Genomic DNA, 72,089 nt, shown 5'->3' on the forward strand with positions numbered 1-72,089 from the left:
TCTTGCTTGTGCTTGCCCAGATTTTGTACATGGTGTCATAACCACTGTGAATTTGTGTGTGCAGCTGACCTGATGTGTCCCAAAGGTGCTTCCTTGTAGTCATCCACAACCTCTGGTTCTTATACTTTTTTCTACTACCTCTTCTAAAATGAACTCTGAGGCTTAGGTCGGGTGAATGCACTATATATTTTCCCTTTATAACTGAACACTCTATAGTCTCATATTCTGTGCATCTTGGCCAGTGGGGGTCTCTCTGCTTTAATCATCTACTGCAAATAGAAACTTTGAGATGAATTGATCTATGGGTATAGTGATACATATTAGTAGTCAGTTTAATGCCATGTACATTTAACAGAATAATGAGAGTATGTTCTTCCCACAGTCTCTACCAATCTATGAGAATGGGATGTGTGTTTCCATTTCTTAATGCCTTCCATAGAGATTTAATGTTACATTATAGGAGTCCGTGAGGTTAGGAGTCTGGCTAGGTTTATTTCTAGATAATTTTAGAGACTATTATATATGGGAGTATTCCATGACTTTCTTCTCAGCATATTTGTTATTGATATATAGAAATGCCACTGATTTTGTGAGCTGATTTTATATATTGTCACTTTTCTGAAAATGTTGTTGGTAGATTTCAGGTGGAATTAAGTATACTATCATATCATCTGCAAGTAGTAGGAATAAGTTGACTTCTTTTCCTATTTATATCCCTTTGATTTTCTTTTCTTATCTTCTTGACCTAGCTAGGGCTTCAAACACTACAATGAAAAGGAATAGGAATATTCCTACTTGTTCCTTATTTTAATGGGATTTCTTCAAGTTTTCTCTGTTCAGGAAAATGTTAGCTCTGGTTTTGTCCTATGTAGGTCTTATTATGCAGACTTGTTTTCTCCAACCCAACTCTTTCTGGGACTTGTATCATGAATATGTGTTAAAAATTTAAAAGTCACTTTCTGCATCTATTAAAGTGATTATGTCATTTTTTATCTTAAACTCCACTTATATGATTAATATTATATTTGTTGATTTATGTATACTGACCAATGTCTACAAATTGGTGATAAAATCAACTTGGTCATAGGGATAATCATTTTGATCAGTTTTTAAGTATCTTATTGAGATTTGTACATGCATATCATCATGACTGTTGGACTATACCTTACTTTTTGGTTGTATCTTCACCTGCTCTCAGTATTATAGTAATACTGATTTTGTAGATAGTTTCTATTTATCCTCTGTTTCTATTTATTAAAATATTTTATGAAGACTTGGTTGAATAAATCTTAAAATTTGTTCAATTCTTTTAGGTTTTATAATTTACTGGAATATAGGTTTTTAAAGTATTTCCTTTAAAAATTATGAAGGTTGTGTGTTGTAATGTTTCCTCATTCAATTCTTAGTCTTTTGATTTGGGTCCTCTTAATTTTTTTTTAGTTGGGATAAGGGTCTGTGGATCTTCTTTATCTTTTCAAAGAATCAGCTCTTAGATTCATTGATCCTTTGTATTTTTATTTATATTGCATTAATTTATGCTTCAATTTTATACATTCTAGGCATCTCCTAGATTTGGGTTTGTTTTTTTTCTTGCTTTTTAAAAATCACGAGTTGCATAATTAAGTCATTTTTTTTTCCTGTTTCTGATTTTCTTAGCGGTTTGAAGTTTCCTTCAATGATTTGATGTGTTCCGGAGGCTTTATTGTGTTTTCATTTTCATTTAGTTCTTAGGAAATATTTTATTCATTTCTTGATTTCATCTTCAATTTCTTTATTATAGTAATGAGTTGTTTAATATCTATAAATTTAAGTAATCAATTGAAATTTGTTTGCTGTTGATTTCAAGCTTGTAACATTGTGATCAGAGAGGCACACAGAGTTATTTTATGTTTTCTGGATGTGTGAAGATTTGTGTGTGTGTTCTACATTTTTTTACAGGAGCTTCCATTGGCTGATGAGAAGAATATATATTCTTTGGTGTTTGAGTATAATACTACTCTATAGATGTGCATTAGGTACATTTAATATAAGATGTAATTTATTACTGATATTTCTTTGTTCATTTTCTTCAGATGATCTAGGTATAGGAGGAGAAAGGGGATATTAAAGTCATTTAATATTACATAATTGTAAGTAATATGTGTCTTAAATATTCCAGAGAAAGGGAAAGGGACAAGATCTCCTGAGCAAATTGGGAGCATACAGGGAGGGAAGAGGGAGTTAGGAGAAAGAGAAGGGGAGAAGAGGAGGGGGAGAGGAGGACATAAGGGAGCAGGAAGATTGAGTCAGGGGAAGAATAGAGAAGAGCAAGAAAAGAGATATCATAATAGAGGGAGCTATTATAGGTTTAAAGAGAAATCTGGCACTAGGGAAATGTCCAGAGATCTACAAGGATGACCCTAACTAACAATCTAAGCAATAGTGAAGAGCTACCTTAAATGTTCTTCCTTGATAATGAGATTGATGATTATCTTATATGCCATCCTAGAGCCTTCATCCAGTAGCTGATGGAAGCAGAAGCAGACACCCACAGCTAAACACTGAGCCAAACTTCTAGAATCCAGTTGCAGAAAGGAAGGAGTGATGAGCAAAGGAGTCATGACCAGGCTGGAGAAACCCACAGAAACAGCTGACCTGAACAAGGGGGAGCTCATGGACCCCAGACTGATAGCTGGGAAACCAGGATAGAACCATCCTAGGCCCCCTGCACATGGGCAATCTATGGGGCCTCTGGTAATGGATCAGTATTTTTCTCGAGTATACGAATGAACTTTGGGAGCCCATTCCCCATAGAGGGATATTCTCTCAGCCTAGACACATGGGGGAGGGTCTGGGCCCTGCTTCAAATGATATGACAGACTTTGAAGATCCCCCATGGAAGGCCTCATCCTCCCTGGGAGGATAGTGGAGGAGGGGAGGGAGAGAGAACTGAGATTGACATGTAAAATAAGCTTGTTTCTAATTTAAATTTAAAAAAGGGGAAACAAGAAAGAAAAAATGTGTCTTAAAGTACAATAATATGTTTTTTTTTTTTTTTATTAAATTGAGTGTAACCATGTTTAGAATTGTAATTTCTTCTTGGTTAAATGTTTCCTTGATTAGAATGAAGTGTCCCTCTTTGTTTCTTTTGATTAATTTTAGTTTGACACCTTTTGTCAGATATTAGGATAACAACATCAGTTTGCTTCTTGGTCCTATTTTCCCACTTTCTTTCACTTTAAAGTGGTATCTATCTTTGAAAGTAAGATAGATTTCTTACCTAAGCAACAGAAAATATGGATTTTGTTTATTAAACAGACATGTGCCTTTTGATTGGAGGTTTAAGGGCCACTCACATTTGAAGTTATTATTAAAGTTTGTGTTGATTATTGTCATTTTGATTTTGTCGCTTGCTGTTTGTGTTCTTAGTCTTATTTTGTTTTTCAATAATTCTAAATTTATTTGTTTTCTTTCCATAGTCTATTGGCTATGCTTATTCCTCTCTTTACTCCAAAATATTGTCTCCCATAGTCTCAGTAGGAATGGTTTGGTGGACATATGAATTCTTTTAGATTGTTTATACCATGGAAAGTTTTTCTTTCTTCAACTATGGCAGGCATTTTTGATGGGTACAGTAGTCTTGTTTGGCAACTCTAGTCTTTTAGAACTTGAAGTACATTGTGTTCTCACATTTAAAGTTTCCATCAAGAAATAAGGTATTATTTTAATGCCTTTTCATATGCATGTGACTTGATTTTCCTCCTGTACCTTCAACATCCTCTTTTTGTTAGTATATTTGGTATTTTATATACTTATAATACTTATCTTGTCTATTGTAGTTCTGTTTGGTTCTGTATGAGTGTATACTTCCTGACTTTGGGAGGAATTTTACTCTGTGATCCTGTTGGAGATCTAGCCTATGCCATTGACCTGGCCTTCTCCTTCATCCATGGCTATAATTCAAAGTTTGCTCTTTTTTACAGTGCTCCACAGTTTTTGTATGTTTCATTCATGATATAAAAAATTCATATTCTTCGTTTGATTGGCTCTATTTCTTCACTTTGTCAAGTATTAGTAATCTATCTTTTACTTGATCCATTCTACTTGTGATGCTTTACCCCCATGTTTTGTAATTGGGCTATTGAACTTTTTCAGGTTCATCTCAATTTCAGCTTGAGTCCCATTTGCTCAATGCAATTTCTAAGTTCTGAATCATCCTCTCCATTTCATTCAGTGTGTTTATATTTTCTTGATCACTATTCAGGCACTTATTTTTATTCCCTTTCAGTTCATTGAGGCGCTGTTCATGTCTTCCTTAAACTTGAATTCTCTGATAAGGTCTGTTATTGATTCTTTAAATTCAGTGTTATTGGGATAATCTAGGTAAAATTCTCTTTAGAAACCTTCCTATGGATCTATGTATGGTCCTATAGACTGGTGGACTTGAGGATGCATAGTATCTTGGGATTTCATAATGACTTGTTTTTATGTTGTGACCTGGGCATGTGGACCTCTATCATTGGTTGTGTGTCTGACATAAGAGTCTAGTCTGGGAGCTTGTTTGGAGGTTCTAGCAGGGGAGCAAAGCTACTTATATAACCTTGACTGAAGCCCCGTCCTCTTCAACCCATCACCCAGCTTCAGGAGGGACACACATGGAGCCATGAGGGAGGAAGGGGACATCCGCCTAGCCAGCCAGATCAGCCAAGTCAACCCTGGTGATCAATGGGGTGACAGATGTTGAAGCCAGATCAAGCTCACATGTGGCCATGTGGGTCACCCTCTGTTTGGCCCCAAGAGGTCTGAAAGCTGTGCTTACTGTCCAGTTCTGTGTGATCTACTTGTGCTTCGTGCATGTAGTTTGGTGATTAAAAAAAAAAAAAAAAAGAAAAGAAATAAAAGTAACATCATTCAAATTGTGATCATCATTACTCAGGGCCTGGCAGGTGTTCTGGATTTTCCAACCTCTTGTCCTAAGCCCTATACTTCAAATTTACACATTTAAAAGCTTCTTCTAAACTAAGACATGAAATTCATTTTGATCTGATATAAATAGGCTTTGAAAATATTTCCTTTATTAAAACACTGACTGCATATCCCTCGCTTGTCTTTTATGTTCATTCTTCAAATCATTGTCAGCTCCTGCAGCAGTTGGGCTTATCTGGTTTACAGGTTCCCTGTAGCCTGGTATGGGAAGGGCAACTGGAGCGGAGACAGAATCCTCCATGCTGGAGACATCGGTATTGATCGGTTCTGCGCCCAAGACTTGTGAGAATACCGGCACCTACAATGGAAGAACAGTTGTGTTTTAGCTGTAATCCCAAAGATTTTAAAGCATTTGGTAAATGCAAGGCAAACAAGCTGGTAGCACATAAGAGTATTCTCTCTTATAGGCAATTGCCCTGAAATTAATCTCGAGGCCACTAAGGAAGTCACACTGCAACATTACACCCTTAACCAAGGAACTATTGACGGTTGATAGCTTCAGGAAAGAAGATTCTTTCTTTCTTTCTTCCTTTCTTCCTTTCTTTCTTCCTTTTTAAAAATATAGCTCTTGGTAGTCAACCATGCTCCAGTAGATGGTACCAAACCCTTAAGTATATGTCACTATTAATTGAATTGAGTGCATTATTTAAAAGGGGGACATGGATGAGAAGTTGGGAAAGATGGCAACATGGGGGTAGATGTAGATCTAGGAGGAATTGGGTGGATAGTGGGAGGGTGACTATAACCAAAATACATTGTATTAATTCAAAGAATTAATAAAATATTATATATACACATATTTGTCTGACTTAAACTTGCAGGGGGATATGGTCATGAAGTATCATTCCTAGCCAAAGAAGATGTTGGTGGCTTCTAGCTTTCAGGAGAGGGAGAGTTAGTTTTATTTAAGCATATATCCCTTAGTATATCAACTATACCCTAGTGAATGGCCACACAGTCAGCTGTAAGCAACACTAATTAGATTTAGGCTTTAAAAAAAAGTTGAGTGAGGATGGAATGGGGTGTGAACCTTGGAGAAATATTTGGAATGGGGTAAACATAATCAAAATACAAGGCTATCAAAGAATTGATACATTAAACATATAGATATTGTGTAATGTTGCATATATTATATCATATAATAGTATCTACACAAACACACATATACACATATACCTTTTCTGCTGTATAAGCATAGGAGGCCCAAATCAGGCAAATGTCTGTGGATTGTCTATTTTTCTACATTCCTAGTGTTCTAGAGATATGTTCAGGGCCTTCACCAGGCTAAAACAGTTCATGAACAATTTGGTAGCACTGTAGAAAATACTTAAGAACATCCTATGCACAGATGATGGATGAATAAGGATGGTGATAATCATGAAACTCTGGGAAAGATAGCTTTCATAAAACTAATAAATACATAAAAAACCTGAGAATTAGGAATGAATCAAACATTTTAACTCAATAACCCAGCAAATTGCTACAATGAATAAGGGAGGGGAAAATGGCTAAGTACTCAAAACAACCAGGAAATAGTTATTGGAATTAGCACAACCTTAGGTACAAATGTCCTTAATTTAATAAAGGACATGGTGGCTTGTTGTCTAAAGAGAAGACCCAGCTGTTTGTTGTCTTTAAAAATCAAACTGCACTGGAAAAGACACAGAAATTGAAAGTGGAAGGATGAAAAGTTATTTTCTAAGTAAATGTAACAAAAACAATGCTTTAAAACTAACTAATATTCACATCCAATCAAGTGGGATTCAAACCTAAGTTAATCATAAGTGATGAAGAATGTAACAAAATAGTAATAAAGGGAGCAACCAACTAAGAAGATATCATGAAGGGGACAGGAAAGGTGTAAGAACAAAAAGACCTGGATGAGAGAAAGATTATTCAGTATACAATAGTGACCTGCACCTGAGAAATCTTAACAATATAGTTGCTTAAACAAGACCTGCACAATAACAACATCAGTTGACATTAAAACATGGATGGGGACATCTCATTACTCCCCAGGTATAGCTGAAGAGCTATAGACAGCTAATAGCTGCTGAGAGAGGGAAAGTGAGTCCTTTTCCAGGGATGAACTCATGGTAGGTCATCTAGTCCTAAACATATATGAATATAAGCAACACTAAATGGACCGAGTGGGTTGTGTTTACATACATACGTGTGTAACACTATCAAAGAAGTGGTGATACGTTTGAGAGGGAGTGGGGGAATGTAGGAAGAGTTAGAAGTGGAAAGAGTGGGGTAGACATGATACAAATACAGTACTCATGCATGAAAATCTCAAAGAAATGTAAAAGAAAGATGTCATGATTGCAAATATATACTCATCATTTTGGTGGATCCAATTTCATAGAACAAACACTATTGGGCACAGAAGAGACAGACAGACATAGAGAGAGGTATCAATATTCAGTGCTAATGGATAACACCCTAATGTCAGTAGATAATATTCCAGACAAAAATGAATGCAGAAAATTTAGAGTAATTGTGACACAGATCCAGTGATTGTGAGAACAACCATATACTATTCCATCCCAAGGCTCTTAAATATACAAACGAGTTTTAATAAACAAATGTTGAAATGTTTTTGCATTTTATCAGATTATACTAGAATAAAGTTGGGAATTATCCACAAGAGAACAGATATGAGCACATGAATATATTGAAAAATAAAAGTTTGCCCTTGAAAAATCAGTATGTTCCTGGAGAAACAAGGGAAGGGATTAACAACTTCATGGAAGCAAATGAAACTGAATCAGCTAATTACCCGTTGCTACGGCATTATAAGGACATTTGTAGCTATCATTGCTTACAATAAAAAAGGCCTCAAGTAAGCTAATGACACACGTTGGCATATTAAAAACATGGTATCAACAATCCAAATGTTAAACTAGTAACAGTGAAAGTCAGAGCTGAAAGTAATGAAATTTAAACCAAGAAAGGGTACAAAGTATTAATGAAAAAGTTTGTTTCTTTGGAAAGTTCATCAAAATAGAGAAATTAATGACCACATTAACTGGAAAATGAAGTAAAAGAAAGTGTAAATGAAAGCCAGTAACATTGGAGGTGAATGAGTGAATAAGACATCAGATACTTCTGAAATCCAGAAGACTTCTACAGAATGCCTGGAAAATTATACTGACATAAATTACATAATATAGAAGAAATGGCTATATTATTAGACACATTTGACCTATAAACATTGAATTGAGAAAGTGTAGATCCACAACGAGAAATGAGACAGAAAGAGCAGTCAACAAAGAAAAACTCAATACTGGAGAGATTAACCATAGTATTCTACCAGGTCTTTAAAGAACCTCACACTATTCCATAAAATGAGGTAAAGAACATTTCCAAATTAATTATCCAAAGTAGTTATTAGACATTGAAAAATTAGATAAAATTTAACAACAAAAGAAAAGTATACACTAATTTTCTTGATGAACATCAATTAAATCCTTGCAAACTGAATTCAATAACACATCCAAAAGTCAGTACCTAATGGTCAAGTTTATTTCATTCCATGTGTGCAAGCATGGTTCAGCATGTGTGAAATAAACACAGAGCTGCCCATACATACAATGAAGGGAAAAACTTTTCATGGCCATGACAATAGATGACATTGAGCAAACTTATTATCCACTGAAGAAACCAGGAATAGGATCATGCCTCAATGTAACAAAGTTTATATGTGTCAGACTTATAGCTAACATCATACTGGATTAGGAAAAGTTGATAATATTTCCTTTAATATTAGGAATGAGATTATTGTATGTACTCCCACAATTCTTATTTAATGTAGTATTTCTACTAATTACTTTTCTGTTTCTGTGATAAAATATCATGACCAACTTAGAGGAGAAAGGGATTTATTGTGGTTTATAGTGGTGGGATTGGGGATAAAGCCCATGACAGTGGGAAAGCCTGGCAACAGTCAAGAAAAGCATGGTGGCAGGAGCAGGGAGCCAGCTGACCACATTTCATTACACAGGAAGCAGGGAGACAGAACAGGAAATGGAGTGAGGCTATGAACCCTCAGAAGTCAGTGACCCTCCTGAAACTTCCATAATCCACCCTACCAGTGCCATCTACTTGTGACAACATGTTAGGATTCATGAGCCTATGGGAAATATTTCTTATTCAAACCATAGCATCCTCCCCATGGCCCCTTAAGGCTCATGGTCATCTCATGATGAGAATGCATTTAATCCAACTTCAAAATCCTCAAAGTCTTTCACAGACCCAACACTGTTTTAATACCCAGAGTCTCTTCTGAGACCCAAAGCAATCTCTTAACTGTGACCTCTGTAAAAATGACAAAACAAATCACACACCTTCTGCATTGAACAGAATATACCTTGTCATTGCAAAATGGAGGAATATGGGCATAGCAAGAAAGAGTAGATCAAAGCAAAACTTAAAACCATCCTGGAAAAAGCAAACTCTGTACGTCCACATACAGCATCTGAAGCCTCAGCTTTAATAGGTTTAGATGGAACTGAGCTTTGCTGCTTGCAACACACATAGTTCTCTTAGGTTCATTTCTTATCCCATTTTCCATATGCAATTCCCCTTGACAGATATCGCAAACATTTTGGGATCTCAGCAGCAACCCAGGCTTCACTATGACAGTTCCATGCAATGGCCCCTTGGGGATAAATTGAAAGAACTCTAGCTCTGCTTCACATTGCCTGATCTCTTTAGTTCTATGAAACTGCATATGAAAAAGCCATGACCTCCTTCATCTTGCAAAGTGTTTGTCTTCAAAGCAAGTACCACATGAACAACATTGTCAAGTTCTGCTTCCAGCTTGATATGGCCCCTATCCACTTGGACCTCAGTTACAGAAGCTTCTGAAAATAGCTGTCTCATAACATGGAGGTTCATTGAGTGCAGCCTCACCCTCATAATATGGAGGTCCATTGAGCTTGGCCTTGCCCTTGTGACACGGAGGTCCATCCCAGTGTCACCTGGCCCCCACAGAACCTTACCTGTTGCTCTTGTGCAGATTGTGCAGCTCTTCTTTAACAATTACAATATCTTTTTCAGCACATGACTGAAGTCTTAAGTTTTCCAGTCACCTTCCCAAACTGCACTTTTTTATTTCCTCCTACCATGTTTGTTGCCTCTTGATTGTTGAGCTCCATAATTGTCATCATTAATAACCATGCTGCAGATTCAACCTTGTACAATGTTGAAATTTCCTCCATAACAACAAATCAGTCCATTAATTTTTAATTTAGTCTCACCTGGCCATGAGCAGAATGCAACCAGGTTCTTTGGCAAATTTTATGAATGACTTCTAGCTCAGGTACAATTCGAATCATTTTGAAACCTCAAGAACCAGGCCTCCACTGTCTGAATTAGTTTCAGATTTCCAAGATTCTGAATTCTTCCAGGATTCAGTCACTAGAACAGCTCATTTAACTCTGTATACAGAATTCAGTGACTTTTCTAGTTTAAAGTTCCAAATTCTCCCACACTCTTCAGAAATATGTCTTGTTCTTCATGGCAACAACTCTATTTTCCAGGTACCAACTCCACTATCAGTTACTGTCTGTTGCTGTAATAGGAGACCACAACAAAAAAACAATTTAAGAAGGAAAGGGTTTATTTTGTCTTATTGTTTCAGAGAGATAAGACTCCATCATGGTGAGGGAGGCCTGATGTCTTGGTCACTTTTCTGTCACTGTGACAAAACACAGTGCCCATGGCTTCAATAAGTGATACTGAGGATCCTGAATACCCACATACAGAATACCTGATTCTGCCTCTCAATCTTTACAAAAATTGATGTGAATTGTACCAAAGACCTTGATAGTAGACTTAAGGCTTTGAAGTGACTCAATAAACATAAGGAAGTCATGTAAAGATAAAAGGCAAAGACTCTCCCAATAGTACTTAGTGATACCTGGCTACCATCAAAAGCCTCAAGGCTCTCTAGTTTATGGCTGATTTGGAATTCTGGAATTACAAAGGAATTCCAGATGAGGTGTATCTGGAAGGAAGTAGGCCACAGGGGGCAGATGGTATCTTCTCCCTGTCCCCTTCAGTCTGTCTCTTGGACATAGCATGAGTCAAAGAAGCTTCTTTGCCATGTGTTCCCCCACCACTGTGTTCTTTGGGAGTGTGTGGGGCCCAGCAACCATGGGTTGAACCCTCTGAAGCTCTCAGTCATCATAAGTATTTCTTCCTTTCACACTGTTCATGCTGTACATTTGGTCACAAAAGCAACACAATGGAGACTCCAGTAGCTCAGGAAATAACAGCCCTGGTTGGTAGGTAGAATTTCATGTAATTGCAAAGCTTTGACATGGCAGGAAAAGTAACAGAATTAAGAGATAGTTGCCAAATCAGAGAAACTCAGTGTTCATCTAGCAGAGGACTAATATCCTGAAAATGTGACTTCCAATTAAACGCCAAATGTTAAATGCCAAATAATAACTGTAATAAATAGATAAATGAATTACCCAGACTCTTTTCAAATGAAAAAGGATAAACTACCAATGATCACACACACAGACACACACACACACACACACACACACACACACACTCACTAGTTCATTCATTCACTAGGGAAATGCAAATCAAAACAACACAGATTTCACAATAAAATGGACTATTGTTAAAAAAAGAAAAAAATAATAAATAAGCAATGCTGGGGAGGACACAGGAAAAGAGGAACAACATACATTTCCATAGAGAGTGTATAGTGTAGCCACTATGATAGTCAGTGTTGAATAGCCTCAAAAAGTATTGCTAGAACTACTGCATAATGCTACAGCACTAAGTAGCCCTGGGTTTGTACCTGTAGCATGTAAGTAAGCAAACTCAGAGGTACCCGAAGATCCATGCTACTTCAGGCAATGTTTATAGTAGCCAAGGCATGGAACCATCTTAGATGTCCTTAAACAATGGAACAAGAAAGCACCATAAGGAGAAAGGATAGAAGTGATGAGCATCAGAGTGAGAGGAATAAGCCAGACCATCATGGATGTTCTCTTCTACATGGAACCTGGAGGCATAAATGAATGTGTAAAGCATAACGGGGATTAGGAATATTATATGGAAAACAGGGGTAAGAATGGGGGTGATTAAGGGATGAATTTGAACAAAGTTCATGATATTCATGAATGAAAATGTAATATGAACCCCATTGTGTTATATATTTAATATGCATTAGTTTGAAAAGACAGGAGATACTTATCTCATTAGTTTTAATCATCTCCTCTTTTTATTTCTCTGTTTTTTCCTCCCTCCTCTCCTCTTGTTCCCCCTCCCTTCTACTTTTAGTCATCTCTTATATTAAGGTATAAAGAGCCATGAGCTTAGTGTCAGACTTTTCTCAAAAATCTTAATTTTGGTTCATTTTACATCATCAAAATGATTGAACTCCATAGTAATTTGCTGTTGCATTTATGAAACTATACTTTCTACATATATTTTAAGGACAGAGATGTTTCCACTCTCTGGAGAGTATTTTATCTGTGATTTCTCTTGATGTCTGATGAACTGGATAAATACTCTAAGTCTTGGTAGTGTGATCCAGTCCTGGGTCAGAAATCTTTTATCTATATATGTTAAACATTTTTGAGCAGTGTGTATCTAGATTTGGCTACACATTTACAATTTATTCTAGGAACTATATGCTATAAAGTAACCCAACTTTATAGAAATAAATATTTTTGAAGTGCTGGATTCAAACCTAGGGTGTATAGAGCCAAAGATGATCATGTTAAACATTTATGAACACTGTATATCCAGATTTGGCTGCATAATTATAATTTATTCTAGGAACCATAAACTGGAAAATAACCTAGTTTTATAGTAATATGTTCCTTAGAAGTGCTGGATTCAAATCTAGGGTGTATAGAGCCAAAGATGGTCACGTTAAACATTTATGAACACTGTGTATCCAGATTTGGCTACATGATTATAATTTATTCTAGGTAAACTGGAAAATAACCCAGTTTTTATAGTAATAATTCTTTAGAAGTGCTGGAGTCAAACCCAGGATGTATGGAGCCAGAGACTGTCATGTTAATGAGAAAAGCCAGTCCATGAAGGTTAAATGTTGAATGTTGTCTCTTCTCTGTGGGATGAGGGCATCATGGGGGGAAGAGTGGTGTGACTGATGATGTAGAAGGGGGAAAGGTGAGGATTAGGAAGAGTAACAGGCTTTGAGTATAGTCACAGGACATTGTATGTATATACAGAAATGACACAGCAGAACCAGTGTCTTTGCATAGTTAGCATAACCTCAGTATTCTAGTTACACTCTGTCCCAGAACAAGTCTCCCACATGACCCACCATAGATCACCACACCTTTCAAATTGACAACCGAGGAGCCCAGATAATCAGATCTCCCCTGTCCTCTTACCCCAAGGCTGCTCATTGTCTCTTCGTAGTTAACTAATGAATTTGAGCTGTTCTTGCCATCTAAAAATACATTGCTTTCTCTAACTTACAGACAGGGAAACTGAGGCTCAAAGAGAGTGAATGAGTTGACCATAATCTCATCACAACCAAATGAATCTCAACAAGTCCCAAAAGTCATGTTTCACTCTTATGTGCTTTCAATAAAATGAGCTTTCCTTCAAATGACCTTCATATAGCTTTATAAAAGTCAACTAAACCAACTAAAAGATCTATACAAAACAAAGTGAGTGAAGGGACATGTTCTAGTTTGCATTTATCTTAGCTACCTTTTTGGGGGAGAAGGTTCACATTTCTGCATTTAAGAGTTTCAGAATGTTCTCTATGCATCATGAAGCAAGCAGTAGTCTAGATCTGTGGGTATCTGCTATGACTACATAGTGATGAATTTGGAGACAATGTTGTCTGCCACAGCTGATGGTGAGGTTCATTTCCACTGTCAGCTGAACTGTGATGCACATAGGGCATTTGTGTCAATGAGTTTGATTTTTATAGCAACTTTTTCTTTTTTATAAAATTTCAAGTTTATTATCACAAACTTGCAAACATTTAATTCCGTGAAAATACGATGTACAATCCTGCCCTTTATGCCTGAAATCCTAAATCTCTACACATTATATATTCTTTAATTATTAACACATTCTTTGACAAAAGTCTTATTTTTGTATAATACATTCCAGTGACTTTCATCTCTCCACTCCCACCTTGCCACTTGCCATGGGACTTAGGTCAAGTTAATCATCCCCCAAATGGCACAGAAATGTTCCATTTTCTGGGCATCAGATTCTGTTACTTGCTGTTCTGCACCATAGCCAAAATCATGGCATTCCCATCATCCTGCCACAGTGCCCTATAACCCCAGAAGCTTTGCTAGACAAGTACCACAATAGGTGCTGGCTGATGGAATAGCAAAAGTGATTCTCTACTAGGAAATGAAGGACAAAATATGTCCCGAGGACTGTGGTGGAGAACAGGGGAGGGAGGAAAACTGGTTTGTGGTAGTGAGCAGGGCAGGGTTGGTTTACATGGAATCATTGTTAGTATTCAGACATCTGTACTGGCCTGTCCTTGGGGCTCTGACAGGATACATTGCAGCTGCAGCCACTAAGAGCACCATCTGTGCTTATTCACTATATTCTCTTTTCAAAGGGCCCTGCCTACTTCCCATCCTTCTCTCTCTCTCCCACTGTCTCTCTGTCTCTCTCTATCCCTCCCCTCTCTCTTCCCCTCTTTCCTTTCTCCTGCTGCTCCTGTTCCAGGAGACTGGTCTCCCCCCATTCCCTTCCCCCCTTTTATGATCCCTTTCCCTAATAAAGAAACCTCTGCTTGAACCCTGTAGCATGGCATCTTTCTCTTGCATGTCACTTTTCTTAGATTATAACAATCATTACAAAGCAAATCTGCACAGGAAAAAAATGACAAGGACCTTTCACAGCACCCAGGACAAACATGACCTAGCACAGGACAGAGGCTTACAGATTCAAGGAAGGATAACAAAAACATTAACAAGGAAGATATGTTAAAAGACTTAGGTGCGATCTTTGATCTTTATATAAGAGATGTGTGAAAGTAAACTTTCTTAAGAAGCCTTCTAGGTGCTAAGGTGCATGTGGAGTGAAAATCTGATTAACTTACGCTGATCAGGCTGCAGATGATGGGATTTTGTGTCCTCAGTTCCTCTGCTTTAAATGTACCTTGTGCCCCACAGGTGGGCCCTGAGATAGTATGATGTAATTATAGGCAAATGTGGAGTTTAAGAAATGCTAAGGAATAATGAAGAATTTCTGATGAAAAGATTAAAATTTTTAGAGTGAAATACCTACAGGCTAAAGTGGAATGGATTGCTAAAGGACCACAGTTTGTGAAAAGTTGAGGCCCCAATTCACCCATGTCTCATTCTAGATCAAAGGTAGACTTAGCATTGAAACACACACACACACACACACACACACACACACACACACACACACACACACACAGAGAGAGAGAGAGGGGGGGGAGAGAGAGAGGAGAGAGGTCAGAGCTATGGGATAGAGATTAGATGTAAAACATGAAAGAGAAACTCAGATGCAGGGGAACCACCTAGATTTTCCTAGAGGTGATTGCACCACACTGAGGGCCCGACCGTGAGCAGAGAAAGAATGTCAAACATAGGCAAGAAAGTAGCCTGTCAGAGTCCTTGCTATCTTGCTCTTGGGAGAAAGTCTTACTCCACGTCAGGACAAGGAAATATGCTGCCCGCAAATTTGCTGCCCGCAAATCCAGGAAGAAGCAGGTTCCTCCAGCTGGAGTTGTTAAAACCAAAATGGCTGTTGACTTGGAGGTGGGGTGTTTATGTCGTCACACTTGCAGGCATGCGAAGAGGAGGGGGGGAGTCAACTACATTTGCCACTCCCAGAAAAAGCAAACCAACTGAGGCTTCAGTCAGTCTCTTCTGAATTCTAGTAGCTCCCAATACCCCTGTGCAGCGGGAAATTGAGGCCGGCTCTAGTCCTCAGCAGCACCTCTCTCCAGCTCCATGGAGCTTGAACACACTGCCCATCTAGGCTCTTCTTGAGAGGGAGTGTGTGACTGCTGATCTCTTCAGGAAAACTTGGGAAGTTTCTGAGTGGATGTGTTTCCTTATCATCCACCTGTTTGAGTCATAAAATGATCTGTAGAGCAGGCCTGGCATAGTCCCCATGTGGAGAACATCCAAGGACACTCAGATGACACTCGCAAAGCTGTCCCTATCTATAGCTGTAAAGTGAAACCTATGGCATGATTTTGATGCTGCTTTGGAGTATGTTTGTTGAGTCCCACATCGGGCTAACTAGGGGCCCTCTCTAATCACATATGGCTGCACTGCTGTTTTTTTTTTTTTTTTTTTTTTTTTTTGAGCTAATGGTGGGTGTGGTTTCTAGATGGAATGGAATATGGAGACCATAGCAGGTGGATTTCTGTTACTGAAAGCTTTTATGGGAAGTGGAAGAGGCAGAAAGAATTAGGCCAATCAGATCAAAGTGGAGACTTCCGGATGAGGCCCTTGAGAGGAAAGGGTGGTAACTGGGGTTACACAGTGTGAGTACCTGGAGTCATTTTCCTGTTTTTTTCTCTCCATCTTTTTACACATGCCATCTATACTCTCGCCTGTCACATACAATGTCCTTAGCAACCAGATACTTCAAAGTTCTGTGTCCAGTGGTCTGAAGGAAAGTGATAGATAGATAGATAGATAGATAGATAGATAGATAGATAGATAGATAGAGTCTGCAGAGACTTGGGTAAGGGACCTCTATGTAGAGTAACAGTCCCTAATCAATCACATTCCACTGTGGTAAAGAGAATAAAGCCACATCTTCTGTGTTTGTAACAAGACAGGAGTTTAATTTTCTTTTAAAGATTTATTTGTTTGATGTACTTTGGGGTCTTGCCTGCATATGTTTGCATGAGAGTGTCAGATCACCTGGAACTGGAGTTACATCAGTTGTGAGCTGCCTTATGGGTGCTGGGAATTGAAACCAGGTCCTTTGGAAGAGCAGCCAGTGCTATTAACCGCTGGGCCATCTCTCCAGCCCTCATTTTTGGATGATCAGAATTTTTCTTCTAGACAATGTTCCTCTGTAGCTTTGGAGCCTGTCCTGAAACTTACTCTGTAGACCAGGCTGGACTCAAACTCACAGAGATCCGTCTGCCTTTGCCTCCCAGTGCTGGGATTAAAGTCTTGTGCCACCACCACCTGGCAGAAATCTAAATTTTATGTGACATATTTAACTGTTGAGAAAGAAGTAATGTTTTTAAACATCATGCCCACCAAATGACTTCTGTTTCTCCTTCTAGCTCTACCTCTTTCATAGATGTCTTTCTTGATGTCTCAGAAGAGGTTATCTTTTTACAAGGTCTCTTGGTAGCTGAACCCAGCAGCCATTTCTCAAGGCAGATAGAGTTACCCACTTGCATAATGAGCTTTTTTTTGTGCTGTGTTTTCTTCTAAAGTTTAAGTGCTGTGCTTTTTCCTAAAGTTTAAGGCATATAGAAAGTGGGAGACCTCTCTCTCCCTAGCTCTTCTTCCTTTCCCTGGCAATATCTGTTCATGTTTGTTTCTCACTAAGTATTTTCTCAGTGGCAGTCCCAATCATCCTTCCTTTCCAAAGGCCAAGGCTGAGGGCTTGTTATGTTCACCTCATTATGTTTTCACAGACTCTACAGGGAGATAGTGGGAGCCCATTTCTTCATCTTCCAGGAAAACAAGCTGGTCAACTTGATGGTCCTGTCTTGTGGGGTCCTGTGTACCAGCTGGACAAGGGAAAGTGAAAGGACTCTGCCAGAAATGGATGGTGGGGATGATGCCTGTGAGGGCTCAGATGGGACATGAAAGTAGGCCAGGGCCATACAATCTTCCAGAAACAACCTAGCACCCTCCACACTAAACTGAATTCAGCAGGCCAGGGCAGGTCTAGAGACAGTGTGGATGGAAGAAACAAAGCAATGGCATTGACAATGACAAAGAAAGTATGGGGTGGTGGGTACAGAATCTAGCTGGACACAACTGTTTCATAGTGTATGCATTTCCCCCAACAGCATTTGGTGGTTACAAACCTACATGACTTTTTATCTACAATCCATGACTGTATCCAAACAAAGCCAAACAAGAAGTCTCAAAATTCACACCCTCAAAACCTAAGCCAAGCACACACAAGGTCCACCTACAGCCTGCCTCTGGAAGCTCTCAGGAGGCTGCATGTTAACACAAAGACACCTGGGAAGTTTCATTGTTCCTCCTGATCTTCAGCACTACACTCAGACCAGTAGATCAATCCCCTAGGAAAATACTTTTACTAGATATCATCCTTCCTTGTGATCAAATAGAACTTTACAGTACAGCAGGTTCTCCTCAGTGGTCCTCCTTGGCCTTTGGGGCCCTTAGGGTGATCTGAACATCATCATTTTGGCTTTGGGGGTGAGATAGACTTTGTTCTTTGTTATTTCCAGAGAAGTGTCTGGAGAATTCTTACACTGGCAGATCATACAGAGAGAATATTTGTATCCTAAAAAAATGCAGTAGAGCAGGGTGTTGGTGGCCCACACCTTTAATCCCAGCACTTGGGAGGCAGAGGCATGCAGATTTCTGTGAGTTTGAGGCCAGCCTGATCTACAGAGCGAGTTCCAGGGCAAGCTCCAAAGCCACAGAGAAACAATAAACAAAAACCAAACAAACAAAAACAAGAATGCAGTGGAATGGATCTACTTAGGAGTTTCTAGTAATCCTGATATGCATGGAGAATCAGGAAATATGGCTGAGCCTGTGTACCTTGAGAAGTGTTTCTTATTTTTATGGTTTGAATGAGGCACCTAGCATCACATTTAGAATATGAGACAGAAATATGCTTCATTCTGAAAAATTTGCTTTTACATTTTCTTGAATTTGGGCCACAATAAGGAAATTTCTCTTTCTTACTCAGTGAAAGCATTCCCACCCCACCCCCAATGCATGCCAAGTCAGGTGTATCAAATAGCATTTGCTGTGCAGTTGGCATGTGCTGGCATTTTCTAGAACCTAAGAATGTGTGACTTATTAAATGAATTTCTTTACTTCTCAGATGGGCCATTACCTCACCATGAAAAACAGTGTTAAGAATACACCTGGACCCAGATGTCACATGAGAATACCGGGCATAGCTATTTTGAAAGACACACCTCCAGAGGCTAGCATGATAGCATGGAGAAAAACAAAACAGGTTTTTCCAGAGGTCCTCACAACAAAAACCAGGACCTTCCTGATACAAATATGGAAATAAAACTCAGAAATACACAACTTTGTCAATGTCACCTTGAGAGATGGCTTTGGGGAATATATGTCCTTAATCCCTACTTCAGGGTCTCCCTATCTCCCATGTAAGGGACAAGCTGCTTTGGTTCAGACAGACTGGGCTTCCTCTGGACAGATGTGAAGTCCTTCCATTTGACTGGTAAAATCTCCTTGCCAAGAGAATGTGGTTACCGGGGAAGATGAAAGGTCATCTTCTGTCTCTTGACTGTTTACCTGGTGTTTCCAGGCATTTACAACTGGCTGAGCTGGCCTGGCGAAGGGGCAGTGTCACTTTGCCTGCAGCAGGACACTCAGGAATGCCCCACCCAGGGATCCAGTTGAGGCCAGTGTGTCAAAAAGCTTGTCTCCCAGTGTGAAGAATCTCACCACAGGAAAAGCAGGCTCCTGCACAAGACCTGTCCCAGCTTCTAGGGACAAGCATCAAAGCTTGGACATACCCACTACTCACTGCCAACCCCTACTGGGCTCATTTTACTGCAGCTTCCCTGGGTTGCTGACCAAATGGCTACTCAGGATGCTGCCCTGTCACTAGGCTTGCAAAACCAGGAGGTAGCTATTACCTGTTTCCCCTTAGCCTCTCTGTCCCCAGTCCCAGTCAGGGTCACCAACAAGTTCCCAAAGCTTACCTGGCTCCATCTGGGAGAAGAGAAAAAATATCATCAGGAGAAAGTAATGAGTTTTCATGGAGGCGGCAGCCAGTGTCCAGAGTGCAGAGAGGACGAGAGAGTCCCAGGTAGCTGAGCTGACAGATGCTTCCGGAAGCCTGAATGAGCTTGTTTTTTTTTTTAAATAGGAACACTGGTTGCATAACCTCATAAATGAGCTGAAGGGAGGTGTTGCAAACCACAGTGAAGTTCTAATGACATCTCATGTTATTCGCCCTGAGAAGAGTCCAAGTCCTGTGGGCACACTACCTCTCCCCAGCTCTAGTTGGATTTTATTTTTCAGCCTGGATAATGGAAATAGGCATTTTGTTTCAAGCCTGATCTGATTCTCAGGTTGGGATTTAAAGGACTCCTGGCAAGGCAGTACCCACCAGGACTTCCTGGGTTAGATGGGTTCAGAGAACCCATGAGACAGCCAGCAACCCAGACAGGTTACTCTGGCTCTGGATTGCTGTGGTTTTCTTGTGTTTAATAGTTTCCCCTTACAGTGCTCGGGGTTTGTCTTCTGGCATGATGGCGAACTGACTGCAGGGATGAAAGCAGCCACAGGGGCTACTTTCTCATCTCTCTGTATTCAGACCTTCCTCCCTGAGGGTGTCTCGTTAGCTGGTGTTTCCAATTGGGTACCTCCTCCTGGCGTTTTCCAACTCTAGCTTCCCAGACAGCATCTGAGCTAAGTCCAGGGAGGCTCAACTGTCCACCTGGTGGTGTAGGGCCTTAGCTAGGCTCTAAGTATTCAGTTGTACCATTTTAAAATATCTCATTTTGCATAGAATTCCCAGTGCAAATCTATGAGCAGATTTCCTAGAATGTTATGAAGGATCTTACTTATAAGCAGCAGTTAGTGCATGGCCTGCCCAACATGTAAGAGCAGAGTTTCTTAAAGGGTCACTGAAAAGCTCATAGAGTCATTGTTGGGCTGGAGGACTAGGCTGTGGCTGAGCTTCCAGGAACAAGGTTCAGTCTGTGCCATTTGACTTGATGAGGATCCTGGGTTGTAGCTACTTCACAGGAGACACCAGCACAGACTTTACATAAAAAACAGTCACCACCAGATGAACAGCTTCTACACTATGGCAGGTACCTTCTGGATACAAGCACACACACAACCACATACAACCACACAAACACCACGGAGACATACACATATATACAAGCACACACACACACACACACAAACATGCACACACATGAGCATACATACACATGAACATACACACAAAACACACGCACAGAAACATATACACATAAGCATGCATACGACCAACAAGATAGCAAACAAGACACATACACAGAGGGGTACACAGAGACAGAGATAGCAGAGACAGACAAAGGAACTAGAAGAACACCAGAGATGAAGAGAGATTGAAAATGGCACAGAGACACAAGTATGCATCCAGAAAGGGAAAAGACAGAGACAAAAGGAAAGAGAAATACACACACACACACACACACACACACTCACACTCACACACAGAGAGAGAGAGAGAGAGAAAGAGAGAGAGAGAGAGAGATAGTGAGAAAGATTTATGTGGAGAGATGTGTTTCTCTCCCAACCCCAACTTTGGCCCTTTTCTCTCTGTACCCATGCTCCAAGTCTGGATACTTCCTTGGCTGCTAGAGCCTCAGCCATAAGGTTATCTACAAGAAAGTCTGGGAAAGCAAGGCCATTGAGTGTTTATTCAACAGCTCAACAGCTTGGAGGACTGTTTATGACTCCCATCAGTTTTCTGAAATGGAGACCCCCCCCCCCCCGTGCTTAAAAAATGTAAGATGCTGGGTATAGCATAAGAACTACTAAGTATGTGTTATAACGGGATACAAGTCACAGTCACATACACAGGTACATTTACTTGATTCCTGTGTGAGGCAGGAAGTCTTCAGCATCTTGGAGTATGGTGAGGGAAGAGTTTCTTTAGGAAGTTTTGCTCAGAGTATACACACATGACTGAGGATGCTTTTGGGTAGGTACTCTAATGGTGTCATCCTAATGGAAATAAAAGCCCCAGGAAGTCAAGAGTCCAAAGCTTGGCTTGCACTTGTTTGATAAGTAGGGTCACTGCTGGTTAGTTTCTAGGGATGCCCCTTCAGTTAACTTGAGGGTTGGAGAACAGGGCATTGCCATGGAGCAGAAGGGAAACACAGATTCTAGCTCTTTCTTGTTCTTACTCATTGTGGGAATCCTCAAGTAGAAGTTGACATAGACACTCCACTCTCTGGGTGATAATACCACGTCTTTATGACCATGTGGCTTCAGAGAAATGGATATAGCATTGTGTATGATGTCATTCTGCTGGTGAAACAAGATAGGGATTTTTAAACAAAACATCTTAAAAACTTCTATTGCTAAGGTGTCATATACTCTCAATTTAACTAGTAATTCACACAGAGTGAGATGAATAAAAGAGATAATTTTCAAAAGTGAAGTTTTCTGCTCTGAACCCTGGAGACACTTTATACTTAAGGCTGTGTTGACAGAACCTCAGCTGTTCTGTGATGAATTTTCAAGCTTATTTCACAGAAGGAACCTTCATTCTAGCATGGGACTTTCTGTTTCCCTACATGTCCCAAATGTGCTTGTGGGGAAGAGTATGGTCTTTGGTACCTCCATAAGACTGAGGGTCTATGACTACCCTGATGGCTAGGTGCAGAGGTTGGGAGATCTATACCATCAATGTGTTCTGGGGGATCCATACAGAACTTGATGTAGCATGTGCTTCAGCAGATAGGATCACTGCAGCTTCAGATGAGGTAGGATTCTGGACCTCTGACATCAGGGATCACAAAATCATGGCTTCTGCTATCAGAAGTCCCCTGTCAGGGGAAGGTAACAAAGGGGACATTTGTCATGGGCTTTCTCCTGAGGAATCCTCCCATTTGTTACAATGCTTCTAATTTTGAAGTCTAGCTCACTGGCATGTAAACATACTCCATAAAAGTAGTCTCTAAACCAAGAACTGGTCTATTGCCTCAGCTCCAAACTATGACCTGGCAGGTGGGGTCAAGGATGGACCCTGTTTGATAGTGTAGATGTCATCAACAGTGCACAGTTTTGCTGAGAATCAGGCTTACAGTATCTGAGCCGGAAGATACTTAATCAGCAGCTAGTTCAGGGAGTTCCTGTTCCCTGTGGGGACCACAGGTCCAAGGACCAAGCAAGGCCCCCTCATGACCCTGAACAGCTGTGATACATTTATGACATGGACAAGCTTTTGTGGAAGAAAGGGTTTCTGGTAGTTAGGAATGGAAAGAGAAAGTGAATCTAGTTCCAGAGAAGCATATATTTTGTTGATACAGAAAATAATTGCAGGATGAAGAGACTGGTTCAACATCACAGATCCACTGAAGGGGGGCTGATGGGAGGTTTCACTGAGCTTCCAGGTAAATAGCCCATGGCTCACATGTTCCAGCCCCAGGATTGGACCACTCCACCTGGGCTAAGGTTGGATAATGTCCTTAAGAGAGTCCTTCAGCTACCCTTCACTGTTGACCTTGACCCTAGTTTCCCAGGGTCATGCAATTGAGCATATATATGGCTCTCCAGGGCCCTTGACTTATTAAGATCTGCATTTGTTTCCCATTACTGAAACTATTTTAAGTTTATTGTTAAGGCATTCTTTAGGGATATGTTCATATTATCTGTATATAGATACATGATCACCTCTTTAGTGTTGGGGACAGAGTACATTTTGTCTTTCAGGCTGCCTCAGCCCTTGAGGGTGTTGACATTACTGAAAACAAAAATATTTGCAAGCATTTCAGAAGTTCAAATTCTTTTTTTATTCAGTTTATTTTGAGTATGTAGGAGGGTGTTACATGTCAAGGTTTCATTGTAAGCCCTCAATGAAGAAGCAAACCCTAATTGTGTGCTCCATCAACCTTAGAAGAATCCTCCCAAATCTGCTGTAGTTCCTTCTTCTCTGTTGGTGTCTTTGTTGATTAAAGAAATGGGGAGGTACCAGGAGTCTGGAGCTGTTATAGTTGTCAGCACAGGGAAAAGCTCTGGGCTGGAGGAGAAGTAGGAGGGGGATGGGGGAGGAAGGGGAGGGGAGAAGGGGATGAGGGAGAAGAAGGGAGAGAGGAAAAGGGAGGAGGGGGAAGACGGAGGAGGAGTAGTGAAGGGGAGGAGAAGGGGGAGAGGGAGGAAGTAGGAGGAAGAGGAGGGGAAGAGGGAAAGGGAGGAGGAGCAGGAAGGAGGAGAAGGGGAGGGGGAGGAGGAGTGGAGAATAGGGGGAGAGAAGGGGAGGAGGCAGTGCCCTGGTCAGAAGCCCAGGGTGAAGACTAGAAGGTCAACTCTGAGGCAGGGCTTAGGCAGAACTGACCAAACAGGATCTCAGACAAGTCATGGGTCACCTGTCATCCTCAGGTTCAATTTCAGAACTATTACAATATTTTCTGAACAAGTGTTCAGGCCAGCAGTCCCTGGAGGAGAGCTGCCAGCATCACCTGCCCTTTTGACACATTCCTACAATGACAGAACTGTTGCACACACACATCTTTCTGGAAGCAAACACTTTTTCAGTTTTTCACAATTTTAAAGTTAAGGTGGATCTGGCAACCTTCTAATCACTGTGATCCAGGCTCCTCCATTGTTTCCCCTCCCAGTCCATAACATTGTACTGTTTTTAACTGAAAGAAACACTTTTTTCTTGATTTCCATATTGTGGCAACTTAGGAAGTAGGCTGTGTCTTCATGGAAGAGGCAGGCTCCACTGAGAGTGGCTTATATATTTTCCCTTAATTTATTTATTAAACTAATATCAGAAGTGGGCACCCTCTGTATGAAAGCCTAGGCTGAATCTAGGAGCTTGAAGAGAAATATGGCCCCAGTCCCTGTCCTCAGGAGCTCATAGGCTTAAGGTAGCAGTTAAGTGAGTAGCTAGTCATGTCAGGGGTTGGGCCAAGTGTTGGCTTTCTATGTGGGACCTGGAGGAGAATAATTGCTCCTGTAGGACCAAGCAGAGCATTGTGGATGAGGTCTCATTCATAAGACAGTGAGCAGAAGGTCCCAGGATGTGAGACACCCGAGTGCCATGTGTGTCTTCAGAGCCTGAACAGACAAAGGAGCACATTGTAGACACAGCATGGTCTGGGTTCCTGTACCTTGAGGGATTTGCTAAGCTTCTTGAGTATCTTCCTGTGAAGACTGGAAAGCTGTTGTGAGCAATAGATGAAGGAAAACTAGACAACAGCTAGTTCAGGTTGACTGAGTGTATGGGGAGGTGATTTCAGACCTAGGATCTAAATTATCTCTCTAGGGAGAGGCTGAGTGGCTGCACTGCCCAGGGTTCTACATAGCTGGGGGAGAGGCTTGAATGAAAGTTGTCTGGTGATCATTCTTCAGGTCACAGCCCCTTGTAGAGTCTGCCCTCTGACCGTGACTTTGTTTTGATCTATATCCCAATGCTATACTGTCATCTTAGGGAATAAAGCTTGTATAGAGGAGACTTAGAGTGGTTCAACAGTAGGCAGGACAAATGGGAACTCTCATTCTTAGCATAACAATGAAACCTGAGTTGAGTTCCAAGTGCTAAATTTTATGGTGAAAGAGAACACATAGCATTTACACAGGACAAGGATTAACCTTACTTGGATTAGAGGGAAGTTTCTTGAGAGTTTAAAAGAAATTCTTTCTTTCTTTCTTCCTTCCTTCCTTCCTTCCTTTCTTTTTTTTGTGCGTGTTTGTGGGGGTATGTGTCACAGTGCATTTGTGGTGGCATTTGGATGTTAGGGGACAGCTTGCAGGAGTTTGTGCCCTCCTTCTACCATGTATCCACCACGTAGGTTCCTAATATCAAACTCAGGTGTGTCATCAAGTGTCTTCACATCTTTTGGGCAGCGTGGGTGGAAGCATTAAAGCTAGGGTTTAAACCTTGAGCCAACCGCTCCAGGTGAAGGAGTAACTTTGCAGAGAGAAAAAAAGGAGTTGGATGCTTTGCTTTCAGATAGAAGAACCGCTGGTGGCTGCATTTCAGGGGTGGATAGAGGGAAAACTGGAAGACAAAGGGTGGGTGAAGGGAGGTGACAGGATGTAAGGAGTGGTCCCTGCCATGCCTCAGACAAGTCCTTGTCAAAGGTCTGACACTTTCTCCCAGAGACAATAGGAAATCATTAAAATGACTTCTGTTGTTTATATCATTGAAGGATATGCATAACATGAAAGCTACCATTCAGCCAATTATGTTAGCTCAGTGGTACAGAGTAATGCACAGTAAGGTGCAGCCATTCCCCACTAACCAGCCTCAACCAGTGGCACTGTTCCAAACCAAAACTCCCAACCCACGGAGTGCTCTCTGTCTCCCCCCTTCCCCATCCCAGCCACCAACATCACCTTTCTTATTTTCTGACTCTTGTGATTTTGATTACTGACCCATGTAATTGGGAACCATGTAGCAACATCTGTGCTGCTGGTGGGGGGGATCTTGGTGGAGAAGGTTGCTGCCATTCCTCAAAGAGACACCCTTCTCCAAGTCAGATTGTTGGCAGGGCGATCATCAGAATTGGTTCCCAAAGCAACTCTGTGAGCTGGATACTGTTAATCCAGTTTAATTCCCAAGGACACCTGGTTTGAGAGTCTGAGGACTTGCTCAGGGAGAGATCAGGGTTTTGCATTGGTTTGCAGTCAGTCAGCTTTGTTGAGCAGGAATCATTGTAACCACCGACAATCTTCTCTTCCTGGAAAATGAATAGGTTGGGCTGGCTTGTGTCTGGAAGGAACTCCCATACACTTTCCCATTCTGAGGGTGAGTCACACCCTTCCCCCACCCTCAGCTGGTAGATGGGGTGCACTTCATTCTTTAAGTCTATCCAGGCTTCCACTTTTCTCCAGCTCAGGTCTCCACGCTCTTCTCTGGGCTGTCCACCACTGTGAGACTGGTATACTGTCCACCTCGGACCTGTGACTCTCCTAAGTCACCACAAATGGCTCTGTTTTGAATGGTTCATTTGGCACATATTTTTCTTGGCCTTCTTTGTCTCTGCTTTGGGCACCCACCTCCTATCAGACTTAACAGTGCAGGCTAGTGTTTCTCTTTCTACAGACTAAACCCACAAGGACTGTTGGCACAGCACAACAGCTCAGGGGCTTTTTGTGGATGCCAAAGGTATCCCTTCTGCACTGCTCTTAGGCTTACTCATGGGGTCACTGAGTGAGAGGCTGACTGTTGGTGTGTGTCACAGCGTGTAAGAAACTGTACTGACCCTGTCTTAGGGGACACATCTGGAGTAGCAGCTATACCTGCTGTGGCTCCCAGTTTGGTGGGACTACACCAGGTGTGAAATCTGTTGGACTCATGCTCTCCTGTGACCTCCACGAGGTTAATACAGTAGACTTAGCTTCATCATATCTGCACTAACTACATAAGGAAACTGAGGCTTAGAAATGAGTTTGGACATTTTTGGTGTCTGGCAGTTCCTGGGTCTACAAATGCCACCAATCTTAGTTTCTGGCCCTGTTATGGTGTTTATGTACATCTAGAAGGAAAAGGAAGAAACAGTGAGTAAGTGTAGCCACCTGTCTGAAGGCAAACGATACTTGGAGCTACAGGTCTTTTCATGGAGCACAGGCAAGCAGCAAGTCTTGTTCCAAAGCTGCTGCCAAATTCCACCCCATAACTTCCACTAAAGGTGTTGAGAGTCAAAGCACATTTTAGTTTTTAAATTATCTAGTTTCTGAATGACAACAGAGCATCAGGTCATCAGGAAAGCACAGGAGAGAGGGGGTATTGTCTTTTGCAGCCCACTGTTCCCTCCCCTAGCTCACAGTTACCTCCCAGTTAAGCCCCAGCAGACTAGGCTAGGGGTTGGAATCCAGGGCCCTGGGGAGCTTGGCAAGTGATCAGACAGAAGCCTGCTGTACTCACTCTGGTACCAAGCCAATCTTTCTAGTCAGGGCAGACTGCTGTTGCTGTTGCTGAAAGCTGTGTTCTTCCAGATAGGAGGGCCATTCTCAAAGGTGAAGGACAGCTAATGGAGAGAGAAGTAGGAGAAAATGAGAGGGAGGAGAGGAAGGCATGTGCGACCAGGAGGATTGAGCCTGGTTAGGAATGGAAAATAGGAAAGAGAGAGACAGAGACAGAGAGAGAGAACATAAAAGAGGGAGCCAATATTGGTTTGGAGATAAAGTTGAACACAAAGAAAGGTCGAGGGAACTACAAGACTGCTCCCAACTAACAATCTCAGCTTCCGTGGAAAGGCTATCATAAATGCCCTTCCCGGAGAGTGAGATCAACAACTAACTTCTCCATGGAGTCCTCAACTAATGCCTGTTGAAAGCAGGAGCAAACACCCATACATAAACACTGAGTCAAACTAGAACCCAGAAGCAGATGGAGAGCACAAGACCATGCGGTAGAAGTACATAGAGACAGCTTACCTGAACAAGGAGGAGCTAAGGGCCACTAGACTGATAGCTGGGAAGCCAACAGGGGTCTGACTCGGACCCCCCTGAATATGGGTCTCAGCCAGAAGGTCTGAGCAGTCTAAGAGACCTCAGACAGTGGAGCCAGGATGTATCCCTGGTGCACAAAAGGACTTTGCAAACATATCCCCCATGGAGGGATAACTGCCTTATTCTAGAGATAGGAGAGAAGCCCTAGTCCCTACTTCACAGGACCTGTCAGATCTACATGACCCCAACTGGATGGCATTCCCCTACATATTGTATTGTGGTGGGGGGTGGGGAGGGGAGGGTGTTTAGAGTGCATGGGAGAGGGTAGAGAGGGCAAAAGGGAGGGAAGGAGGGAGGGAGGGCTTGAGGGGAGGGAGGGAGGGAGGGAGAGGGAACTGGGATTGACATGTAAAATAATAATAATAAAAAAAAAAAAAAAAAAAAAAAAAAAACGCTTTGACTCCAAAATTTAAGTTGAAGGACAAGTTACTGGGGAAAAGTATTTCTATTTTTGTTTCCACAGAAAATGAAAAGATGTGGATTCCTTCCAGACTAATGTGGTTTGATCACACCAGACCGCCTGAAACAGAGTACAAGCTGATCCTACATTCCAAACAGCTGGACAAAACAGCCCTACAGACTACAGCTAGGATATCTGAATCTTCTTCGAATCCCCCAAGACAGCGCCCCTTACCAGCAGGAAGTAGTTTGGAAAGAACGACGCCCAAATTCCCAAATATTGTGTATAAATGTTTGTTTTCATTTAATTGGACTTTGTTATATAAAATTAAATAAAAAATACTCTATATGCATAAAAAAAAATAAAAAAAAAAAAAAAAAAAAAAAAAAAGGTGAACTGTTTGTCTCCAACAAGGGCACAGCCAGGATCTTCTTTTCTAGGAACAAATCTTCCCCCTATCCCATGGTCTCACTCTGGATCCCAGGCTGGTCTTGAACCAGAACCTCCTACCTCAACCCAGTCTCTCCACTGCTAGGAACACAGGGGCGTACAACCACACCTGGTATAGTTTGTCAGTTGTGTTCTCGAGTGCTTTGTTTACACCATGTGATTCCTGAGTGCTTTGTTTACACCATGTGATTCCTGAGGCCCTACACACCTTCCTACACTTGAATCTGGGATCCAGGATGGATGACCTCCTCTCAGAAGAGAGCCATCATGACATCTTTTTCCATTTGACTTGGGTTGCTGGCTTAGGGAGTGCCATATGACAGGCTGGATCTGCTGACTTGGGAGGTTAAAACCTGCCTATCCTTCCTGAGGAGCTCAGTGGCTTCAAGAGAGGTGTTTAACTCCCTATGACCGGGTCTCTCTGTGACTCAGTGTACTTGAGTGTTAATTGTCCCCACTGAGTCAGATCATTGTGGGGATTGCACATATTATGGAGTTACAACCATGCTCATCACAGAAAGAGCTTATGTGTTGTTTCCTTCTTGCAGGTGGCTGGCTCCATGTCCACTTTGACATGGGAGCTTCACATGAATCTGCATGATATGGCTCTCACCTGCACATTGTGTGGTGAGAGGCTTCCAGTGATGGTCTCTGACCTGAGGTCCATGGTTCTTCATTCTACTCCAGGGCCCTGAGTTCCCCAGCCTTGTGGTCAGAAGATAACGACAGCATTGGAGCTGGTGCAGGTGTCAGCTTCTGGAACACATCGCTGGCTCTGGGTTTGGGTGAGTGCTTTTTATTCTCATTGGACAAGTAGTTACGTTGATATATTACCTGTAACTATGCTAAACAGAGTTTTTTCAATTGTATGTGACCCTGGAATTTTCTGACAGGAATATGTATCTAAACATAGGATGGCCAAACTAATAAAATGGATTTATCATTTGCAGTAATGCATGCCAACGTGCTTATACAATAATTAAGGAAATGAATCCATATTGAGGAAACGCAAGTATAGGCAGATTTTTCTGTCTCTCTTGTCAGCTCCCAAATAATCATATGGAGACTTCTTATTAATTATGACAGCTCAGCTGATAGCTTAGGTTTGTTTCTAACTAGTTCTTATAACTTAAATGAACCCATTTCTATCAATTTACTTCCTGCTTCATGGCTTTATTACCTTTATTCTGCCCATACTGCTTTCATGCTTTCTCCATGACTGGCTGGTGACTCCTCTGGACTCTGCTTTTCTTCTTCCCAGCATTCTCTCTGACCTGAAAATCCTGCCTAGATATTGGCCATTTAGCTTTTTATTAAACCAATCACAGTGAACTATCTTCACATAGTATAAAAGAATATTGCACAATTCCCAGGTAGGTTTTGATTCCTTCTCTGTTCTCGAATGGCCCACTCCTCTCCTGGGAGAGGTGGGGCAGGGTGTTGATAGTGTTATTGACTGCTTTTCTTCCTTAGACACCAGCATGTTTGGCTCTGTATTTACATCTGGGGATGAGCACACAGACCTGGACTTTCTCCCTTGTTTTGTTTTGTTTGTTTGTTTGCTTTTCCATGTGGCTCTGCTGGGCCAGAGCTGAATGGATGATCCACAGTTATCACTTGACCTGTACTGTGAAGAGCTTTTGTTAACCCTTTCCCACCAAGCTCCCCTTCTGACATCTGAGGAAGGGACCTAGTGAACTCACTCACTACCTGCCCTGACTCCCAACTAGTCATTCACCTAGGGTGGCTCAGGAAAGGCAAGGGTTTCCAGAGGGACCCTGGCTATGGAAGGCTTAGGAGAAAGAACCAGTAATGTTAACAGGTAGAAATGTTTTGCAGACTATGATGGTATGTTCAAAAGGTTTCCCCAGACTATTGCTCATACCTGGAAGAGCATGGTGTTATGATTACCATAGTCTATGCAAGAAAATCAAAGGAAAAATTCTGACTTGTTAGGAGAACCTGAATCCTTGTCTTGGAGGAAATCTGGTATAGTTTCTTCTTGTTTTTCTCAGAGAGAGAGAGAGAGAGAGAGAGAGAGAGAGAGAGAGAGAGAGAGAGAGAGAGTCACCCCCTAAGGATGGGCAGGACTGCATGCTCGGTGAGGCCACGTCATGGCTACATCACGTGTTACAGGGCTGTGTAAGGACTCAGTACGCATGTGCATGCTTCTCTTTTTAAGCAAGTGCCCCTCACCACCCCTTTCTGTCTTCTCTACTCCAAGTTGGCCAATACCTGACCTTCCCCACCTTATTTCCTCCACCAATAAACTCTACATGGGCACATTGAGTCACGTGGTTTGTGTTTCATAGCCAGTGGCTGCAGCAAAAGGACAGGGGGTACACATACACATGTAGGTAACTTCTAAAAATTACATTTTATTTATTCTGCATGTACACATGATACATGTGCGGGGATCACAGCATAATATTTGGAAAGCTGGTTTTCTTCTACCATGTGGGTCCCAGTCCGCTAAGGTTGTCAGACTGAACAAGTGCTTAAGGCACTGACTGAGCACACCACCAGCCCATCCACCTTTAGATTTTGAGGCAAGGTCATCTCTTTCAGTTTGGGTAGTCTAGTGCCAATGAGCTTTAGGAACCCTGTCTCTGGGCCTCCAGTACTGGGGTGATAGGGGTGCCCTGTCATCTGGCTTTTTATGTGAGTGCTGGAGATCTGAACTCAGTTCTTAGGCTTGTGAGGCTAGCACTTTACGGATGAAACCATCCACCCAGCCCCAAGTTTGGCATCTCTTTTGAAATTAAAGTGGGCTGACTTCAACCTCCAAGCATTGTGAGATTTTTCGTTGTCTGACTGTCTTAGAGTTTGTGCTCCCAGAAATGCTGGATAGATTGGTTGCACCCCCAGTGTCCCTAACACCCTCCTTCTGTCCCTTCATTCCCACACTTACAAGCAAGCCAAACCCATGCTTCTTTGACCAGACTCTGTTGGCATTGTCATTGAAAGTAATTTTGACAGGCGGAAATAGGTTTGATGGAAGGTTATTGACCTACCGAGGAGACTTCAAAGCATTTCCCCCCCCCCCACCCCAAGAAGTTTTAATGGCTAGTACCACTCACATTCTGGGCTTTATAATTACTTGATATGGAGGCTGCCCGCGCATCATAGGGCAGGTTAATAACTACTTTTCCTGGCCTTTAACTGCCACGTGCCAGTAGCATCCTTCATCACAAAACCCAGCTGAGGGATCCCAGAATTCTGAGGCCAGCGCCAAGTGGGTCTCGTGAAAGAACAAAGGTACCTAGTGCTTCTAGATCTTCAGGAGTTCTCAGGGATTCTCTGGGCAAGTGTACAGAAGAGTGTTGGTGAGGAAGGGTATCTTCTCTCCTGTGCTTCACAAACACCTCCCAATCTGCGATGGGGACCTTACGGGGATGTCAGCCTTTGAACAAAAGCTGGGGACACAGGCTTGGATCACAATCTCACTTGGGAAAAGACACTTTTTTCCTTCAGGGCCCTGCCTCCAAACACATCTTTCTAAGGGGCACATCTGACTTGTTCGCAGAAGTTTTGTCATGCTCTCCCCTCAGCAGGCAGATACATAAAAGCAGCCACTAATGTATCCAGGGCTTATGAAGCCATGTAGTGTTCTGGTTTTAAATTGTGCATATTTGCATAGATACATAATAGACATTTAATGTCCCTCTCCTTATTTTAGTTCTTTAACACTGTATTAGACCACTACATCCATCCAACTTCATTTATTTTCCCTCTTACATAGTTGAAATCCAGTACTCACTGAAAGATATTTCTCCATTCTCTTTCCCCTCAGCCCATGACAGACTCCATTCTAATTTTTAAATAAATAAATAAATTTTTATTTTATATCCTGGCTGTAGCTTCCCCTCTCTCCCCTCCTCCCAGTCCTTCTCCCTACTCCTCTCTGTTTTCATCACCCCAATATACTCACCCTCCATTTCTGTTCAGTAAAGAGCAGAGATTTCTGAGTATCAACAAAATATGGCATGTCAAGTTGCAGTAAGACTAAGCAACTTTTCTTGCATTAAGGCAGGGCAAGACAACACAGTATGAAGAATAAGGTCCCAAAAGCCAGTGAAAGAGATGGAGACAGCCACTGTTTCCACTGCCCTTTATTCTATTTTTAATCTCTATGAATATGACCAACTCTAGATACCTCATGTACCTGAATTCATCAGCTTTTGCTCTTTCCTGTCTCATTTCACTTAGCACAATGCCTTCAAGTTTTGTTCAAGTTGTCACATGTAACAGAAATTTCTTCCTCTTCAGTGTTCAATAATTCTGTATTGCAAGTGTAGAACCTATTTTGTGTATCTCTCTATCAAACTGGTATTTGAGTTGTTTCCATTCTTTGGCTATTGTGAATAATTTTGCCAGAAGCATGAATGTAGTGTATACTCAGGATTAGAATTGCTGAGCTATATGGTAACTATGTTTACATTTTAAAAGAACTGTACAGTGGCTTTACTATTTCATTTGTTCACCAAGAGTACACAAGAATTCTAATTTCTTCACATCCTTGCTGAGCATATGGATTTGCACACACCTCATATCATCCCAACAACCAAATAACACAAGCTTTATTGTCCACTTATAAAGGGAACCCAAGCCTTCTGGGCTATCCGAGAGAAGAACAGCCAATCTTTAAACTTAGACTTTAAGCCTCAAATGCATACCCTTTCTAGCCCATCACACTACACCTCCAATAGCTTCTAATTTGGATACCAGTGTTACATGAATTATGGCTAACTAATCTTGCCATCTCATTTAATTGCATGTCTGGGTCAATGGGGTAGGAATAGTCTCTTGGCCAGACCTTAAGCCAGTAGACAAGAAGTGTGCAAAATGTTAAAGATCAGTTTCACAGTTTTGAGTAGAGAAGATACCATAACCACTACGAACAGCCAATGGGGGAGAAGATTCTCCCAGAGACAGAAACAACCCTCACTTTAACAGGAAGATCCTTGCTTCTCGGCTCACTGGTCCACTGGCACTGCCTGGCTACCCCTCTGTTGCCTCATACTGCAAGTGAGAGTGGAGAAACTGCCCAACTGTTACAGAGTGGTGGACCCATTCAGTGAATTGCTTCTGGAAAAGCCTCTGGCAAAGTATATGTGGTGACCTAAGAGCTCATTTTCTTTATTCTCTGAAAAGTTGCTTCTGAATTCCCTCAGAGAACAGCTATACAGAAGACTTACCTTCAATACCTCACTTCAATTCTTTCCAAAAGAAATGCTTTCTTAAACTGCCAAGTGAAAAATGGTACTTGTTTATGGTGGCTCATATAGGGCCTGGGTAAAACCAAATTCCTACAGAATTACAGATGACCTTGCTGGGCCACCCCAAAAAGGAATGTTTATTGAGACAATCTATCTCCCAAGATAATCTGACTTGCTTTTCAACCTAGAAAGGAATGTTTATTGAGACAACCTATCTCCAAGATAATCTGACTTGCTTTTCAACCTAGAAAGGAATGTTTATTGAGACAACCTATCTCCCAAGATAATCTGACTTGCTTGAAGCAGATAATTCCAGCGAAGAGAGATTGACCTCAGAACTGCACATAGCCCTTATGGCTGCAACAGTTTCCCTGTTCTCAAGCCTCTCAAGGGTTACAGCCAGCTTTCCCCATGCAAGACCTCTCAACTTTCTTCAAAACAGAGGCCAGCCCTCACTGTGTGCACCATAAGCAGAGTCCCTGTGGATAGTCAGATACTGTCTTCTTCTCTTTACACTGCTTTGCAGTGGTCTTGAGTAAGCATACTCAAGGAGCAGCTGCCTCAGCCTAATGTGCCCATAATTTCAGATCCTGCCTCTTTTGTCATAAAGACACTTAAAATAACTATTTTCTTTTTAAAAATTAAAAAATAATTAAATGATTTCCCCCTTCCCTGGAGAAGACAATTTTCCCAACTCTCAGCATTCTTTAGTGCTGCAGTTTTTTGTTCAGGACTGAGGCCCTGTGAGATTCTCCCTTTCATGTTAACATGCCTATTGGTGTTGTCCTTATTCAGGTCTTGTTTAGGCAGCCATGTTGATGAGACTTCATGGGTGTAGCTTCTCTGACATTGTAGGAGACACAGCTTTGCAGCAATCTCCCTGGTTTTCCTGGCTCTTACGATCTTCTGGCCCTCTCCATTATGATCCCCCGGCCTTAGGTTCGTGAGGTGTATTGTAGATGGGTCAGTAGTGCTGAGCATCATACAGTCACTTGTTCTCTGCAGTTTTGCCAGTGGTGCTTTTCTGTAATGTTCTCTGTTGCACAAAAAATTTCTTTGTTAAGGGGTGAGAGCTATACCCGTCCCCAAATTTTTTTTTTAAGTTTTTAATTTTACATGTCAATCCCAGTTCTCTCTTCCTCCCTCCTTCCTTTCCTCCCTCCCTCCTTCCCTTGCTATCTCCTCCCTCCCATGCATCCTGAAAACCCTCCCCTCCCATCCCCCTACCCCCATTCTACATGTAGGGCTATGCCATCCAGGTGGGGTCATGTAAATCTGTCAAGTCATTTGAAGTAGGGACTAGGACTTCTCTCCTGTCTCTAGGTTAAGGGAGTATCCCTCCATGGGAGATGTGTCCACAAGGTCCTTTTGTGCACCAGGAATACATCATGGTTCCACTGACTGAGGTCCCTTAGACTGCTCAGTCCTTCTGGCTGAGACCCATATTCAGGAGGGCCTGAGTCAGTCCCATGCTGGATTCCCAGCTATCAGCCTGGGGGCCCGTTAGCTCCTCCTTGTTCAGGCCAGCTGTCTCTATATGTTTCTGCCACCTGGTCTTGTCCTCCCTCTGCAAATGGATTCTACTTCGACTCAGTGTTTAGTTGTAGGTGTTTGCTTCTGTTTCCAACAGTACTAGATGAGGGCTCCATGATAAGTTAGTTGTTGATCTCATTATCAGGGAAGGGCATTTATGGTAGCCTTTCCATTATTGCTTAAATTGTTGGTTGCGGTCAGTCTTGTAGGTCTCTAGACCTTTCTTTAGGTTCAGTTTTCTCTTCAAACCAATAATGGCTCCCTCTTTTATGTTCATTCTCTCTCTCTCTCTCGTTCTCTCTCTCTCTCTCTCTCTCTCTCTCTCTCTCCTATCTTCTATTCCTACCCTGACTCAATCTTCCTAGTCACACGTGCTTTCCTCTCCTCCCCTTCTCTTTCTCCTAGTTCACTCTCTATTCACTGCCATGCCCCCACTTCCCATGTGCTCTGGGGAACTTGTCCCTTCCTCCTTCTGTGAGGGACCTTATATGAATCTCTTAGAACACACCTTGTATCCTAGTTCCTCTCTGGTGATCGTTTGCTCTAGGTCTAAAATCCATATATGAGTGAGTACATACCATGACTGGGTTACCTCATTTAGGATAGTTTCTTCAAGTTCTATCCACTTGCCTGTGAATTTCAAGATTCCATTATTTTTTTCTGCAAAGTAGTATTCCATTGTGTAGATATGCCACATCTTCTTTATCCATTCTTCAGTTGAGGGTCATCTAGATTGCTTCCAGGTTCTTGCTATTACAAATGATGCTGCTAGATAGACCCATGTCTGTCGCCATGCACAAAACTCAAGTCCAAATGGATCAAAGACCTCAACATCAATCCAACCACATTGAACCCCTTAGAAGAGAAAGTAGGAGGTACCCTTGAACAAATTGGTATAGGAGACCACTTCCTGAACATAACTCTAGGGGCACAGACACTGAGAGAAACAATTAATAAATGGGACCTCTTCAAACTTAGAAGCTTCTGTAAGGCAAAGGACACAGTGGATAAGACCAAACGGCAGCCCACAGACTGGGAAAAGATTTTCACCAATCCTACATCCGACAAAGGGCTGATCTCCAAAATATACAAAGAACTCAAGAAACTAGTCAACAAAACACCAAATAACCCTATTAAAAAAATGGGATATAGAACTGAAGAAAGAATTCTCAATAGAGGAAACCAAAAAGGCTGAAAGACACTTAAGAAAATGCTTCACATTCTTAGCTATCAGAGAAATGCAAATCAAAACAACTTTGAGATACCATCTTACTCCTGCCAGAATGGCTAAAATTAGAAACACCAATGATGACTCATGTTGGAGAGGATGTGGAGAAATGGGAACACTCCTCCACTGCTGGTGGGAGTGCAAACTCATACAGCCATTTTGGAGATCAGTATGGCAGTTCCTCAGGAAAATGGGGATTCGTTTACCACAGGACCCGGCAATCCCCTTCTTAGGCATATACCCATGCAACAAAGACATCTGTTCAACTATGTTCATAGCAGCACTATTTGTAATAGCAAGAACCTGGAAGCAACCTATATGCCCTTCAATTGAAGAATGGATATTTAAGAAGTGGCATATCTACACAATGGAATACTACTCTGCAGAAAAAAATAGTGGTATCTTGAAATTCCCAGGCAAGTGGATGACACTTAAAGAAACCATCCTGAAAGAGGTAGCCCAGTCACAAAAAGAGGAACACAGTATGTACTCACTCATATATGGATTTTAGACATAGAGCAAAGAATCACCAGCCTATAATTCACACCACCAGAGGAACTAGGATACAAGATGTGTTCTAAGAGATTCATATAAAGTCCCTCACAGAACTGGGAAGGGACAAGTCCCCCAGAGCACAGAGGAAGTAGGGGGGGGCAGCGAATGGAGAGAGAAGTAGGAGAAAGCGAGGAGGAGGAAAGGAAAACACGTGCAACCAGGAAGATTGAGCCTGGTTAGGAATCAAAGACAGGAAAGAGAGAGAGAGAGAGAGAGAGAGAGAGAGAGAGAGAGAGAGAGAGAACATAAAAGAGGGAGCCAATATTGGTTTGAAGATAAAATTGAACACAAAGAAAGGTCTAAAGAACTACAAGACTGCTGCCAACTAACAATTTGAGCTTCCGTGGAAAGGCTACCATAAATGCCCTTCCTGGAGAGTGAGATCAACAACTAACTTATCCATGGAGCCCTCAACTAATGTCTGTTGGAAACAGGAGCAAACACCCAATATATAAACACTGAGTCTAAGTAGAACCCAGATGCAGATGGAGAGGACAAGGCCAAGTGGCAGAAACACATAGAGACAGCTGGCCTGAAAAAGGAGGAGCTAATGGGCCACCAGACTGATAGCTGGGAAGCCAGCAAGGGACTGACTCAGGCCCCCTGAATATGGGTCTCAGCCAGAAGGACTGAGCAGTCTAAGGGACCTCAGACAATGGAGCCAGGATGTATTCATGGTGCACAAAAGGTCCTTGCGAACACATCCCCCATGGAGGGATAACTGCCTTAATCTAGAGACAGGAGAGAAGCCCTATTCCCTACTTCACAGGACCTGTCAGATCTACATGACCCCAACTGGATGGCATTTTCTTAAATATGGAATTGGGGTGGGGGGATAGGAGGGGAGGGTGTTTAGAGTGCATGTGAGAGGGCAGAGAGGGTAAAAGGGAGGGAAGAAGGGAGGGAGGGAGAGGGAATTGGGATCGACATGTAAAATAATAAATTGAGTAAAAAAATGCTTTGACTCCAAAATTTAAGTTCAAGGACAAGTTACTGGGGAAAAGGATTTCTATTTTTGTTTCCACAGAAAATGAAAAGATGTGGATTCCTTCTAGACTAATGTGGTTTGATCAAGCCAGACTGCCTGAAACAGAGTACCAGGTGATTCTCCATTCAAAACAGCTGGACCAAGCAGCCTTACAGACTACAGCCAGGATTTCTGCATCTTCTTCGAATCCCCCATGACAGTGCCTGTTACCAGCAGGAAGTAGTTTGGAAAGAACGACGCCCAAATTCCCAAATATTGTCTATAAATGTTTGTTTTCATTTAAATGGACTTGGTTATATATAGCAAATGATGCTGCTATGAACATAGTTGAGCACATGCCTTTGTTGCATGGATCATTTGGGTATGTGCCTAAGAGGGGGATTGCCGGGTCCTGTGGTAAACTAATTCCCATTTTCCTGAGGAACTGCCATACTGATCTCCAAAATGGCTGTATGAGTTTGCACTCCCACCAGCAGTTCTCCTTTCTCCATATCCTCTTCAGCATCAGTTGTCATTGGTGTTTCTAATTTTAGCCATTCTGGCAGGAGTAAGATGGTATCTCAAAGTTGTTTTGATTTGCATTTCCCTGATAGCTAAGAATGTGAAGCATTTTCTTAAGTGTCTTTCAGCCTTTTTGGTTTCCTCTATTGAGAATTCTTTCTTCAGTTCTATACCCCATTTTTTTTTCTTTTTTTTTTAAATTTTATTTAATTTTATATAACAGTCCAATTAAATGAAAACAAACATTTATACACAATATTTGGGAATTTGGGCGTCGTTCTTTCCAAACTACTTCCTGCTGGTAAGGGGCGCTGTCTTGGGGGATTCGAAGAAGATTCAGATATCCTGGCTGTAGTCTGTAGGGCTGTTTTGTCCAGCTGTTTTGAATATAGGATCAGCTTGTACTCTGTTTCAGGCGGTCTGGTGTGATCAAATCACATTAGTCTGGAAGGAATCCACATCTTTTCATTTTCTGTGGAAACAAAAATAGAAATCCTTTTCCCCAGTAACTTGTCCTTCAACTTAAATTTTGGAGTCAAAGCATTTTTTTTTTTTTTTTTAGTTTAATATATTATTTTACATGTCGATCCCAGTTCCCTCTCCCTCCCTCCCTCCCTCCCTCGCTCCCTCCCCCCAGCCCTCCCTCCCTCTTTCCCTTCCTTTTTACCCTCTCTGCCCTCTCACATGCACTCTAAACACCCTCCCCTCCTATCTCCCCACCCCAATTCCATATGTAGGGGAGTGCCATCCAGTTGGGGTCATGTAGATCTGACAGGTCCTGTGAAGTAGGGACTAGGGCTTCTCTCCTGTCTCTAGATTAAGGCAGTTATCCCTCCATGGGGGATATGTTCACAAAGTTCTTTTGTGAACCAGGGATACATCCTGGCTCCACTGTCTGAGGTCTCTTTGACTGCTCAGTCCTTCTGGCTGAGACCCATAATCGGGGGGGGGGGGCTGAGTCAGTCCCATGCTGGCTTCCCAGCTATCAGTCTGGTGGCCCGTTAGCTCCTCCTTGTTCAGGTAAGCTGTCTCTATGTGTTTCTGCAGCATGGTCTTGTCCTCTCCATCTGCATCTGAGTTCTAGTTCGACTCAGTGTTTATGTATGGGTGTTTGATTCTGTTTTCAACAGGCATTAGTTGAGGGCTCCATGGATAAGTTAGTTGTTGATCTTACTCTCTGGGAAGGGCATTTATGATAGCCTTTCCACGTAAGCTCAACTTGTTAGTTGGGAGCAGTCTTATAGTTCTCTCGACCTTTCTTTGTGTTCAATTTTATCTTCAAACCAATATTGGCTCCCTCTTTTATGTTCTCTCTCTCTGTCTCTGTCTCTCTCTCTCTCTTTCCTATCTTCTATTCCTAACCAGGCTCAATATTCCTGGTCGCACATGTTTTCCTCTCCTCCCCCTCATTTTCTCCTACTTCTCTCTCCATTCGCTGTCCTCCCCCACTTCACCTGAGCTCTGGGGGACTTGTCCCTTCCCAGTTCTGTGAGGGACTTTATTCTATACCCCATTTTTTAATAGGGTTATTTGGTGTTTTGTTGACTAGTTTCTTGAGTTCTTTGTATATTTTGGAGATCAGCCATTTGTCGGATGTAGGATTGGTGAAAATCTTTTCCTAGTCTGTGGGCTGCCGTTTGGTCTTATCCACTGTGTCCCTTGCCTTACAGAAGCTTCTAAGTTTGAGGAGGTCCCATTTATTAATGGTTGATTTCAGTGTCTGTGCTCCTGGAGTTATGTTCAGGAAGCAGTCTCCTATATCAATTTGTTCAAGGGTACCTCCTACTGTACTTTCTTTAAGAAATTTGTTCATTTCTTCCAATTTTTTGTTTGTTTTTCCTTCCATTTCTTTAAGGGATTTTCTCACATCTTCTTTGAGGGCCTCTATCATTTTATGATGATAATTTTTAAGTCGTACCCTTCTGCTTCATCTGCTTTGTTGTGTTCCAGTCTAGTTGGTGTAGATTCCCTAGATTCTGGTGGTGTCATGCTTTTCTTTCTGTTGTTAGGTGTGTGTGTGTGTGTGTGTGTGTGTGTTTGTATTGTTGTCTTCCCATAGCTTTTCCCAGTAGGTGTTGGTGGAGTCTCTCCCTCCCTCTATGGTACTTCCCTGGTGGGCTTAGGTGGGTCAAAGGTTCAATGTCTGCTCTGGTTGGTCCAAGCTCTCTAGGAGTTCTGTCCACAGGCATGGGCCCAGTGATGGGCCAAAGAACAGGCTCCAGCAGAAGACTGGTGATGGGAATCAAAGTTCTCGAAGGCTGGCACTCAGGATGTTCCTTAAGCTGATAGGCATATGTAGCCTGGGCCTGGCACTCTCCAGCTGAGGCTTCTTTAGCAGAGACCCTGTGATGGGGGGTCAAGGATCCAGCCCACAGGAACTCAGAGAGGCTCTGCAGAGATAGGTGAATCTCTGGGAGGGGCCTGGAACTCCAGTAGAGGACGGGTGATGGGGATCAGAGACCAGGCAGGTGGAAATTACGGGTGGTCCCTCATGGATAGACAGGTCTAGTGTGCTCAGCACAGCTCCAGGAAGTTCCCTGAAGGTGGCTGGATTGTTGGCTCCACCCTCTGTCCCAGTGCTCTACCAGAGAGGTAGGACAGTGGGCAGGGTAGGGCACCAGGTTGGGGGAGGGCAGGCTCTTGGTGGGGGTGGTTGTGTATCAGGGCTCCAAGAGTGCTCTTGATGGGGACAGGACACAGGAGCAGCGAGATCCAGGCCCAACCCAGGGAGTTCCCGGGGGAAGGGTGTAGGGGACAATCCACCTGAATTGGTCCCAGATTCACCTCTTGCCAAGGCCTGGCCATGGGGGAAAAAGACTGGGCTGATAGTCAGGATGTTTCTGCACTGGCACTGATAGGGGGGTCTAGCTGGGACCTGGCACTCTCCAGCTGAGGCCTCTTTCGCAGAGGCCCTGTGATGGAGGTCAAGGATCCACCCCACAGGCCCATCCCCAAATTTTTATACAGAGTTAGAATAGTGTTTTTTTTTTTTTTTTTTTTTTTTTTCTCTCTCTCTCTGCTCCCATCTAGTGACAGTGTTGCCTCCCAGGGACTATCTGGCAATGTCTGTCTGAAGCATTTTTGGCACACCATCTGGTAAGACAATGCCAATGGCATCTGGTAGCATGAGGTCAGGGGTGCTGTCAAGCAATCATGAGACGCAGGGCATCTTCCCACCACATAGCTTGTCTGACCTTACATATCACTCTAGCTGAGGTCTGGGAACCTAGATGGGCAAACTATAAGGTATGATCCTGTTTCAGTGGGTGTGACAGTCACATCATCTGCCACCCTTGTCATGACAAGCCTGGATTTTAGAAGAGCACATTCCAGTGTGTCTTGGTCAGAAACAATGGAGTCTGAGGTAATCTTATCTTATCAAAGAGGATAATAATGCAGCCCAGCTGCACATAGTTTGTAGACTTCTTACTCATTCAACAGACAATTAAAGGGCCTCAGCTTGAGGATTTCCAAGATAAGCTTTGGTCCCTGCCCACAAGCAGCTGAAGCCCACAAGTGCTTGAGAGCAAAAACAGAAGCCTGCCCACCACACAGTGAGATAAGAGCAGGTTGAAGGTCATTGCACAAGGTTGTTGTCTTTCTTTTGGAGAGACTAACAAACTCCAATTAAAAAAGAAAGCAAACAAACCATAGATGGTAAAGCTTGTGCATTGTCCTACTAACTAAGGAGCTATGAATACTTGACAATGGGCATTTGAAGGCTATATATACTACATGTTTTTAAACAGACAAATGACTAGATGTGGAACACCAAAAATATTAATGTTTCTGTTACATTACATCAGTCTAAATGCTTCTGTGCCTATCCATTCAGAAATACCCATTCATCACTCTTCCTACTGCCATGTGATTCCTCTGCCAGTGTTGAGTGAGGATGCCAATGTGTCAAGTGCCAGGTCCAAAGGAAACACCCTTTTCCTAAATTCTGGTTAGACAAAAACCTAGCATTCCTCAGGAACTTGTGAAGCCAGTTCCCCTCTACTAAAGAGGCCAGTTACCTTATCATTGGCAGAAGGGTCAAATGGCTATCTATTAGGCCTGTTATCATACCAAACCACATGCTGACCACCAGGCTCCTTCAGTACCACAAGTTACTGCTACACATTTTAGAGTAAGTTCTTCCTACCACTTCCCCTGCTCTAGCTCATGGGCTCCCCCCAGCTGCTCATTCTCCTTATAACCCTGCTATTTTGGCTCTTCCCCCTCTCCTTTGTTCACTCTTTTTGTCTTCCTCTCTCTGTCTCCCCCTCCCTAAAATCTTTCTCTCTCTCTCTCTCTCTCTCTCTCTCTCTCTCTCTCTCTCTCTCTCTCTCTGCTCCTGCTTGTCTCCTGGCTCTAGTTGGCTGACTATGTTCAGTCCACTACTTTCTGTGCTTTGGACTCTTCCAGATGCCTGTCTGTTCTCTTTCTCATATCTATAGTAAAAAATCTCTCTCTTAACTATACCATGGAGTGATTGTGTCATCAGTTTTATAGTTTTATATAGGGAGAAATTTGGAAAGAGTTAGCAAAAGGAGATGACGTTTCTCAACCCTTTTATGAGCTTAGTGTCTTACAATGCAGGACTTCAGGCCTGGGCTGTGCAGGATGTTGTACCAATCAAGGGAATGGCTTGAGGTCTGCTCTCCTCTGTAGTGAGATAGTTCTGTGGCACTGACCACGCCCTTTGGGGGGTGGAGCCATGGGCGGAGTGACCTGTGGAAGGAGGTCCGAGGGGGCCAGGAAAGGTGCTCTCTTTCTGGCATGACTCGGACAGGAGAGGATAGGGTTGAATTTCCTGGTGGTCATCTGTCTAGGTTGTAAGTTATTTCTCCCTGAATAAACATCTATTCGGCCTATTTGTTTATCCTGATCCTTATTTAACCGCGTTATCTGGTGTCAGAAGCGGATTTACCTGGGTTTCACCCAGGCGGCAGAAGCCGCCCCCCCTCCCCCACCTTCCCCAATGGACAGGGTTTAACCAGGTGGACTCACCACAGCTTTGGGACATTTGCCTCTTCCTTACCGCAAAGGAGATCTTTGCCGCTAAAGCAGACCTGAAGGCACTCACCGCTTAACATTTTTTGCCCATTTCAGCACGGGACTTTGCATTTGCGCAGAGCCGCTCGGCGGCACCCGCCCTTGGGCACTCGGCTTGCACGCGTTTCGTCTTGTGTTCCAAGTAACTCCAAAAATCCCCTTTTAACAAAATTCTGCTTGCCATAGTTTGTTAAGAGCTATTTTACAGGGACCGGAATCAGAAGGATCGTCTGCTGCTGGACAATATTTGGCGGCACACTTCTAGGCAGAACCGGGATCAGACGAGCCTCGGCTAGGCGCTATTTGGTTACACACCTCCAGGCATAACTACCACAAGCTGAGATATACAACTAAAAGCATCAAAGTTCCAGGACAGCAGAATTACACCTAAGGTAATTGTAACATCCTTTGCAATTGAAGCTGATATAAAATCTGAGATAAATTGTTCCATAACTATGGCAGATAATTTTACTATGCAGAACTTTAGGAATTATTTTACTTCATATGTAGAAGGGATTTTAGCAGAAGAAACTTATGACTGGACCAATATATACTTTTATTTTGTAATAGCAATGGGTTTCATCATTAACATGATATTCTTAAAGAAATGGTTTGAGATTACAGCAAACAATAAGGAACTTGTACAAACCATAGGAGACTTAGTAACAAGGATTCGAAATATTGAAAATGATAGAATTCAAAGCATAGAGACAAGGATTCGAAACATTAAAAATGATAGAATTCAAAGCATAGAGACAAGGATTCAAAACATTGACAATGATAGAATTCAAAGCATAGAGACAAAGATTTGAAACATTGAAAATAATAAAATTCAAAGCATAGAAAGTAGAGAAAGAAAGGTTCAGAATATTGAAGATGGCGTTGGCAAGCTGACAGGTATAATTTGTTTCATGTCAGATACCTCAATAACCAGAACAGAAACAATACAATGCATTAACAAACTAGCAGAAACAGCTCGTTCCTGGTTGGAGGAAGTTACTAATAAGTTTAAAAAACTGAAACATCAGATAGAAAGACTAGATGACAGAATCTCTTCCATGTCTGAGGATAATGACAAGCTAGCAGATAGAACATTGTTTCTGGAAGGCAGTTTACACGCCATTCAGATAATATCTAAGGATGATAAGATTAAAAACATGGAATCATTTGTAGTTGGAGAAAGTAAGAAACTGACTGATGGCAATGAAGTCTCTAGAAAGTTATTTGATTCAAGAAGTTCAGACACTCAAAGAAACAATGGTGAATAGATTTCAGGCTTTAGAAGACCTTCAGTCTGATACATCAAAAGAAGAACTACAGATAACAGGGCATGAAAAAGATTTAAAATTTTCCACACCATTTAGGGTCAGGGGAGCTTTCCCTGTATCCTTGTATTCAAGACATTTTGTATATTGATACAATTTGGGATATTTATCTTGCTGCCCTTTATAGTTCTACCTCTTGTATTGACACTTATACTCTACCTCTATTTTAGGGATTTACATGTATGTATATGTAATAGTTATATTGTTTAAGTATTTGTTCCTGCTTTACTCAGGGAAGTTTTAATCAGTCTTTTTAGCTAAGTTCACGAGTATTACAGATTATCTTCACTCACATTTCCTGTACCTATGAGATTAGTCAGATATAGATGTTTAATCTTCAATCACTTCATAGACATGCAGAACATGGCATTTAAATGTTTTAATATTAGTACTCCATTGGCATGAGACACTGTTGCTCCTGACAGCACCGTGCACTTTCCCGAAAATATGTTGTTGCTCCTGCTGGAATTCAATCTTGCCTCAGCTAATGGCCTGTTGGGCAAAGAATTGTCCCCACCTTGACCACTGATTTGGACATGCAGTCCTATGTGCTTGCAGGAGACAAATATAAAAGACTGCTTGACCTTGCCAAGTCAGGGTAAGACAGCCATTATACCTCCCTGCTGTTGTTGTGGTCTGTCAAGTTCTCTTGGCCTTAGCCAAATCTGGGTGTACCAACGTTGCTGTGAGACCTAGGGTGACTGTTCAGGTGGCTTGCTGTTTCTGTCCTTGCTGCACCTTTTGGAAGGTGTCCATCCGCATTTCCTTCTCAGGTCTGGATGAGGTTGAAGATTTAAACTATCACAACTATTATTCTCTCTTCCTAGTTAGATATATTAGGTGCTAGACTTACGTTTTCCAGCTTAGGACAACTCTATTGTAAACTCCATATTGCCCTCACCCTAGGACTAGATATGTAGGTCATTTTGTTCTCAATTTTCCTTTTCTTAGAGCACACTTGTTATTCACTGTTTTGTATATAGTTTTGTATTAAGCCTAAATCTTTTCTTTAGACTAAAAGGGGATTGTAGTGAGATAGTTCTGTGGCACTGACCACGCCCATTGGGGGGTGGAGCCATGGGCGGAGTGACCTGTGGAAGGAGGTCGGAGGGGGCCAGGAAGGTGCTCTCTTTCTGGCGTGACTCGGACAGGAGAGGATAGGGTTGAATTTCCTGGTGGTCATCTGTCTAGGTTGTAAGTTATTTCTCCCTGAATAAACATCTATTCGGCCTATTTGTTTATCCTGATCCTTATTTAACCGCGTTACTCCTCCAACTCCCTTTCGGAGTAAGCTCACCTTCTCTGAGGCAGTCTTATCTCATTCCCCAGGGCTTTTATTAATACAGATTTAAAATTGATATGTGTTTTTCTATGTGAGTCAGTGGGAGCTGGTGCATGCATGCTACAGTGTGTGAGAGTATGTGCATATGGTGGTGTCCATGTGGAGGTCAGAGGTCAACACTTAGAAGTAGATTCTCTACTAACACCATGTGGGATCTAGGAATTGGACTCGGGTTCTCAAGCCTGTATATAAGCGCTTCTACTCTACTCTCTGAGCAATCTTGCTGCTGTTTTACTATTTTATTGGATGATAGTAAGCTAATGGGAAGGACTGCAACCTAAAAAACTATATGTGTGCCTGAGTGCACCTGTGTGCATAAATCTCTCTCTCTCCACTGTATGTGTGTGTGTGTGTGTGTGTGTGTGTGTGTGTCTGTGGAAATATAGTATTAAGCAGGGAAAGGTTTGTGTAAGAGTTAAGCAAGAAAAACATCACAGGAAATCAGTCTGAAATGGAAGTATTCCAAAAGGATCAATCTAAGAAAAATATTTGGACGGAGAATTTAGCAGTGAGGCGGGTTCTTATGTAGAAATGATCAGGGTTAATTAGGAATTGCCTGGCAACAATCATTAATATAGAAATGTACACATACATGTAGAGACAAACATGTGAACATATGTGCATATACATATCTATAGTGTCTACATGGAAGTGATACATAGGTTTGCAGGCAGCCTCTCCTTCTGTTTCTCTCTCTCTCTCTCTCTCTCTCTCTCTCTCTCTCACACACACACACACACAAAGAAAAGTAATGAAAAAAGAAAAGGGAAAAGAAAAAAACCCAATCAGGTTAGAACATGTTATTTTAGACAATCTCATAAATTATTACATCAGTGTGTTGAGTTAGAAACACTGCTTCGTCATTAATGACAGTTTCTGGGCTAAACTTAGGGAACATAACAAGCAAGTCAGAGATGTGCCTGATGCTGGTGGAATTCAGAATCACAGGGGAAGATTTAGACAGGTCCATGGAAACATTGTAGAGCAAACCCGTGTGTCCTTGCCTTGTTTTCTATGTGATCAGGAATAAAAAGAGTTTGATGGGAAGTTGTAGTTGACGTTCTTCACAGAGGGAATAGATAAGAATCCACAGAGATGGAAGGGAGGAAAGGGAGAGGGAGAGAGAGAGGGAGAGAGAAATGTCCATCCATCTATCACATATTTTTAGGCCTGGAAGTGGGAGACAAGAACATTCATGTAACCTTGTGATAGTTTGATGGTCCATTCTCAGAGGCACCATAACTTTGAAGATTGGCTACCTAAAAGATCCACAATGGGTTTAACATGCTCTTAGTTCAGCTGTGGCAGAGGCTAACTACAGCACTTACTGAGCTTCCTATGGAGGAGGTAATGGCATCCAAGGACATGTAGTTACACTGTCTTTCTTAAAACTTTGAAAAAAGTGTCCATGGAGATGTATTGGTCTTACAGAAACCTGGCTGAGCAACATCTGGCTTTTCCCCAACATCTGGGGAAATACAGAGAGAGGGTGCTCTGATTCAGGGTAACCTGATGCATATCACACATGGAGGACCAAAGGGAACTGAGACCCACAATATAGGAGCCCCCTCAAACCATTTAAGGAGTTTGAAAAATTTCCTAAGGGCAATGGGATGCTGACAGGGATTCTGAGAAGGATATGATCCGATTTTTTTTTTTTTTTAAATAAACATGTGGGAAATAGTTTAGGAAAGGGGCAGGAAAGATAAGGGACAAATTGTGTGGCTGCTGGATGTGTTTACAAAGCTTCTTTGTTCACAGTTTTATTCCCTGGACCAAGTTGTATGCTTCAAAGGGGGTTGAGGGGTTAATATTTCAGTTCCTGGCTTTAAGAAAAAAATGAAGTGCAGGTCCATGCTAATGAGGCATTAAGTAGCTGATCAAATGTCTCCCCTTAGAGCTCAGTTTACAGTGTGGCTGGAGATGCAGAGTCTTGTCCTATACTTAATTGACACAAACTGGAGAGGTAGACATAGCAGGGCTCTGGGGTGAAAAGGGAGTCAGCTTGGTATACTCCCTAACTAGCTTGCCAGGACCTGCTGGATGCTATTAAAATACAACCCAGAAAGGTGACTTCATGCACGTGTTTTCTGTTTGGGGGCGGGGAAGGAAGTGTGTCTGAGAAACATGCTTCACCCTTCATTCAATTCTGGGGGTTCTTAAAATCCTGAATGGATTAATCCAAACAAGGCTACATTTCATGATGAACAGGCCGCAGAAGTAGGCAGGGCGAGTCCCAAGCCCCAGTCTTACTTTCAAGCAAAAACACGGACAATTTACCTACTTATTGTATGACTCAGGCTTTTTTTTTTTTTAATATCTATAAAATGAAATACTCCCAGAGCCTGCATTGTAAAATTGTCCTGGATCAATAATGTGCTAACTGAAACCTGGCACACCTAAGCATGACCTAAGTGTGAGTGATCATTACATCTGTCATTCAGTTAGAGGATAGAATGGTGTCAGACCTATCAGAGCAAGGACACCCCAGCAGGAGCTAGCTATGCTTGCAGGACGATCCACAAATCCACCTAGTTTATTCTCTTGTATCCCCTGTGTTTCAGTTTTCATCCCTAGACTGCAATCAGCCACCTGCAGACCTAATGAAGGTGAGTGGGCATCCCCTAGACACAAGGTAGATGAAAGTTATGACCTTTGTCAAAAGGAAGATAACTGGTAGTCAAAAGGTCAGAGGTCAGCTGGTTGCTCAGTAACCTGCTTCCTATTCTTTAGCAAAAAGCATTCTTCCTTAGCCACACAGTTTCCATATTGTCTGTGTGGTTAGTTCTCATTGGATGAGTGACAATGGGACATTTCATCCACTACAAGCCTTGTTACAGTGAATATATTCTTTGGGACCTGTGCCTCCACCTCTGCCTGCTGTCTGAGTGACATCAGAGCCACATGGAAGTCACATATTGAGAGTGCTGACTGCTCAGGAGGAAGTGATCTGGGTTCTGCACTGGAATACAGCATAACCGCGGGGGAGGGGGGGGCACTCGCTGTCTGCAGCCACAGGTTGCCAATGAGCTTGGTACTTTCTGTCCTGTTGTGGAAATCTGATAATCTGCAGGTAAAAATCTTTTTGCTCATTTCCCCTTCTGAGAGATCATGAAATGAAGCTGGATAACACAAGGACTCTGGATACCTAGAACATACCAATAAATAAACTAAGAATGTCCCTGAATCACTAAATGAGACGTGATTGGAAATAGCAATTAGGGGAAGCTCAGAGAGGAACTCCTACTTCTGAAATGGAGTATAGCTCTCCACAACCTCTTCTCAGATGGAGAGAGAAGACTCAGTCTCAAGGAGCCTCCAGGGTCAAAGGCAGTAGACAGAAGAGGAGCTTCTCTCTGTGCTGTGAATTCCGGGGCAGTTCCTGTGCTCTTGATGGGACTATGACATTGCTCACAGGATGAACCCTTTCCCTTGTCTTCTCTTCAGACGCTCTCAAAGTCTGTCTGCAGATAGTGCTTTTCCAATCCCTCTAGGTTCCTGTGAAGGGATCTTGTGGGATGCTGCTTTGGCTGAATTGTCTTCCCTTCACACTTCAAATGTTGAAGCCCTCGCTCCTGAAGTGATGGCATCAGAGGTGGGGCCTTTGGGAGGTGATTAGGACTAGAAGGGGTGATGGTAGAGATCACCATGACAACGAAGGGGACATGGAAGATCTGGCTCCCTCTTTTACCAAATGAGGATATAAATGGTAGGTTACAGTTTCAAGCCAGGAAGCAGCTACTTTGGAGGGAATCAACCCGGAAAGTTCCTTGATCGTGGAATTCCTAGCCTTCAAAACTGAGAAATAAATCCTGTCAAGATACTCACCATGTGGTGTGTTTTCTTACAGCCACTTGAGCTGACTGTTATAAATCCAAGCTGAAGGAGAAAGTGGTTCATGTGGGGTAACACTGGAGAGCCAGTTCAATGACTAGACACTCAGGGGTCATCCTTGGAAGCAATGACACCCAGGGCTGGTCTGTGGGCCACAACTGACTTACAAACTCTTTGCCTCTGGTCTGGGCAATGTGTAGGTTCATTATGACTAATCTCAAAGCTGCTGAGTTCATATCATGAGTCACACATGGCACAAACTGTTTATAGGTCATAGGTAGTATGACATTGGGTTTAGTTTGTTAAACAGTGTTTATGACATAAGATTTTATTTTTGAAAGAATTTTAATGTTTATCAAGTATCCCTATCATACTTAATAATTTAACATCAGTGAGATAAGATTTGTGTATTTATTTTTAATCCAGTATAAAGCCAGTAAGATAACTCTACTGAGTGATTTGTCAAAGAGGCTTCAGAAGGTTTTGAATAGTGCATAGGGATGTTTTAGTTGCCGTTGAGGGAAGGAATGGCAATTCTCTGTTTAAAGTGGGTAGAGGTGCTTGCCACGCAATCCTAGCAATTCAGGTTTGTTCCTCAAACACATATAAAACGCAAGGAGAAAACTGACTCCCCAAAGTTGTCCTTTGATCTTCATGTGATCCCCCTCCAACACTAATAGTAAATAAAAGTTAAGAAAAACAGAGCAGATATTTGCACAGATATTGTTTTATCTTTCTCTTTGTTTACCATATTTATTGAACTACAATTTTATGCTTATTGATTAGAACAATACAACAAAACTATTTGTATGCATTAGGATATAAGGGAAGGGGGAGAAATAAGTAAAGAAGAAAGGTCATCACCTGGGAAGCAGTGAGCAGTACTGCTCACAGATTACAGGTGTGGAGCAGAGGTGGGTGGCCATGGGGTCCGATAGCGACAAAGACTAGTGGGTGCTCCCAGGAATAAATTGTTCTCTTGAGACTTGAATTTTACTGTTCACTCTAAAATATCTGGTCTTCAGTAAAGTCTGTGGTATTTGGATAAAATCCTCGGGTAATGTCTAGAAAGGCCATTTCAAGAGACAGCCCTTGTTCCCCCAAGTCCTGCGAACACAGATATTTTTCTGTCCTCTGCTGGTAGGACAGAGCATGGCATCTAAGGTCTCCCTCCTTATTCTCCAAACTCATCCCTGTTCCTTTTGATTAATATAATCTGTGCACCTGCCTTATGCCTCTCTTCAATAAAATACCCATGTTTTCCTTGAGGTCCTTGCCTGAGAGTCATTGAGTTTGATGCATAATTTGATCAGGTAAAATTGGGCCCAACCTTTATTGATGATTATGTAATATGACAAATATCCTCTCACCCACATTCATTTGACATATATAATACTATACTGTGATTAAATATATATTACCTTTACTCTTGTAAATCACATAGAGTGGTGTTCACATTCCTGGTCAGAGTTCATTGTTTTACTCCATGCTTAAGACCACAGGGATTTATATTTTCGCATTATTTTTAATTACATACACAATTTGTCAAGGCAGTGCCAGAGGTTTCTGGGAAACAGTATCCATTTCACTAACCTTTAATTCTCAACCTTCCCCTCCCCTTGCTTGTCTCTCTATTTCTTGTACTTATTTCATCTCCTTTCAATAAGAGTAATGATGATACAACACTGAGCATGGTGGGCCCATGCTCCATGTAAGTTTCTTCCATCATTCTATTGATTTTATCCTCCAATCTCAGATTGGAGGCGAGTGCTAAGAGAAGTATGTTCCCTTCTCACAGAAAAATTCAAGTAGTGGAAGAGCTATCTTGGGATGGAGGCAAGGGGGACCACACAGTCACTGACTAGCGAAGGTTTCAGAGACATTCTGACACTCATCACCTCATCCTAGGGTTCTTCAGAAGTGATGTCTGGTACTCTCTCCCTAGTCAGTCTACAATTCCCACAATTCACTGCCTCCCAAGAATCTCCCATCCATCTGCTCCCAACTACAGCACCCCCTTCTTGACACCCAGGGTTTCAGGGACCCGGTACTTTGGTTTTTAGCATTTCACTTCAGCATTTGTCTATTCTTTGGCCTGGCTTATCTCTATGTAAGTCTGAAGTGGATACAGGCCTGTGTGATCCTTGTTGTTATACACCAATCCTCATCTATGGACTGATTAAATTTCTGTGAAGGATGTGGATGTGGGAAGAGTGGAGCATCTTGTTGACTGTCACATGGGGTGCACCGTTCAGAAGGCCAAGAGCTCTACAGAATCAGACAGCAGCAGTCCAGACCTGGGGGTGAACCCCACCACTGTGTCCTCATGCTATCTGCTGAGGACTAGATGTGTTTCAGTTAGGGTTCTCCAGAGACACAGAACCAGTTCCTGAGGCGGTAATTAGGTCCTGAGAGTGAAAAGTGTAAGGACTTCATGGGGAGGCTGAGGCTAGAGACCAGGGAAGGGTTCCATGACTTAGACAAAATCTTTGGCTGAAAGGCATTCATTCTTTGTTTGGGCCTGAGATGTTATTCTGTGTATGTTTCTCTTATTAGTTGATAAATAAAACTGATTGGCCAGGTAGGAAGATAGGCGTGGCTAGGAGATGAGGAGAATTCTGGGAAGTATAGGCAGAGAGGAGTCATGATGTGATTCCAAGAAGAGAGGATGTGCCAGGTGTTCTCTGGTAAGACAAGACCATGTGGAAATACATAGATTAATAGTTATGGGTTAATAATTAAGACAGAGCTAGCCAATAAGAAGCCCAAGCAACTGGCCATCAGATTCACAATTAATATAACATCTGTGTGTTTACTTGGGGGGGGGCTCAAAAGTAGCGGGATGAGCCAGGACAAAGAACCTTACATTACAGGCCTGGAGAAGCTTGATGGGGAGCAGAAAGCAAGATAACCTTGGGTACCTCTGTCTTCCTTTTGTATCTGTCTCTCTTACTTTGAGCCAGATTCTTGCTCAACTCAGTACATAGGCTTGTCAATCACTTAAGGAATATTATTATAAAGTAGGTAATCTTCCCTATTTAAAACTAAAGACACTGAGCCAGGAGTAAGTAAAGGATTTTACTCTCATGTTCTACAACCAGTCCTTCAAGGCACATGGGAGTCTATAGTCATCACTATAAATCAGTATCACACAATGACTGTGACAATGACTTCTCAAGATTCACTTTCCAGAACCTTCTAGGATGAGGATGGAGATAGCAATCAAATGAACCACAGCCCAAGACTAACATTATGCACACCCCTTACTTTCTTCCCCAATTCTTTCTCTGTGCAAGGCCAAAGTTAGTGTCAATGACTCAAGGATGAGTTGGGTATGCCTGATCTCCCTTGTGTTCTTGATATGGGTGTATTAATTAAAACCTCTTTCTCCCTTGCATCATTACTTTTCCATTTGGACCCAGGGGTGATAGGCTTGATCTACCTAATTTTTTTGATGTCCACAAAGAAGCCACAGAAGGCCCTTTGTCCTGGAATTTCAGGAAGCATGTGCAATTCAAGTTGAAAAGTTATCCACTAAGAGAACCACCTCTTACTTTGTGCTATGTGGACTTTGAACTGTTGGAAACAGCCTATTCACATGTAGAGGAAAAATCTGTTTTTCTCAAAATTTATAAATTAGACATTAAACTCATTTAAAGTAAACTTACTCTTAGAACAATGTTTAGCCAAATATCTGGGCGCTGTGGTACCCAAAGCCTGACACTTATAATTAGCTATTACAAGATGCTTTTAGGTGTGGATATTTTCTATCTTTGACACCCCAAATCACACTACTCCTTTTTTTTTAAAAGATGAGTTTCCAGAAAGTCCAGATTTTAAAAGTTAATCACAGTACCTTGGGTCCTGGTTTCAACTTGCCAGGTTAAGTCAGACACAGTGGCTTTGTCCTCTAACAGACCTAAGAAAAAAATGATGGGGCATAGGGAAGAGTGTGGCAAGTGGTAGAGCACCCATCAGACACTGTACTGGTGTTGCCTCCTCTTTATTGGAGCAGGATTTCTCTACTTTCTGATGGTCCGGAGCAGGTCATGTGGACACATTAGAAAAGGCAGGACAGTAGGGGACCAGGGCTTCAGGTAAGGATGCATAAGGAGACTGCCTACCAGAAAGTGGAGAAAAAAAGCTGTGTTTTCTCCTCCATGCCTGTACTAGCAGCAGGTTGGGAGGTCTGCCACCTACCCCTCTGGAGGGACAGTCACCTTCCAGCCTAGATCCACTTTCAGCTGCACTCTGAGTATAATCGTGACCTGGTGGCTATACTAAACATCTGGTTCTGCCTGTGACTTGGTTTTGTAAACCCAAAATCAAGAATGGAAAAAGCTTGGCCACTCTCCTCATACCATAGGCAGCCGAGGAAGCTAAAGCAAAGACAGGCTAGATGACCCCATTGACTAGACTAGCTGTCCTGTCAGGCGAAACAGGAGCACTGATAAATGTCACATTTACACCGCTTTTAATTTTTATTAATTTGCATGTTATTATGAATATTTATGCATGGGTAAAGAACAACAATTTGACTTACATATGCCCTATGCAATGATTAATCAGGGTGGTTAAGCTGGGCAGAGGTGGTGCACGTCTTTAATCCCAGCAGTCAGGAAGCAGAGGCAGGTGGATCTCTGTGAGTTCAAGGCTAGTCTGATCTACAAGAGCTAGTACCAGGGCAGCTTCCAAAGCCACAAAGAAACCCTGTCTTGAAAACAAAACAAAACAACCCAAAACCCAAAACCAAAACGAAAACCAAACCAAACAAAAAAAATCAGGGTGGGTGGTTAACATTTTCAATTTGAACATTTAGAAATTTTGTTAGCATAGTAATATAGCTAGTTTGTGGCACAACATGACCTTTTAATATGTGCATACAACATGTACTGGCCATAGCAGAGCAATTACTGTTTCTGTACTTTTATCATTGCCTTGTGTTTAGAGCCATCAAGGTTCTCTTTCTACAGAAAATTCAGATTTACAGAAACTGTAGTTACCCTACTATGCTTTCGAATCATAGGATTATTTCCTCTTACCCATGTCTCTTGTGATCATTACCTATCTGCCCCCTTGTCTCTCCTTTTCTCCAGATTTTAGAAATCACTATTATATAGTCAGAATGCAATTTTTGTATGTGTAAACATGCGGTATTTACCTTTCTGCATGACTTCATTTAATCCAATCTTCAATTCCATCTATTTTGCTGAAAAAGAAATAATATAATTCCTTCTTACTGTATATATGAATAACATTATTTTAACAATATTGTATATCAATAATATTCCACTGCACATGAACCTCAGATTTTCTTTTTCTGCTCATGTACTGACACCCACACAGATTGAATACACATTTTAGTATTGTGAAGGGTGCTTGATAAGCACAGATTAGCAGGTGTCTTTGGGAATTTGATTTGCTTGGGTTTATAGTCAGCAAAAGGGTAGTTAGGTCATGTGATCAGTCCACTTTTTTTTTCCATTTTGAGAAGACTTTTTTTCAACTCTAGCACAGATGCACTAATTTGTGATCTACCTTCAGTGCAAAAGGTTTCCTCTTGCCACACCACCCGCAGCACTTATTTGGATGGTGACAGTCGCCTTGCCTGTCATGAGGTGAACTCAGTGAAGTTTAGGTTCACATTTCCCAGGTGGCTAAGGATGCTGAACATTTTTTTCATGTATCTGTTGGTTGCTTGTACCTCTTCTGAAAACTATCTTTTGAATCAATTTCGATGACTTCTGGATGTTTGGTTTTCAATTAAGCATCCCCCTTCTACTCAAAACTCCCCTTGTCCTCTTTGAGTTAAGCTTGTCTGTGGTACTGGCCACACCAAACAATCATAGCATCAGATGAAATTTTAGTCTGAAGCTGTGACCCAGAAACCCCGATCTATTGCAGAGTGTGAGATATTTTCGTTGTGGAATTTCTAGTTTCCCTTAGAACATAGGGAGAGCTCCTACTCTATAACAAAATGAATAGGTTATATCACACATCAATCTTTATGGCCACTAGCAAACATTCATACAGACAGGAACAGGGAGGCCTATTGTAACTTATGCCAGAACCTATGAGGCAATCATAGATGTCAAGCGTAGAGACTGACAGGTGGTATAAGAGGGCTTGGTGAAAGGTCCCAGAAAGGATCTGTAGCTACAAAGTCTGATCAACTGATAAAATTTTCAGTGATGTGGGAAAGTTTGAATGTTGCAAGTCCAGATCCAAATTATCCTATTAAACATTTGTCGTCCACCTCTGCATTTGACCTAACATATTCGTGACTATTGCATAAATACTTTGGGGGATGTGTACAAATTCTTAGCTGCCAGCAACTCCAAATCTAAAAGGGTTGTCATGTGACATCTGAGGCCTATAACAGAGATTTCCCCACTGTAACTGAGCCCCTTGAGGTACTATCGATATGTGTGGAAAGTGTGTTGATTTATGACAATTATTTCTGGTGCTATAAAAACCTTGAAATCGCTACATCGCTGGAACATGTTTTTGAGAGGGTATAGAAACTGGGAATATGTCTTCCTGGTTCCCAGTCATTCATGCTTGGCTCCAGAATAAGCCACCATTTTTTTTCCTCTTTGAGGAAAGAGTTATGTTTGCATATGGAAATCCAAGATCCATGGATTGCCAAAGAGGATGGATGGGGAGGGTGGCTGACTTCTCTGGTTTTCCATCCCACATAATGAAGAAAATAGGAATGGAAACTGTATTCTGAAGGCAACAACTTTCACACCCTGCTCTCAGCACAAAGAGTGAGTAAGCATATGTCCCAGGAAGTAAGTCATCAGCTTCTTGAAGACCCATGAGAAGCATCAGCTCTTAGGATGACACTTAGTTACTCCTGTCATCACTCTAGAGGCATTGAGGCCTAGGAGAATGAAGCCATTAAAAAAGTAAGCAGACTAAAGTCTGTGCTATAACCAGCTTTATTCAGAGCCCCAGAAAATTCATACTCTGAAGGTTAAGAAACCTACACGAATGAAGTTCTCATGATTTTAAGCTGTATACAATCACAAGTAAAAGCCACAGGTGTCAAAAATGTGTTTTCCATAGAGTTTATACACTTAATTCAATAATAGCAGAAAGCAATTAAGGACTGATGTGAAGTAAACTCAGTCTGACCCACTACACCGGGAGGGGCACCAAACACATTCCAAGGACAATTCCGTGCTGTGTAGAAACTGAGGTCACAGGACTCTTGTCTTGCTTTCTTGGAGTTTTCACACAGGCCCTCAGATCTCCTGACATGACTCCATCCCTGGACCGTGTTCCAACAACTAGGACGTTATTCTTGTCTTCTCCACCTGCCATATATTTAATTCTACAGGGAAGACTGACCACCAAGCAAGAATTCCAGCCACAGTTTAAGTCTTTGTTGAGATCGAGCTCCAGCACCAACCTTCTCAGAAGGTTAAGCACTGACCTAATGTCCACACTGTAATGACCCATTATGGCCAGACGATAGCACTGCTGTGTAAACAGCCCTAGCCGACTTCCCACAAAGTCTGCAGGAGGACTCCCTGGAGAGTTGGGTTGACAATCAATTTATTGTTCTCTGCCCCCCAAATACAATGGTAGAGCAAGAATCCACACTACTCCAGTAAAAGAGAAGCAGCTGCCATAAAGAAGTGGACAGATGGCATGGCCTCCAGCAGGTGGCACAGCTGTCCTAAAGACTGTTCTTTCCCCAGAGAGTACTCAGAGGCTTCTCAGAGCAGGAGACATCAAGTCTCAGTCTGCTGAACTCTTAACGTTAGCACATTAATTCCTAGCAAACTCTTCCAAGAAGAACAAAGAGACTCAAGACAGGCTGAAGTCTGTGAATTAAGAGATCCTTTGATCATCCATGAGGGTGTGGGTTCACAGAAGCTACCATGATTCCTTGTTTTCATCTCAGAGTTTGAAAGGCTTAGGAATCTCTTTTTATACAGGGGAAAAAGAAGACGTTTGGGAGCATTCTCTCAAATCCATGTTTAAATATGTCTGGAATATTTGGTGGATGGCTGTTTTGGACTGTAAACTCAAGGCTTCCAGATCCATCTGAAGTCCGCCATGCTTGGTTCAGAAATCTAGGCACCTGTACAGGAGGCATAAGTTGGTGTGGGGACTGAGGCTACTGTTCTGGGGCACCTGGTCCCTCCTCAGTACCTCTCTGTGTCCTGGCATATCTTGTTATGTTAGTGATATCAGTCACATATTCCAACAGCTTAACACAAATTGAGAAGTATAGATGAAGGTAACTTACGATCCTACATTTAGAGATCTTAAGGTATTGATAAAGTCCTGAGCACATAGATTTTGTATTTTTAAGAGCCTGGCCTATGTATATAAATTCAGCTTCACCAGCTGTGGATAGATAGTTCTGGAAGTAAGCACATCTGGGTGGGACTTCCTGCTTTGCTTCCTATTTTGTACCCTGGTTTCTAACCATTCTTTAACATTTTTTTATTAATTAAATGTATTCATTTATTTACATCCTGATGGAAATGTCCCCTCCATTCTCTCTTTCAATTCCAGCTTTACTTCCCTACTGCTCCTCTCTAATCTATTCCTCTGTTTTTTCAGAAAAGGTAGGCCTCGCACTAAGCATGGCGTATCAAGTTGAGGTAGGACTAAGTTCCACCTCTATTGGTATGTCTTTGTAAGGCAACCCAATATGAGGACAAGATTTCCAAAAGCTTGCCAAACCATCAGGGACAGGACCTGCTCCTACAGCTAGGAGTCCCACAAATAGAGCAAGCTATACCTCAGCTCTATGTATGTAAAAACCCTAGATCATGTCCATGTGGGTTCCTTAACTATCAGCCCAATGTCTGTGAGCTCTTGTGAGCCCAGGTTAGCTGTCTCTGTGGGTTTCCTTGTGATACCTTAACCCTGCAGGCTCATACAATCCTTCCTCCTTTTCTTCAACAGAATTTCTGGAGCTTGGATAAAAGCTCTGCATCTGCTTTCATCAGTAACTGGACAAAGGCTCTCCTATGACAATTAGGATAGTCACAATGTGATTACAGGAGATGGGTAGTTCAGACTACCTAGACACTATTCCTATAATCAGGATCAGGAATTTCTTTATAGCAGTCTGATATCAATTCTCAGAGTCTTGCTTGGAGACAACAGAGAAGCGCAAACACACACAGAGAACTTGCTGCAAGGACTTTATTTACATACATAAGAGGAAGAAACTCAAGGCCACAGCGCAGAACAAATAGTATTCTTCAGGCTCTCAACTCATAATGCAAACCTATCCTTCTTGTTTTTAGTGATCATTGGTAGCAGCAGAGTTGGTAGACGATGTTTTGGTACCTTCAGTATCCAATGTGGCTCTCTCCAAAACCACAGCCAATTCTCTGGCAAAAGCAGGTCCCACATGACCTCACATCTGGGCACAGAGATGGCAGGAAGCACTCAGTGTCTGAGTCAGTAGGGTGGGGGAGATCCTGGGCAAGATGTGTTCTCGATGAAGTGTGTCCCTCCACATTCATCATTACTGATAGCAGCCTGAGCAATCACAATCAATATGAATAAATAAACATGGAGGTCTCTGGACCTACACAGAACAAAAGATCAGTGCCAATGTGACTCAATTTTGTTTGTTTTTACTTTGGTGCTCCTACCATCACACATTTTTTGAGCACCCTGCCATTACATAAATAGCTAAACATATTCCTACAGATACTGACAAATAATAGACACTATAAGACCAAGTCAAGCCATTTATATCTAGAACACCTACTTACTAATCTCTTTATGTATTAAACCCAGTGACAGGCACAAATACATCTTAGAACAAAAATCTTTGCAGAAGGAAATGGATTTATTTGGCTCCTGATGTTGAATGAGAAAAACAAAGAAGTAATAAATTCTTTTGGGTGACTGGATTTCAGAGCTGATCTCTATCCCTTCTCTCTACTCCATACCTCTTACTCGTCGACATCTCTCACCTGCATATTGACGGGCAGTGCTCTCATCCCCTCCAAAGGATATGGACTCATCCTAGTTGTCTTCTCCCAGCTGCTCCTGGTGTAGAACCTCCTCAGTATTTCCTTAGAAAGGTTCTGCCTGGGTCTCAAAAGCCAGCAGGAGAAAGGTGATGATTACAGTGTCCTCATGGTGGAGGGTTTCCTAGACATTGAAAAAATTAGGAACCAACTGTGTGTGTGTTAGTGTGTTTGTGTGTGTGTGTGTGTGTGTGTGTGTGTGTGTGTGTTGGGGTATGTGAGGAGAAGGGTCCAATATAGGCCCTGCAGTTGAACAGGGCCTATATTGATCAGAAGAGGGAACTGTCCTTAATGTTCTCTTGAAACTCAATACTTACAGCTTCCTTCACAAAATGTGTCCATCAGTGTGTTTGGTTATGGCTTTGGTTTAAGCAAATAGGAGTCTGCTACAATTTCCTGTTGCCAGTGGGATTTTGTACTTAATCACTTGAATGAGTTTTTACTATTTAATGCTAAAATAGAAGAAAAGAAGCAGCCCTCTCATGCTTTAAGCTCAAGTATACAATTCCTCTAAATCTCTAAAGATGGATTCTTAAGCCTTCTGAAGTTGTTGACTCTGGGGTCAGCTCTGGATCCTCATTATGCTTGTTTCAAGGTTTATTGGGGTTGAATCTGTTATAGCACAAGTGATGACCACATTGTTCTAATCAAACTATGGAAAAGTGAAGTCCTGGGATTCTAGGTAAAACATTGGTCCAAGAAGGAAGAATGTTTATTCTTTCCACTTCTATGCCGGTATGAGTGGCAATAAGATGTAACGATTATGGTTTTTCCGCCTGCTGCCGCCTGGTCTTGTCCTGCTGCCGTGCCAGCCCCAATTAACACAAAGAGACTCTGTATTTGACACAATGCTGTTGGCCCAGTTATTTGTTTCTTATCGGCTAGCTCTGCCTTAATTATTAACCCGTTTCTGCTGATCTATGTATTTCTCTTACCGGGGAGCCGGCGGCATACTGCTTTCTTCAGGCTCTCCATCTTGACTCCTCCTTACTACTTCCTCTTCCTCCTTGTCTCCTAGTCCCTCCTATCTTCCTTTCCTCTTGGCCAACAGTGCTTTATTATTAACCAGTATGAGAAACATATATACATAATGGCATCTCCCATCATCTCCTCTTTTCTGTTTAAATAAATGAAATGTTTTAACCTTAACATAGCAAAATATATCACACAACAGTTATCAAGTAAGAATCACAGTTAACATTATTTTGTCCATTAACATTTAGCAAGATTTGAAGAAAATATTTCATCATCTATTCTATCTTTGTGTGTCTAAAGTCTAAGTAACTTATCTTTAATCCTAACTAATGAAAACTATAACCATAACTATCTGTCTTCAACTCCTTCAAAGACCACAGAAGGATAGTATATAAACTCTAGAAATGACAAAGACATCTTGCCTTGTCAGTCACCTGAAGTTCTTCTGTAATCTTCCATCTTCAGCCCATAGGCCATAGTGTGTCTGGCAGACTCTTCAGCAAAGCAGGAGACTTTAAACTGTCTTCTTGTATTGGCAGTTTGTCCGTCACTTTTTTCTGTGTCCTGCAGACTGTCTGGCAGACTCTTCCATGAAGCAGGAACTCTATAGCAATGTCCATATTGAATCAGCAATCACTTTTCTGTGGGTCCTGCATGTCCAGTTTGTATAGCACAAAGTCAAACAGTCCCAGTATATTGTCCAAATGGCTAGTCTTGCCATATTGGAAGTAAACTCCATAACGAGTTTCTTCAATGTCCATCTTCCTTTTTGACGCAGGTGGTGTTACCAGGAGCATTTATGTCTCATTGTCAAGTAAAACCCTAAATCATTTTAAATGCCATATTCTGTAGGTCTTTGAAAGATTTGAAGAATTCCTATCTATCTTAAATACATCTTGTGTATCTTGAAAACCCTAACTAAACTCTAAGCTTTGACTATCATAGGTAATTATCTATAATCTGTACTACATTATACATTACATTTCTAAATGAGCTATACAAACAAGAGGAGAAATATACATATGACAAAATTGACCTTAAATTGTATCAATAAATGAAAATCCATTCCAAAACAAACTATGCATATCTATACCATAGTTTCCTTTTTACCTTTAAAAAGATATTGGTTGTGATCCTTTAACCATTTATAACCAAGTCCATTTAAATGAAAACAAACATTTATAAACAATATTTGGGAATTTGGGCATCGTTCTTTCCAAACTACTTCCTGCTGATAGGGGGTGCTGTCATGGGGGATCCTAAGAAGTTGCAGAAATCTTGGCTGTAGTCTGCCAGGCTGCTTTGTCCAAGCTGTTTTGAATGTTGGATCACCAGCGACTCTGTTTCAGGGGGCCTGGCTTGATCAAACCACATTAGTCTGGAAGGAATCCACAGCTTTTTTATTTTCTATGGAAACAAAAATAGAAATCCTTTTTCCTAGTAACTTGTCCTTGAACTTAAATGTTGGAGTCAAAGCATTTTAAAAATATATAAATTGAATTAATCCAGCAGCATTTCCTTTATCAGTTGTTGTTATTTTCTCGGCAGTCAAACAATGCAGAGACAACACAATAGCATACAGTAACCAGATTCTCTCTGTGCTTTTCATCTTTACGTGGCTTTATTATTACTGTTTATTTTACTTTTATTTTTTCATTTTTTAAGACAGGGTTTCTCTGTGTAACTCTTATCTGTCCTGGAATTCACTCTGCATACCAGGTTTACTTTGAAAAATCACAGAGATCTGCTTGCCTCTGTCTCTTGAGTGCTGGGATTAAAGGCGTGTGCCACCATACCCAGCTCTTCTCTGTCTTTTTAAAACCATTTTTTTTCAAGCCTACGTATTTTTTTTTTTAAAACACACTGTAAACTTTTAGCACCTTTTCTTAATGTGAATCTGTCTTTACTGTAAATCTTTATCTTTTTCTGGCCATGAGTCTTTATCTGTTAAACAACAACATTGTTAAAATGAAAGTCATAGCTGTGTCAGCCACGGTTTACCAAAGATGGTGGTTGGTACTTTTACCGCCAGCACGGAAAGCTGTGCTCACCGCCTTGGTCTGCGCTGCCACCCAGAATGCACGCTGCCGGCTTGGAGATGTGGTCACTGCCATTGCCATCTCTCATACACACCAATAAATTGTTAGCAGAGTTATTTAAAAGCTGTGCGGTTTTTTGCCGCTTATGCTGAGTCAGGAATCTTCCCTTAAAGGAGCCGCGCGAATATCTGCTTGTCTCTAGCAAAGCAGAGTTCAACTGAGAAAAATGCTGCTACCAAGAAACCTTGCTTGTCTCTGTTCCTTTGTTTCTAAAACCCTTTTTTAAGCTTTTGTTAAATTTTAAGTGGAAGTTCTTATTAACCACGTGGGCGCCATTTGTAACGAGTACGGTTTTTCCGCCTGCCGCCGCCTGGTCTTGTCCTGCTGCCGCGCCAGCCCCAATTAACACAAAGAGACTCTGTATTTGATACAATGCTGTTGGCCCGGTTACTTGTTTCTTATCGGCTAGCTCTGCCTTAATTATTAACCCATTTCTGCTGATCTATGTATTTCTCTTACCGGGGAGCCGGCGGCATACTGCTTTCTTCAGGCTCTCCATCTTGACTCCTCCTTACTACTTCCTCTTCCTCCTTGTCTTCTAGTCCCTCCTATCTTCCTTTCCTCTTGGCCAACAATGCTTTATTATTAATCAGTATGAGAAACATATATACATAATGGCATCTCCCATCAATAAGACTGTCAGTATAAAAGCACACAACCCAATGATTTGATGCATAATTGGATCTTGATCACAAATGAAATGAATTAAAGACCTGCACGTGACACTTGAAAGCATAAAACTGCTAGAAGAAAATTCAGAGCTGGACATGGGCTGTGATTCACCAAATGTGCTGGGAATAAAGCAAAGTGGGAATGCATGATGAATCTGGGTTGTAAAGTGTCTACATAAGAGAAGAAATAAGCACAGGAGTGGAATGGCTAACTAGAACATGGTAGGAAATTTGGCAAAGCATACACCTGAGAAGAAACTATGACCCATATACAGCCAATGAGGACAACAATAAAAGGCAAGTGAACCAAACAGATATTTTTTAAGAGAAAGACATTTTTTCTAATTATATTATTGTCTGAATGACAAGGATGACATCTGTATTTTGAAAAAAAGCTTTGTGAAATTCCCCTTAATCTGTAACTACTGTCCTTAAAAGCCACCAGCGGCCCACACAGAAGATCTCTAGAAGTGTGTCTATATATGTGGGCTCCCCAGAGCAACCTCACCTTTAGGGTGTCAGTTGCAGCTGGCCTCCAATGACACGTTTATATTTGAAAATTCAGGAACTTTCATTACTAACGGACCCTTGGGCTGTGCAGAGAACAGAGTAGGAGAGACAGGACTCCTCTGTCCAGATCTTGGGATGCAACAGCAGCTGTGTCTTCACAGAAAGGATTTACCTATTTAATGGTCATTTGTGAAGTCCCAATATTTGTGTGGTTACTTTCCATTGGGTACTTTCAACACCTGTGGTGCAAGGAGAGTTAGGCAATTTGGAAAAGCTGAGGCAAGGCAGGGCTTCCCAGAGGGACCCTTATCTATCTTGTCCAAGAATAGACACCACTTGTTTGCCCATCACTATTTGCAAAGTGGAGTCTGGACTGCATAGTCCTGTGGCTGAGGCTTAATCACTGATGTCAGTATGGATGAAAGAGCATAAAGGAAACATGTGACTGTAGGGAGCCGTCCCTGCATTCTCCATTACAAGATGGTGCCTGCATCCGGCTGGCATTGAGAGTAAACAAGTCAGTGCGCAGGTGCAGGGTGATTTTCCCTCCCTTGGCCTCTGCCTCTCCCGTGGCGTCATATGGGCCGATGGGCTGCAGCGAATCAGGAGGTGACACGTCCGAGGCGAAGGTTGTAAACTTATATAAGGGTTGGATTTTGGATGTTTAGGGTCTCCATTCTGTAAGCTTATGCTCTCCCTCTCAAGATGCATTAAAGCTTTACTGCAGAAGGATCCTGAGTGTGCCGCGTCGTTCTTGCTGGCAAGACGGTAGGGCGGGACATTTGGTGCCGAAACCTGGGAAGTCTCTTTCCTGTCCCAAAGCAGGCCTTGCTGGAGTAGCCCAGGAAGCTTGGTAGTGAAGGACCATGTGGATGGAGAGAAACTATCTGCAAAGATTGAGGTGAGAACTGCCTGGACAAATAGTCTAGTCCTACTCTGGCCCCTGGCTCTGCAGGAAAACACTCCCCAATTCCAGAAATAACCCGTAAGTGGAAGCAGGGTTACGGCAATGAGTGAATAAATGTGGAGAAAATTACTGAAGACATCTGTTGCTTCAGAGAATTTAGGAAGTAAATCAAGCATATCGGAATGAAATTGGGAAGCCCTCCATCATCAATATGAGGCTATTACACAGAAAATAAAATTATCAGAGCTTGATTAAGGTTCTATGGAATTAAATTGTGTTTTGAAAAGAAAGTAAAGCAAAAAGAGGAAAGAAAAAGAAGAAAATTTTGGGGCACCACACCACAATCCATAGCAGTACACTGTCAATGACCAGTAGACCTGCCACAGGAGCCCACCTTATGCCGTAACATTTTAAGATTCAACCATTTTGTGTGTGCCAGTGGTTTGTTCTCCTTTATTATTGTGTTAACACTGTACAAAACACTATGCCTTCTTGTGCCTTTAACAAGCAGTGGGCATTTGCAAAAAAAAAAAAAAAGTTAAAAAGGCCCTCCCGGTGAGTCTAATGACAAGGGAGTATATTTGTCAGATACCAAAGCAGCTAATTTGTCTAAGCTGGGTGTGGTGGCACACGCCTTTAATTCCAGCACTTGGAGACAGAGGCAAGCAAATCTCTTGTGATTTCAAAGTAAACCTGGTATGCAGAGTGAATTCCAGGACATATAAAAGTTACACAGAGAAACCCTGTCTCAAAAAATAAAAAAATAGAAGTAAAAGAAACAGAAATAAAAAAGCCACGTAAAGATGGAGAGAATATGTATACTGTATGCTTTGACTCAAAAATTTTAAGTCTAAGGACAAGTTACTTGGGAAAAGGATTTCTATTTTTGTTTCAACAGGAAATAAAAAGCTGTGGATTCCTTCCAGACTAATGTGGTTTGATCAAGCCAGACCCCCTGAAACCTCAGTTCATACTGCAGAATTGGACCTTCGAGTTTGAGCAGACGCTTCAGGAGTTGAGAGCCGTCATTATTCAGATCAACTCCACGTGCCTTGATCTATCCTTGACGGAGGGACTGTCGTCGTGGATTGCTTCAGCTGTTTCCTATTTCAAGGAATGGGTGGGGGTGGGATTGTTTGGTGCAGCCGTTTGCTGCGGACTTGTGTTGCTTCTCTGGCTGGTCTGTAGGCTCAGAGCCCAAACTAAGAGAGACAAGGTGGTTATCGCCCAGGCTTCCACTGATACTTGGTTATCTATGCTTAAGCAGTAGGCCGTTGGCTAGACAGCTCTTGCACACCCGGAGCCTAGGCTCATTGCACAGGGTAAAGTGCCAGGCTTGAGCAGCCCATGAGGGATGCCGAGCAAAGCATCGAACAGGGAGTTGCCTGTCATGCAGGTCTCTCTGGGAGGTATGTTGTCCTGCATAAGGGTTGCCTGCCCTAGTCTCCCTTTCCCAGAAAAACGGCAGAGGACAGGTAGAGAGCTCTTTGGGTCAAGCTAACAGCCTAATGGCGACTCTTGTACACAGTCTTAATGTTTGATTGGGAAGGTACAACCTCTGCCTCCATCCCTCAATATATGGGTGACCTATTTGCTTGTAAATTTGAAGCCTTTTCATTAATTAATAAAAAAGGGGGATATGTAGGGAGCCGTCCCTGCATTCTCCATTACAAGATGGCGCCTGCATCCGGCTGGCGTTGAGAGTAAACAAGTCAGTGCGCAGGTACAGGGTGATTTTTCCCTCCCTTGGCCTCTGCCTTTCCCGTGGCATCATATGGGCCGATGGGCTGCAGCCAATCAGGAGGGGACACGTCCGAGGCAAATGTTGTAAACCTATATAAGGGTTGGGTTTTGGATGTTTGTAGTCTCCGCTCTGTAAGCTTATGCTCTCCCTCTCAAGATGCATTAAAGCTTCACTGCAGAAGGATCCTGAGTGTGCCGCGTCGTTCTTGCTGGCGAGACGGTAGTGCGGGACATGTGACTCTCAAAAATCATGCTTTATACTTGGTGAAAATGACTAGAATAAATATTCAATGAATGTGTAGAGAAGGATTTAAAGCTAGTTCTCAGTGAGCATCCTGAGGACCTAGGTTACAACCAGTAGATCTATTAAGCCATTCAGTGAGATTGTACATTAGTTCTGATGTATGGCTGTACAGTTTCTCATGATGTATCCTATGTCATTGATTTGTATCCATCAGGACATACTCTGGGGGGACTAGGTGCAACATTTTTGGCCACTAGTTGAGGATAAACTCATATCCTGAGCAACATTGGCCAAATACTCTTGAGAATGTTACTTGAGACACAGCCTTCGGGATGTCCCACAGCCTGGACAGATAGCAGAGGGAGTGGCAGCAGATGGTCTTGGCAAGTGATGTTTTCAGAGGCATGGCACTTAAAGCAATACTGGTCACCTGTAAGGGTTGTGTTAGACTCAGCATGACCAGAATGAACCTTGGTGGAGATGCACCAGCTTTCCACCTCACAGCTTCTAGGAGGGTAAACAGTGCTTTAAGATGCCCTGAGTTCACTTGACACTTGCATCAGAATGCAGGCTTTTCAAGCTCCTCTGGAGCATATGTTTCCTAATTCCTTGCCAAGTAACAAAATCTCACGCATGCTGTATTTTTGTTTCCAAGACTTGGAATATTTGTATTTTCTTCTTACTGGATGATGTAATGCTTACCACTTCCTGTAATTAGTGTGTGGAAATATAACTCCTAAATGTTGTGAATTTTATGAGTATGAGTGGGGTCTTCTATCAGAATAATGGGTTAAGGGGGAAGGGACTCCCATGAATGGAGGAAGTTCTGTTATAAAAGAGGCTGTGGGAACTGACATGTCCATTTTACCAGGTGGGGACATTGCCTTAAAATACCATTTATTACCCTATCACCACAGGGTAAATCTACTGACACTCACTTCATAGCCACCATAACTGCAGGAAATTAGTGCCATCTTCTGCCTATAACATAGTTATCAATGACCTGATACAAAATGAAGTAAGGAAGATGTTCATGCCGGAACCCATCTGCCTTTAGGGAGTGTCTAGGCAATGTCAAGTATGGCATGTGATCTTTGGCTAGAGGGTAGAAGAGAATGAGAGAGTCACTGTCATCTCAGGTGTCAAAGTACTAACAGTTTGGGAAGCTGAACACCTGAGTCACATTGGAATGGGGAAACTTTTCCTATAGCCTGTAAATTTCTGAAATGAACTGTGGATATTTCTGTGGCAAAGGGAAGTTTCTGAAGCACAGAAAAGTATATTTTCTCAATGCCTTACATTCTGTTTATGGTTGTAGAACAAGTTCAGGAAACCAAACTTTTGAAATGAAAATGAACATAATTTGGGGACATATCTTTGCCCATTAAAGTTCTATGCAGTGTGCATTACTGTATGTTTTTGCCAAGAGATGTCATTGACTTCTATGTTCCACAGTGGATGAACTCGTAAAGAGTATGTGGCACACACATGTGTGTATATTTGCATGTGTACACGTGGACACTCTTCAACCATAAAAACACGAAATCTTCAATACCTGAGATAATCCTGCAGGACACTTACTGTGTAAACTCCAGATGCACAAAGGGAAGGACAACATGCTCTCACATGTACAAGACACAAATCAAGATAATGGAGAGTGAGAATAGAATACTTGCTATTAGAGACTGGCAAGGTCAGAGGATCCTGAGGAGATGGTGGTCAATGGATACAGAATTACACTTAAGTAGGAGAAATGAGTTCTGTTCTCCAATCACACAATTAATTGACTGTGAACAATAACAGAAGATGTATTTCAAAATACCTCAGACAGTAGAATTTTAGTGTTTCACCATGAAGAAATGATAAATGTCTGAGGTGACATATATGCTAATTTCCAAAATTAGTCATTTCAAACTGTGGGTATATAAGTATTAACCTTTACTACTATGCACTTTAAATTTCCACCACTACAATAGTCCAGTTTAAAAACAATGAACTCTTGAGTTTTACATGAAAATTCCACCCCCAGCTTCAAAAGTGGGAAGGAAGAATACATGAAACTATTTCATCCTGGGTCAAGAATTTGCAATAGGGAGAGTGTTTGGAAAGAACTTCTGGAGACAAAGGCAAGATAAGAGAAGCCCTGGAGAGCATTAGTGGGGAGGTTGGTCAACATGACTGTGTCATGTGTTTGCTGATTGACACTTACTGGAGTTATGCTAACTCTACCTGAAAACTGAGGACCTACATCCTTAGATAAGTACATTTCAAAAGGATGACCCCACGTTTGATTAAATGATTAAATTTATTTTGTTCAGAACACAAGTTCATAATTTAAGATGAAATGTCTTGTGGTACTTTGGTAACTGTATAGTGTGTTTGCAATGCGCTAATCAGTATTCTGTGATATTTGATGCTACCAGAGTTGTATTGGCTAGAGTCACACTTTCTCTACTGGTTCAATTGGTACAGTTGATGTCTGCCACTGCCTAACACAGATTGTTATAACAATTACCATGTGAGATGCTTCTAGCATCCTTTTTTCCTCAAAGAGCCATATCCCAGCATGATTCCACCCTTATTAAATGTTCACAACTATGTCTGCTGTGAACCCACATCATCTGTGCTACTGGAGTCTGCAATCTAAGAGGTCACTACCACTGTCTTTCCATCAGATATCACACATAACTCCTTTGAGATGCACGCAGTGTTCTGGAATTTGAGTCTTAGCACCCTGTAGAGAAACTGGAGCCTCCAGCCTGAGGGGGAGTCATGTGTGCTAATGTCTTTATTTTCTCTGGAAAAACTTTCAGGATGCATTAGCCCAGCAAAAGTGTTTATCACTGTGTGCACTTGAGTCATTAGGCACTTGTACACTCTGCGTGTGAACAAGTTTCCTGTGTAGAAAACACATCTTTTCCTATGCAAGCATAGGTGCTACAGATAATGTGCACATTGTAAAGTGAACACCTTGCTTTTCTTCCTTCTCATTCAGTCTCTACACCAACTTTTTCTAATATTGGGAACTGTTGTCTCAATGGAGCCAGAAACAAACCTGGGCATAGAAGGCAGAGACACAAGCCAGGCCTGCTCATTGAAACTTTAACACTTTTTAAGGAGACAGTCCCTTTCTGAAAACACAAGACACTAGGACTGTATAAACCCTAGTCCCAAAGTGGTAGTTTTTCTTAAGGTGTAGGCAATGTCTGTGAGAGTGAATTGATACTCCGTGAGGGAAGAGTCGAAAGTCAAGAGACAAATGCAGTCAGATCATCAGCACTCTGAACTTTCTTTATGTTTCATGTCTGCACCACAGGATCATCCTTAAAATTGTTAGTATTGAGCTAGTATTTTGTAAGTAAAACCTCAATTATTTGTTCATTTCCAAAAGTGTCCTTGAATGTTCTGATACTTAATATCCAGAGTCCTGACTGAGCCTTATAGCAAATTCTGAAAGAATGAAAACATATAGGGAGCCTATTCCAAGCAGTAATTGTAGATAAAGGAGAAGCACAGGTGCACAGGTGATCAGAGACCTCTTTTGCCTCGTTACATGGTCATCTTGTTGCTACTGGTCCCCCATGCTCAGTGGGCCAGAACATGGAAGTTTTGGGACGCTTGGTCCAGACGCCACTGATACATTCTAGGATTTTGGAGCATCATCTTCTACAGTACATGTCAAGGGTTTCTTGAAGCTGGACCTCATAGAGAGAATCGAGAATTGATTTGGGGTTTTAGCAGGATGGGATAATACAGAGTCCTATATAGGTGTATGATACCACACAGGCATTTTTTTTGTTGGTGATATTATAACTAGTGTCACTGCCCACTGAACACTGTTGGAGGGATTGCAAACTGGTTCAGGAACTATGGAAATCAGTGTGGAGACTTCTCAAAGACCATAAGGAAATCTCCAAAGGGCACAGCTGTCTATTCCTCAGCAAATGCCCAAAGGACCCACATCCTACTCTAAAGACACCTTTGCTCAGACATGTTCATTGCTGTGTTGTTTTCAGTGCTAGGAAGTAGAAACAACCCAAATGTCCTGCAATTGAGGAATGGATTGTGGAAATGTGGGACACGTTTGAGAGTGAGTCCCATACAAAGGACAGCAGAGTTGAATGTCAGGAGAAGTAGCTAGAGCAGACCACTGAGATGTGACTTTG

The 72,089-nt window shown here is 41.9% G+C and overlaps 1 long non-coding RNA gene across 1 annotated transcript; it reads right to left on the minus strand.

Moving 5' to 3' along the window:
• Positions 1-5,032: 5,032 nt before the first annotated feature.
• LOC127220474 (uncharacterized) lies at positions 5,033-19,997 on the minus strand. The gene is made up of 2 exons (XR_007834371.1): positions 19,856-19,997; positions 5,033-5,263 (listed from the first exon to the last, which is right to left on the minus strand). It is a non-coding gene; the product is annotated as an uncharacterized LOC127220474 (long non-coding RNA).
• Between the last annotated feature and the right edge of the window lie 52,092 nt (positions 19,998-72,089).

The sequence above is a fragment of the Phodopus roborovskii genome, unplaced genomic scaffold, assembly GCF_943737965.1.
Source record: "Phodopus roborovskii unplaced genomic scaffold, PHOROB, whole genome shotgun sequence".
In the NCBI taxonomy this organism is placed as follows: Eukaryota; Metazoa; Chordata; class Mammalia; order Rodentia; family Cricetidae; genus Phodopus; species Phodopus roborovskii.